Raw genomic sequence first — 59,397 nt, 5'->3', positions numbered from 1 at the left:
AGATAATGTCAAGTTGACCAGCTAGTGGCTTTCTTTGATGACATCCTCCACATCAGAGTCTCTGAGCCTCAGTATGAGTGACATTTTGGTCTGAATAATGCTTTGTTGTGGGTCCCATGCATTGCAAGGTGTTTAGCAGCATCATGGCCTCTACCCACTAGGTGCACGCCACCACCAAAAACAACAACCAAAAATGTCTCCAGACAAGGACAAATGCCCCTGGGTGAGAACCACTGCTCTGCGCAGTCAAGGCCTCTTTCAAGTTTCAACAGACCAGCTACTTAGGGGCAGTCAAAGGAGTGAGGAATTGATTGTGTGTGTGGCTGTCTGAGTGTTGGGGTGAGAGGGAAGGAGAAATAGTCATTAAAAACTTCATCTGTGTTTGCCAGCCATGGGCTTCCCCGGTGGTAAGGAATCTGCCTGCCAAAGCAAGAGACTTGGGTTTGATCCCTGGGTCAGGCGGATCCCCTGGAGAAGGGAATGGCAACCCACTCCAGTATTCTTGCCTGGAGAATCCCATGGACAGAGGAGTCTGGTGCACTATGTCCATGGGGGTCGCAAAGAGTGGGACACGACTTAGTGAATAAGCAATGACGATGCCATCTGTAGAGTCTGACGCAGGGCACAAGATTAGAGTCAGACTTGAATTCTAATCTTCCACTTAGGAGTTATGTCATCGTCAGCAAGGTACTTGACCTGTCTTATCTTAACGTCCACACTAGGAGCAAGGCTAAAATGAGATGTTGGGAAAAGTGCAACGATGCAATAAGCATTGTAAATTCTTTCCCTGCTCCTTGGGATCTAGGGTGGGTTTGAGCTCCAAGTCCCAGACTGGTTGTGCTCTGATGCCTGCTCAAGAGGAATCCCCAGGGAGGCCCGTGAGCTCAAGCTTGTCTTTTCTGGGTGTTTCTGTTTCCACATCACATTTTCTTTTCTGTTCCGTGGTGACGATCACACTTCTTCCCTTGATTTCCACCAAAACCAAAACAGAAACAAAAGTAAAAACTCCCTTGCAAAGAAAAAAATCCATGAGTATGATCAATTTACTGAAAATGGGTGACCACACCATACCTCTCGATGAATGCAGAATTTTGAATTTGTGTGTTGAAATTCCTGTCCTTTAAATTCACATTGGTTACCTAGCTTTGGGGGTCCCTTTCTGACCCTTCAGCTCAAAGGTGAAAGGCTATTACTCTGACTCCTTTCTCCCTCTCTTCCTCACAATTTGCTCTTCCCCGCCCCCTGGCTCTATCTCCTCACCATTCAGATCTTAGCTCGCCTCTCACCTTCTTAGAGAAGTCATCCCTGACATCGTTTTTATGCAGCTCCCTCTCTTCTTTCCCACCAATCACTCCTAATCATCTTGTTTTCTTTGTAACACTTACTACTATGGAAGTCACCTTGTCATTTACTAGTCCCGCTGCTTTTTGCCCATCTCTCTCCACTAGGATGTAAGCTTCATGAGGGCAGGGCCATCATCTGCTCACGCAGAACTCCTGTCCAGAACTGACCTGAGCTATCTTGGAGACTCTCTTCCCACAACAAGGTTAGGGTTAGGGTATTTGGTGCAGAAAGAGAGGAGCATGTGAATAGGATGTAAAACCCAGAGCAGTGAGCAAAAGTCCCAGCACCAGCAGAAGAAAGAGTGCAGATCTAGAGGAAACTCTGGGGAACAGGAGTCCCACTCCGTCATCCTTGGAGGTGTGGGGACTGACCCTGGCTCCCCGCAAGTTTGGGCTGGGGAGCAGAGGGTAAAATCTTCAGACAACTGAAATGTGTTAGGGACATATAAAAAACTGATATACTGGGGACATTTTCCCTTAAGAGGATGATCAAAACCAAGACCACACAAGAGGATTATAGGAGGAGTTTTGAAAAAGTTGATTCTGTTCTTTTGGTGTCCTGTAGTTCCTAGCCTGGGGGACTCTGAGGCTGGCCCAGGTGGGTAAGGAGGTGGTGAACTGGAGAGCCTTTCCTAGAAGCGTCAGCAGGTGGCGCCCTAAACCAAGTGTGTCCTGTGAGGCTCAACGAGCAAAGTGGGAGGTGGTTCCTCAGGCCCTTTGCCAGGAAATGACTCTCCAGGATGACTTCATCAGTGGGCTGTTCATCACTAGGTTCAGCGGGGTGAAACCCAGGAGGACTGCATCACTTCGTTATATCTGAGGTGACGGTGCAGCTGGGGGTTCCTTTCTTGACTTATTCATTCGACCTTCATCAACATTCTAATTAGTGCCTGATCTAGAGGGACATAGCAAGCATTTCCACAAAGATACCTCTGTCCTGCTTCCTTCTGAGTTTGGGAAGTGGAGTGGAGGATGCGGGAGCCAAAGCCAAAGACTGGTGTCTGAACATGGAAAATGGGGGGTGTGGATGGCAAAATGGAGAACACCCCAGGCCAGCCCAGCCCATGGTTCTTTCTTGCACTCTCCCTCCTTTGAAACTGCACACGACTTCTTGACGCTACTACGTCTCTGGCATTTATTGCAAACTGCCCTAGAGTCTGATAAGTTTTTTCAAAGTGCATATCTTATCTCTCCAAGCAGCTGAATGGTAAAAGATGCTAGGTCAGGAATTATGTCTCATTCGTTAACACTATCTTACGAACTCCCACCCCAGCTACCTCTTTGCCAGCATTCAGTACAGTGACTAGAACATAGCGATGGATGTTCAATAAAGATATGGTAATAATGATAATGGTGATGATGTTGATGATACATCCATGGGTCATCTGTATTAACGTACTAGGAATGCTACAGAGGCCCTGCTGAAGCAAGCCCTGAATGTCACAGATACTAATAAAGATGTCAAAGGTTACTGAGGCAGGGTGGTGTGTGGTTTGGATTTGAGGATAACCAGCACCTCTGCTTTCGGAAGTAGTCATGTCTCAGGAAGCAGATAGCAAAGATAGCACACCCTGTTCATTATCATCCTGAACATTTCAGCTGATGATGAAGTACATTTATCATAACAGCGTAGGACCCACTAGGCAAGCACTTAACCCTTAGCTCCTACTGGTTTGAAATCTCCCAGTGATAGAAGGATGTGGGGCAGTGTTACTCCTGGGCACAATTATAGGTAGTGATATTCATGATTCATTCATTCATCTGTGCCTGCATTTACTCATTTCTTGAGCACCTACTATGTGCCAGATGCTGCGCTAGATGCTGAGATGCAATAATGAGCTGAAACAGACATGGCCCCTGTCCTCAATGAATTTAAAATCTTGACAGAGGTCCATCCAGTTATCACACAAATACAGAATGACTACTGCGATACAGAGGAGAGGTGTATGGTGAAATGAAAGCTTGTTTTAGGAGAATTTAGCCAGGAAAGGAGCCCCTCTGTTACCCACAGGCAGGAAACCAGCATGGTAACACGTCTGAGCAAAGCTAGATGTGGCTTCTGCTGAGATCACCTGACTTCCGTCCTCTCAAGGGCTAATTGACTGCTTTGTATTTGAATTTCAGGGATGTCATGTCCTGAGGGGCAGCTAGAAACTAAAACTCTGCCACATTAGGGGTTTGATCAAACAGCAAGACACCCAGTAGGTTGTCAGGATTCACTGATCATCTAATCTATCGTTTTAAGTGGAAAGAGCTACAGAGAATAGGGAGGTACACATTTTAGTTCAGATGATCAACTCATCCTGGTTAACCGGGGGCTTACCCAGTTTGGGCACTGAAAGTCCCACGTTCTGGGATTGTCCTGCTTTTAGAGCTGAAAGCACCACATCCTGGGAACCCCCAGAGTCCTGGGCAAACCAAGATGGTCAGTTATTCTAGTGCAAGCCTTCGCTCAACTCTGCCTCTTGGTTTCTTCTTCTGTAAGATAAAGCAGCTGGATGAGAACAGGGGTTCTCAGCCCTGGCTGCTCATTAGAATTACTAGGCAAGCGTCTCAGAAATACAAGTGGCCAGCTTCTCTTCCACAGGTTTGACTGGGGTGAGACCCAGGTGTCAGTGACGCAGTAATTCATCTCCAGGCTCAAGTGCTGGCCCATGTGGCCACTGTTGTTCCTTCCCCCCTCCCCAGCTTCTCCATCTCCCTTTGCGGCTCTCGAGGTCTTTCTTGGATGCCTAGGTTCCTAATGCTAATTCTACCCAGCTTTGCCTACTAGGCCTAGACCAATCAACAACATCCCTTCTACTGTCCATCCTCTGTCTTGACCTTCCCCTTCTCTAGCCTCTCTCACTTCTCACTAGAGAAGCTGAAAGAGATCTCTAAGTTCAGGTGTCCCCTCTGCTGGGACCAGAGCCAGGCACTGTGCCCTGGGAGTCTTTCCCTTTTCCTCTTCACAGTGGAGAACAATCCCTGTGTGTGCCTCCTCCCAGGTGGGTCCTGGGCATCCCTCAGCCCAGGGGTCATGTGGCTGCCCGGTGACCCTAATTTCATTCCTACTCTGGGGTCAGAGATTGCTATGCAGCTCCCTGCTTCAGACACTAATGTGCTCTGTGGGTACAGAAATCGACCAACATATATACATAGTTAGTTGAATTTTTGGCAAAGATACCAAGATAACTCAACAGGGAAAAGATAGTTTTGTCAATAAAGGATACTGGAATAACTGGATGTTCAAAATGGGAAAAAAAAAAAAAGGATCTTGACCTTGACCTCGCACGACACAAAAATTCTAACTTTAAAAGGATTATAGATCTAAGTGTAAAAGCTGAAACCATAAAAATTATAGAGAAAAACAGGAGAAAAATCCCTTGGATTAGAAAATAATTTTTATTTACTTTTTTATTAAGAAAAAAATTTTTTTGGCCACATTGTGGCTTGTGGGATCTTGGTTCACAACAAGGAATTGAATCAGGGCCTGGTCATGAAAGTGCCAAGTTCTAACCGCTTGGCCGCCAGGGAATTCCCCAAGAAATGACTTATAGATAAGTCCTGAGAAACACAAACTAGGAAGGAAAAAGTTGATATGTTGAATTCCATCAAAAATAAAACCTTCTCTTTAAAAGACACTGTTAAGAAAATAAAAAGATAAGCTGCAGAATGGAGATATACAGAGAGTGCAAAACATTAGAATATAAGGAGAACTCTTAGAGCTCAGTAATAAAGAGAGAAACAACTAGATAAAAAGGGGGGGGACAAGAAAGATCTGAATAAACACTTAAGTAAAGGAGATATCAGTCCAGTTCAGTTGCTCAGTGGTGTCCTACTCTTTTCGACCCCATGGACTGCAGCACGCCAGGCTTCCCTGTCCATCACCAACTCCTGGAGCTTGCTCACATTCATGTCCCTCGAGCTGGTAATGCCATCCAACCAGCTCATCCTCCACTGTCCCCTTCTCCTCCTGCCTTCAATCTTGCCCAGCATCAGGGTCTTTTCCAGTGGGTCAGTTGATCATATCAGGTGGCCAAGGAATTGGAGCTTCAGCTTCAGCCCAAGAATACTGGAGTAGGTGGCCTATCCCTTCTCCAGCAGATCTTCCCGACCCAGAAATCGAACCGGGGTCTCCTGCATTGCAGGCGGATTCTTTACCAGCTGAGACACCAGGCAAACCCAAGGAAAATATGGGGATGACCACTAAGCACAGGGGTTCCCTGGTGGCTCAGATGATAAAGAGTCTGCCTGCAAAGTGGGAGACCTGGGTTCGATCCGTGGTCGGGAAGTTCCCCTAGAGAAGGAAATGGCAGCCCAGTCCAGTATTCTTGCCTGGAGAACGCCATGGACGGAGGAGCCTGGCAAACTACAGTCCATGGGGTTGCGAAGAGATGGACATGACTGAGCAACTTCACTCACTTACCTTATCTTAATAAGCACAAGAAAGAATGCTCAATGTCCTTAGATATCAGAGAAATGCACTCTGAAACCACACTGAAATACTATTATATACGCATTAGAATAGCTGAAATGTCAAAGGCCAACCATAGCCAGCATGCGTGAGGATGCAGAGCAACCAGAACTGTCATATGTTGCTGGCGGGGATGCAAAAACGGTACAGCCACTTTGGAAAGCAGTTTAGTTTTTCTTACAAAGCGAAGGGTAAACTTACCATATGACCCAGAAATTCCACTCCTAGATATTTTATACTCAAGAGAAATGAAAACATGTCCATACAAAGAGGTACATGAACATTCATAGAAACTTTATTTATAATTTCCAAATTGGAAGCAATCCAAATGTCAACCAGCTCGTAAAGGGCCAAATTGCAGCATACCCATATAATGCAATAGCACTAGCAATAAAAAAAAAGAACAGACTACTGCTATATGCCAAAACACGGTGCTGACTGAGAGAAGTCACATATTTAAAGAGTGCATACTTGCGATTACAATTTATATGACATTATAAAAAGACGCAGAAAAGTGAATCCATGGTTATTAGGGCCTGGGAGTGTGGACACAGGATTGACTGAGAAAAGACATAACAGAAACTTTTGGGAAGATGGAAATAATTGTTTATTTTGAATGCAGTAGCAGCTATGCAACTGTAATATTTTTCAAACTCATCAAATTTCAAACTTTAAAAAGTTGAAGTTTATGGTACATAAATTACACTTCATGACATCTGATTTTTTTAAAAAATGAATCAGATCATGCCACTACACTCCCTCAACCCACTCCACTTACTTAAAAGAACACGATGGCTTTTCATTGTTCTTGGAATAAAATTTAGACCCCTGTCTGGACTAGATCTGACAGACAGAGTGCCTGATGAACTATGGATGGAGGTTCATGACATTGTACAGGAGACAGGAATCAAGACCATCCCCAAGAAAAAGAAATGCAAAAAAGCAAAATGGCTGTCTGAGGAGGCCTTACAATAGCTGTGAAAAGAAGAGAAACGAAAAGCAAAGGAGAAAAGGAAAGATACACCCATTTGAATGCAGAGTTCCAAAGAATAGCAAGGAGAGATAAGAAAGCCTCCCTCAGTGATCAATGCAAAGAAATAGAGGAAAACAACAGAATGGGAAAGACTAGAGATCTCTTTAAGATAATTAGAGATACCAAGGGAAAACTTCATGCAAATATGGGCTCGATAAAGGACAGAAATAGTATGGACTTAACAGAAGCAGAAGATATTAAGAAGAGGTGGCAAGAATAGACAGAAAAACTGTACAAAAGAGATCTTCAGGACCCAGATAATCACGACTGTGATCACTCACCTAGAGCCAGACATCCTGGAATGTGAAGTCAAGTGGGCCTTAGGAAGCATCACTACAAACAAAGCTAGCGGAGGTGATGGAATTCCAGTTGAGCTATTTCAAATCCTGAAAGATGATGCTGTGAAAGTGCTGCACTCAATATGCCAGAAAATTTGGAAAATTCAGCAGTGGCCACAGAACTGGAAAAGTTCAGTTTTCATTCCAATCCTAAAGAAAAGCAATGCCAAAGAATGCTCAAACTACTGCACAACTGCACTCATCTCACAGGCTAGTAAAGCAATGCTCAAAATTCTCCAAGCCAGGCTTCAGCAGTACATGAACTGTGAACTTCCAGATGTTCAAGCTGGATATAGACAAGGCAGAGGAACCAGAGATCAAATTGCCAACATCCGCTGGATCATTGAAAAAACAGAAGAGTTCCGGAAAACATCTATTTCTGCTTTATTGACTATGCCAAAGCCTTTGACTGTGTGGATCACAATAAACTGTGGAAAATTCTGAAAGAGATGGGAATACCAGGCCACCTGCCTTGCCTCTTGAGAAACCTGTATGCAGGTCAGGAAGCAACAGTTAGAACTGGACATGGAACAACAGACTGATTCCAAGTAGGAAAAGGAGTATGTCAAGGCTGTATATTGTCACCCTGCTTATTTAACTTATATGCATCATGAGAAACGCTGGGCTGGAAGAAGCACAAGCTGGAATCAAGATTGCTGGGAGAAATATCAATAACCTCAGATATGCAGATGACACCACCCTTAAGGCAGAAATTGAAGAAGAACAAAAGAGCCTCTTGATGAAAGTGAAAGAGGAGGGTGAAAAAGCTGGCTTAAAGCTCAACATTCAGAAAACTAAGATCACGGCATCCACTCCCATCACTTCACGGGAAATAGATGGGGAAACAGTGGAAACAGTGGCTGACTTTATTTTTCTGGGCTCCAAAATCACTGCAGATGGTGATTGTAGCCATGAAATCAAAAGATGCTTACTCCTCGGAAGGAAAGTTATGACCAACCTAGATAGCATATTGAAAAGCAGAGACGTTAGTTTGTCAATAAAGGTCCGTCTAGTCAAGGTTATGGTTTTTCCAGAGGTCATGTATGGATGTGAGAGTTGGACTATAAAGAAAGCTGAGCGCCAAAGAACTGATGCTTTTGAATTGTGGTGTTGGAGAAGACTCTTGAGAGTCCCTTGGACTGCGAGGAGATCCAACCAGTCCATCCTAAAGGAGATCAGTCCTGGGTGTTCATTGGTAGGACTGATGCTGAAGCTGAAACTCCAGTACTTTGGCCACCTGATGTGAAGAGCTGACTCATTGGAAAAGACCCTGATGCTGGGAAAGATTGAGGGCAGGAGGAGAAGGGGATGACAGAGGATGAGGTGGTTGGATGGCATCACCGACTCAATGGACATGGATTTGGGTGGACTCCGGGAGTTGGTGATGGACAGGGAGTCCTGGCGTGCTGTGGTTCATGGGGCCGCAAAGAGTCGGACACGACTGAGCGACTGAACTGAACTGGACTGTGGCCTATGGGACTCCAGGACCACTCTTTCCCTTGTTCTTTCTGCTTCCGTGATGCTGCTCTCTTTTCCATGAAGCTCTTCCTTCTACCTAGAGCACTGCCTCCGATTCTTTCTCATTATCCAGGACCTTCCCTGACTCCATCACCCAAAGCAACCCCTTCATTCTGCTCCATTTTATCAATTTTCTTTCCATTGCTACATGAAGTGATTGTGTTTGTTTACTTTTTCTTGGTTACTGTTTGTCTTCCTTTTTAGAACTTGAGCTCCATAAGGACAAGAACCTCATTTGTTTTCTTCACTAGAATTTGTTCAGATTTTTTCACCAGATTTGTTCAGAATCCTCAGTACCCAGCCCAGGCCTAACACACAGGAAGCTCTCAAAATTATTTGTGAAAAAGTTTTTTTTTAAAGGTTAAACACAGAGTTATCATCAGTTCAGTTCAGTTCAGTCGCTCAGTCATGTCCAACTCTTTGTGACCCCATGAATCACAGCTTGTCAGGCCTCCCTGTCCATCACCAACTCCCGGAGTTCACTCAAACTCATGTCCATCGAGTCAGTGATGCCATCCAACCATCTCACCCTCTGTCATCCCCTTCTCCTCCTGCCCCCATTCCCTCCAAGCATATGACTCACCAATTCCAATCTTGGGCATATACCTGAGAAAATTGTAAACATGTGTCCACACAAAAACCTGTACATAAATGTTTGTAGTAGCCTAGTGGTTAGTGGTTGCCTATGGGGTTGTGAGAGGTAAGCTGAGGAGAAAGGGAGAGTGACTGCTAATGGGTGGGATGTTCTTTTGAGGGGCGATGAGTGTTCTAGAATTCATTGTGGTGATAGTTGCATAACTCTATATACTGTAAGCAGGCAAGTTATTAGCGATGTGAATTCTATCTCAAAGCTGCAATTTTGTGTGTGTTGGGGGCGGGGGAGGGGGATGAATTCATGAATTTGCTTCTTCTGATCATTTCCTGGCTTTTAGGGGAGACAAATCAAGTAAGACATGCCCCCATGAGCTGGTCTGTGTGCTAAGAGCTGGTCTGTGTGTGTAAGTCACTTCAGTCATGTCCGACTTTTTGCAATCGTATTGACTATAGCCTACTAGGCTCCTTCGTCCATGGGAGTCTCCAGGCAAGAATACTGGAGTGGGTTGCTGTGCCCTCCTCCAGAGGAACTTCCTGACCCAGGAATTAAACCCGTGTCTCTTATATCTCCTGCACTGGCAGGTGGGTTCTTTACCCGCACCCCCCGGGAAGCCCATGAGCTGGTCTACTCTGCTCTATTCTGGAAACGCACAGTGATGCCAGAGAAGTCCACACACATGTCCTGTTCTCCTCTGGGGTTCCATCCCCATGGAGCATCCCTGGATGCTACGGGAGACCTCCTGGAAAGGGTGTCCTGGAGGGCTGCACAGGATCCAGGCCCAGGTGAGACTGCTGGAATTTTCTCTCCAGCTCTCTGTGCTAGAGCAAAGCATTCTCTTAGTCACTGGGCTCTGTCACCCCGCCCGGGGTTAATTGCCCCTCAACCTCTGTGTGTGTGTCATCCACACATGTGAATGATTGCACTAAACTTGGGGCTGATGACTTGGGCCACGTTGCATCACACCAGTCTTGGCCCAGTGAAGACTGGGAGAACTGGCTCTCCCAGGTGCTCGGGGTGAGTGGAAAGCCAGGGCGCTCAGCACTTAGAGGGAGAGGGGACAGTGGTGGCACAGAGGGCTCTCTGGTCTTCCTCACTTCTCACCCCAAAACTGGGCCCCAGAGTGGGTGGAGCCATGGTGGCTCAGGCCAGAGCTGAGGATGGCTGGCTGGTTGGCCTTGTGTTTGGCCTTGAAGCATTGAACTTAGTATAGGAGGGTCTATGGTTTGGTGTTGAACAAAAGAAGCCTTGGGCAGCCTTCAGGCTCCAAGATGTGGGCAGAGGCCTAGGAATAAAAGCCAAGGACAGGAAGTAGGTCTTTAGAATTCTGGCCTCTCACAGCTCTGCCATAAGATGTCAGAGAGTTCCCCTGCAGTAGTTTAAGAGAATGATTCGGAAAAGAGGATCCCTGAGGTTCCTTCAGTTCGGACATTCTGCGAGCCTGATTGTGAACACCCACTGAGCACTGAGTCTGTGCCACAGCTGTGTGTGCCCTGTCTTCATTCGTCTTCACATAACCCTAGGAGGTGTAGCCTAGTCACAGGAGTTGTTCTTTGTTGATAGGGAGATCAGTGGAGGAAATTTAGTTAGTAAGCAACTCCTGACAGACACATAGTAGAGGGTCAATAAGGACTTGTTGAGACTTACAGAACAGACTTATGGTTGCTGGGGTAAAGGACAGGGGGAAGGGAGTTAGGGAGTTGGGATGGACATGTACACATTGCTGTTTTTAAAATGCATAACCATCCAGGATCTACTGTTTAGCACAGGGAATTCTGCTCAATGTTATATGGTAGTCTGGATGGGAAGGGAGTTTGGGGGAGAACGGATACATGTATGTGGGTGGCTGAGTCCCTTTGCTGTCCACCTGAAACTATCACAACATGGTTTGTTAATTAGCTATACCCCAATACAAAATCTGGAGAAGGAAATGGCAACCCACTCCAGTGTTTTTGCCTGAAGAATGCCGTGGACAGAGGAGCCAGGCGGGCTCCAGTCCATGGGGTCACAAAGAGTTGGACACGACTGAGTGACTCTCACTCAATACAAAATAAAAAGTTTTCTTTCAAAAATGAAGACTTGTTGACTGACTGACTGGTTGCTTAGATTTGTGCTAGACATTGTGAGGGGATGCAAAAGAATTACATGTCAATTAATGAGTACTTATTGTGTGTATTCTTCTGAAAAGTATTGTCCGGTCTTGAAAGAGAGGCCAAACTTCTATAGGTTTTTTAATGTTGGCAGTTAGTTCAGGTAAAAGTAATAGTGTCCAAATTCAAGAAAATAAATTGTGAAATAAGAAGAAATCTATGTATTGGTCTCTGCTCCCTCCGATTCCTGTCACAGAGTTCCTGCATCCCTTGTGAATAGAATGCTAGGAGAACCTTTTGTTTTAGTGTTTGAGTCTTTGATCCTGGTCCTTGACTCAGAGTTCCTAAAGTTCTTTTAATCTCCTGGGTGATACGAGTGTCTTTTGTCCTAATGAGGCAACTCTGGGTGGGCTCTTGAGCCTTCCTGGATGGGGGCTGGCCACCAGAAAGGCCAAGTCAGGATAAGAAGCTTGGACATTTCGGCCCCACCCCATCATTCCCTAGAAAGTGCAGAGAGGCTGGAAACGGGGTTGACAATTGATCATGCCTGCCTGAGGCAGCCACCATAAAACCCCAATAGTGTGGGGCATGGGGAGCTTCCAGGGTAGTGAGCACTGGGAGGGTGAACGTGGAGACAGAGACTCCTGCCCTCCCAGACCTCACCTGTGTGTCTCTTCATCCGGCTGCTCATCTGTGTCCTTTATCATACCCTTTAATAAAAGGTAAGTGTGAGTAGTTGTTTCCCTGAGTTTGGTGACTTGTTTTAGTCAGTAACTGAATCCAAGGGGGAGGAGGTCATGAGATCCTCCAGTTTGCAGTTTAAGTTGAACGAAAGTTGTAGGTAAGCGGAGACCTTATTACTTGCAATGGTATCTGAAGTTGGGAGCAGCCTCATGGGACTGTGCCCTTAACCCGTGGGATGTGTCAGAACTGAGTTAAATCATAGCACATTCATCTCGTGTCACAAAATTGCTTGGTGTGGGGAAAAAACCCACCTTCTGGTGTCAGTGTTGTGGGTAAGGTAGGAATGGGGAAACACAAGATGAACACTGAGTTTTTCCCATCACAAACATCTTAATCCAACTAGAGAGAAGCTAGTTTTCAATATTTGTTTTAGATTTTCTAAATATGGTGAAAAGCTCCAATATTCAAGGTTATTGAAAAAGTTGTGCTTAAGAGGAAAGTAGTATGATATAATATACTACCACTGTATTGAGTGCTGTCTCATTTAATCTTTGAAACTCCATGGGATAGTAATGGGGTATTATTTTTCTCTTTTGCAGATAGTAAAACTGAGGTCTAGATAGTAAACTTATAAGTAATATAACCTGAATTTCACTTTAGGGTATATATATTTTAAGCCATAGTCTAGTTTACATCCTTAACCATTATAGATAAAATAGTAGCCTCACCCAGAAAACCAACCATAGAGAAAATTGGAAACTTCTCTATACAAAGAATTGTCAAGTCACAGTTGTTTTCAGACACATTTCCAGCTCTTACTAGCTATGTGTTCTTGGGCAAGTTGCTTATCCTTTTTGAGCCTTGATTGCATCTTCGCCTGTAAAATGGGGATAAAAGTATCCATTCATAAGTGTGATGTGGCAATTGACTCAGACACTGCCCATAAAGAGGATTCAATACACATTAGCTACTCTTCTGGTAGCAAAGTCCTGAGATGAGGAGTGTGAGGATGGAGAAGAATGAGGCTTCCACGGAAGGATAAGTGTCGTGAAGACGGGCACCATGCTTGGCTGCTCCTTCTGTTTTAGTGGCCAGAGCAGTATTCGGTACATGATAGGTGCACAGCAAATTATTGTTTACAGATGTATAATAATTAAGCAAGATTTCAGGGGCTGAGTGGTAAATGGAAGGGAACATATTTCAGCAAAATGATCCAGGCACCGGGATCAAACCAGTCCATCCTAAAGGAAATCAACCCTGAATATTCTTTGGAAGGACTAATGCTGAAGCTGAAGTTCCAATACTTTGGCCCCCTGATGTGAAGAGCCAACTCATTGAAAAAGACCCTGATGCTGGGAAAGGTTAACATCAGGAGGAGAAGGGGGCAACAGAGGATGAGACGGTTGGATGGCATCATCTATTTAATGGACATGAGTTTGAGCAAGCTCCAGGAGATTGTAAAGGACAGGGAAGCCTGGTGTACTATAGTCCATAGGGTGGCAAAGAGTCGGACACAAATTAGCAACTGAACAACAACAGCAGCAACAATTACCTTCAAGGTCGTGGGTCCTGAGCCTTTTGTTCTGACTCAAGAAAGGGAACCAAAAGGCGCTACAAATAGTTTTGGATACTGCCTACTAGTGGGTGGTTCAAAGGGTAGTCACAGCACCGAAGGTCCATGGAATCTGGATGTTTTGCGGGAAAACTTTGGAAACTAGCTGGAAATCTGATCTTGCTCTGTGTAATGCCCACCATTCAGTGCTTCAAGGGTCTCCATCAGGAACCCCTAAACCCAATTAGTTTAGGGAAATTGTGGGAAAATTAAAGCTAAAAAGAAAAGCCCAATATGAACTTAGAAAACTTGGAAGGCTGAACTGAATTCTGGACACATTTTAGCAGTCAAAAGCATTGCGTGAAGACAAATTGTAGACAGATGTGTTTATACATAGTTTCAAGCTGATGGTAATAACATCTTATGTCCTGAAAGTTTACTTCAGTGTTTCCCATGAGCCATCTCACACTATCACTTGATCTTACAGGGGCAGGCAGAGAAGACCCTATCTTTGCTGGGTCACAGCTGAGAGAACTAAAGTGGAGTGATTTGGCCAAATTTCCACTTCTGGGGAAGGAACCGAGCCAGGACTGGACCTGGGTCAAGGCGCGTTGTCCCTAAGCAGTGTTCTAGGTTGGATACACAGACAGTTTCACGGGAAGTTTTGCCTTCATGAACTTTTATGTTGATCACAGTTATTAGGGGCATGAATGTGAAGTGCACAGTCTTGCAGGCAGTTCAGCTGCAGCCGGGCTCAGCCAAGCCACCAGCCTGGGGACCTAGAGACTCTCTGGCCTTTCCTGAGATTGTTAGCTGTCCTGTCCATGTAGGAGTGCTGTCCTAAGGGCTAGAGGAGATAAACAAAGAGAAAGGGCTTTGCAAATGTGGTTGTTAATGTCTTAATATCCATGTGCATAGAGGAAAAAACTCATATTCTTATAGATTAATTTGATCTAAACTGAGAAATCTTTTGAAAGCCGAAAAAGCAGAAAAGCTCATGCTTTCTTTCCAAACTCTGAATAACCTATTGGAGAAAAGGAATAACATAGTTGCATGCTCGAATATCTAAAGTTCCTCAAAGACATAGATAACAAATTTATGTTTACAAAGGGGGAAAGGAAGGGAGGGGATAGTTAAATTAGGAGTTTGGGATTAGCAGATACAAATTACTATGTATAATAGATAAACAACGAAGATTTACTGTGTAGCACAGAGAACTGTTTTTAATATCTTGTAATAAACTATAATGGAAAAAATCTGAAACGTATATATATGCACATATATATAAAACTTCGTCACTTTCTATGCACCAGAAGCTAACACAACATTGTAAATTAACTATACCCCACAAAAATATCTAAACTTTATCATGTTGTCTAGATTTAAAGTCTGGATAACTTTGTATCTTTTTAAAAATAATTCATATTAGAAAAGCCCAAAGTTCAAAATGCACAATGTTTCCCTTTCACTGGGGAAACAATATAAATGTCTATCTTTTGGTGTCAGTTGGCAAAACACAGCATGATTAATCTGGGGACCTGCAGGGCTTCACCTTCAACGACTTCACACTTTTCATCTGCTCTGATAAAAACACATCTGAAGCAGCTGAAAAAATGAAGCTAGGAAAAGAGTTATTTACATCCAAATGAAGTCGTCCTTTTAAAATACTCTGAGTTGCAAAGAATAAAGGTTCTAACAAGAATGTACATATTTAATATTTTAAGCTTTATTATCAAAACAGCATATTGATACTTAAGAAAATTTAAAAATATGATGACCCATTACACCGGTCTATTACAACTGACACTATCATGGTAAGAACATAGATGTGAGGCAGAAAATCTGGACACGAGCATTAGCTCCATCCTGCATAAACTATTGACAGTGGCAAGGTTATTGACTCTTTGCTTCCTCGTTGCAAAATGAAATTGTGTTCTGAGGACAGAATGAAATAATATTCATGCAAGTGCTTTGCAAATGTGAGTTATTATTTCTTGGTGCTCCTTTTATATTTAACCATGAAATATATATGTGTGTATATATATATATATAATTTTCCCTTCAAATTCTTATTTACTGCACATTGTACCTGTTCTTCTTCTCTCTGGGTTCTGATCACCCTTCTGTTCTTGTCTTTCTGAGCAAACTTTGGTGGCATTTTCTTCTTTCTTGGACTGTGATTCTATTTCTCTCTGTGAGATTTTCTGTTCCTCAGCTCTTCTGCAACAATCTCCACGCTGCCTGGTCCCCTTCATTGACTCCCTTCTCTTGTGCCCAGTCTCTCTGCTTAGAGATGAGGTTCTCCAGAGTTGAAAAGGACCTCACTGTTTAGAGGTAAGGAAGCCGAGACTAGGGGCCCCTGGGAAGAAGTTGCTTAAGAGTAACACGGCAGCAACCAAAGTCCAGTGCTGGGCCGTAGCCCAGGGCTTCCCTCCACCACCCTTCCAGTAAGGATCCTTCTCTCTGGGCTTCGGATTCAAAGCATGGGTCTTAACCCTCGCTATACCTGCTCAAAGCAGTATTTGCTGTTCAACCAAATTTAGAAATTATATCACAATGGCTGTTATTTATTGGTGGGTACTATGTACCAAGGCCTGTGCCAAGTGTTTTATACAAATGCTTTCAGTGAGTGGGCATACGTACTTTGTTTGAGAGGAACCATTATCCCCGTCTGAGGGAGGCTCTGAGATGAGGAGTAACTTGCCCAAGGACACAGAGTCGTACCCGGAGAGTTGAGATTCTTGCTGTCCAGTCTCTAAGTCGTGTCTGACTCTCTGCAGCCCCATGGACTTCAGCACGCTGGGCTTCCCTGTCCTTCACTAACTCCTGGAGTTTGCTCAAATTCAAGTCCATTGAGTTGGTGATGCCATCCTACCATTTCATCCTCTGTCATTCCCTTCTTCTGCCTTCAATATTTCCCAGCATCAGGGTCTTTTCCAGTGAGTTGGGTCTTCACATCAAGTGGCCAAAGTATTGGAGCGTCAGCTTCAGCATCAGGCCCTCCAATGAATATTCAGGTTGATTTTTTTTTTTTAGGATTGACTGGTTTGATCAAGGGACTCTCAAGAGTCTTCTCCAGCACAGCAGTTTGAAAGCATCAATTCTTTGCTTCCATGCCAGATCTCAAAGTCTGTTGTACAAACCGCTCAACACTCCCTGCTCTGAATGTTCCTTTAAGGCCTCTCACATTCCCCCTGGCAGCCCCAGAGTGCCAGCCTGTCTTACTGCCTGCCTCTCACACTTCCTGGAATCTCACCTCCTCCTCCAGAAAGGCTTCTCAGATGGATCAGAGAGGAGTAGAGACGTTGCTGTCTGACGTGGGAGTCTCGTGGCCACAGCAGTGTCTCATTTATTCTCACACTCTGAAAGTATTTGACTGGCTGTGCCCAGGTAGCACAGTGCGCCTCTGCAGGGCATACTCTCCACCTGTCTGCCAGCGCCATCAGTCTGCTTGCAGGTGCTTCAGTCCTGTGGAAAAATTAGCAGCAGTCAGTGGGTGGTCCTGGTGAACCGCTGCGTGTGCTCAGCCGCCCAGTCCCGTCCCAGTCTTTCTGACCCCGTGGACTGTAGCCCGCCAGGCTCCTCTGTCCATGGGGTTCTCCAGGCAAGAATACTGGAGCCGGTAGCCGTTCCCTTCCCCAGGGGATCTTCCCGACCCAGGCATCGAACCCGGGTCTCCTGCATTGCTGGCGGATTCTTTACCACCTGTGCCACCTGCTTTTATCTCAAGGAGGAGCCCGTGTAAATATGACTGTGGGGGCCCTGACTCTGGGCCCATGTTTCAGGGGGGCCAGAGCAGCCGTGGGCCCAATTTTGGAGAAATTCGTGGAGGGAAGAAGACCTTGACATCCCCTCACACTAGGAGCAAGTGAAGGAACTGGGTGTGTTCAGGTGGGCAGATGCCAACTCAGAGGGTCACCAAACCATTCCCCCGAATGTGAGAGGGGCTGTCATGCTGAAGCGGGACTTGACTTCTGCTGGGAGGGGGACTGGGAATTCGGAGAGACAGGTCGGGGGGAATCATGAGGAAGAGCAGCTGCGCCAAATCCTTCTTTGGAAACAGGTGGCACCTAGGATTATCTCCAGATGGTGCATGTTCCACTCCCATCTGGGCACAGCTGGGTGGCTTCCAGGGAGGGGCATCACAGAGGGTCCATCTGAGAAGGCTTGGCTGCTGTGGCCTGGGACATCCTGAGGACAGGCCCAGCCTTGCTCACTGCCCACTGTTAGAGGGAGCAGGGGCCAGAGTGTGCCAAGGTAGCCCAGGGTTCTGCCAGAGGCGTCTTACCTAGTTTATCCCATGTAATCATGGATTTGGGGTGATGCTAACCACCCTAGACAGTGATGGGAACTGTGATGGGAACTGTGATGATCACGGGGAGAAGACCCATGGTACCTCTCTGCCTCCTGTTGATCCTGCGCCAGACCCAAGGGGTAGAAACTCCACAACTAAGGGGAACGCTGGCTCCTGGGCTGAGGGTTCTGGACCCTCCAAGGCACTCAGCTGTGGGGTCACCAGGTGGTCCTTTGGCCATGCTCAGGCTTCCTGCCCACCTTTCTTTTCTAGGTATGCCCGGCCTTCCTCCCTCTGCTCTCCCCATTACTCAAGCCAAGAGGCCCCTTATCTGTAGGACTTGGGAAGCCTCAGCCGTGCCCCACCAGCGAGCCCCCTACCAGTCTTCCTCAGGCTACCCAAGGGGCCAGCTGGGACCAGGGACATCATTTAGGCACATGGATTGTTTCTTCTTGGTTTGGAAAAAAGTACCCCCACTCTATCCAGCCTCCCCTTATACTATCTGGGAGCATCCTTAGCCAAGTACCTGGTGTTGATCCGGGCCAGTGGCCCTGCTGGTCTGGACTCAGGGAGAGTGCTGGACTGGAGGCTGGGGGGTGGGGAGCGGGGGCTGGGTGGGGGTAGTACAGATTCTGGGGTGGGGCAGGTGTCTTGACCCAAGGAGTCTCTCCTGGTGACTTATTCCCTTGAGGGTGACTCCTCTCTGCCTGGCCTCTAAGTATGTGGTCTGTGTGTCCTGGCTTCCCTTAGACCTGAAGGGAAACCCTTCTGCAGAGCTCTGAGTGATGGAGAAGCTCAGAAGTGGGGTGCCTAGGAGGGCGGGCACTCAGAGTTTCCACGGAGGAATCGAGGAAGAAATTCGGGAGTGAGGCTGCTGAAGGATTCAGGAGCCAGGACCATTGGCAACCAGGTGCAAATAGAATGGCTAAGAGCCTCGGTTCCCAATCTGTAGCCCTAGGAAGGAGCTCGCAAGGACCTGGGTAGTGGCGACTGGAGCAGCCGTGAAAAGTGGAGTGCCAAGAGTTTAGTCTCAAAATAGTAGTGAGATTTCTGTCACTCTTCACGCTCTTGGGGTTGCCTTGAGGCACTTGCTTGTTTGCATGGATGATATATTTTATGTGAAACCTCCTCCACCCTGAAGGAAAATGACCCAGAGGCAGGAAAGGACGAGGATACGGATGGCCTGGGGTCCCCACTGCAGTGGAGATGAATGCAGCAAATGAACACCTGGGTCTGTCTCACTGCTTGCCTCTGGGTGGGAAGTGGTCAAGGTCGGGTTCCTGGTCGGAGAGAACTGAGGATGGTGTGACCAGGTGTCTTCCTTCTGTGGAGACAAGACAGTGCAGAAGCCCAGGGCAGAGGCAGGTCTTCCCCAAGGCCAGTTCTGTTGGAGGAGAGTCCAGACCTTAGGCCAGCCCAGCACCAACCCCTCTGGAAAGAGGAAAACTACCAGCGCAGAATTTCAAGCCTCAGTGTCCCTCATCGCCTCCTCGCAGCCCCCGCACATATCCTGCGTGTTCCCCCAACCCCGGGCAGGGTCCTGCCCTTCTGTTCTTTGCCACCCTCACCCCAGCAGCTACTGTGGGGCCTGGTGCTGAGCCATCAGCACTGACTGAACTGAACCAATGGCTGGTGGAGCTTTCCACGTGGGTCCTAAGGCTTGGTCAGCAAGGATGCTGAGACAACCTGTGTCTCTGATGGACCCAAAGAACAGAGCAAGAAATACAACCAACATCTCTCCAGAGCCTCACAGTGCTGGACATATTCTCTGGGGGTGGATGTGTCACCACAGTCTTCCAGAGAGTGAATCTGAAAACCTCCAAGTTCACATAGCTGGCCTTTATCTCCAAGGTGGGATTCCCATCCCCCCAGGCTGGCCCAGGACCCCAATCCTGAGCTCTTATCAGAGGCTGGTGGGACCTTCAGAGAATGACGTGAAGTTAAGGGTGACCCTGGGAGGCCAGTGGTCTGCCTGGGGGACAGAGTAGGGGTCCTCAAGTCTGGTGTGTGGAAGGAAAGGCCCAATGCCAGTCTCCAGCCTTAGTCCCTGGTGGCCTGAGTCGGGGTAGGTGCCTCCCTAGGAAAGAGGGAAGACAAGGCACAATTTGGCATCTCCTTGGGAATGGATAACCATGTGGGAGGAGTCCCCCTGCCATGGCAGGCTGGTGGAGGGAGGGAGAAGGGGATGGGGCCAAAGCTGAGTTCTTTTGGAGAGCCAGGGCAGTGATGCCCCAAATCACCCAAATCTGCAGACCCCTGGGGTCTCTGCCTGGGCCCTCCAGAATGCCTCTCCTCCATCCTTCTGCTTCTGAATTCGATTTCCCTCAAAGCACCTTTGGAGCCAATGGTTTCCAATCTGATCTAGAACTTTCCATCTTCCTGTATGTAAATGGAGACAATAGTAGTCACATCCGTTGTTGTTGCTTGAATGTCCCCTCAGTGAGGCCCTCCCTGACCTTCCTGTTTCGAATTGTGATTTTGCTTCCCCAGCCCTCTCAATCTCCTTCCCTGCCTTGTTTTGCTCTATGACATTCTCCCCTTTCTAACACTGTATCTTCTATCTATCACCATCATTATTATCTATCTGTTTATTTTAAAAATTATTTTTGTCTGCCCCACCCCCCAAATGCTACTGCCATAAGGCAGGGGTCCTCACTTATTTTGTTTACTGGGTCCCCAGCACTTAAAATGGTGCCAGGGACATAAGAAGCCCTTAACACATATTTGTTTAATGAATGAGTGAAGGATGGGTGAATAGGATTGTTGTAGGGATTAAACGCATCGCTGTATGTGAAGCATTTGGTAGGATACCCAGCACCTTATTATTATTTCTGCTGTTGCTATTGTTTGTTAGATGTGACTTGTACAGATTCCTCAGGCTCTTGGCTCTCAGGTTTTCCATCTGTAAAGTGAGGAGATTGAATCACTAGATGAACTCTCAGCTTCCTTCAGGCTCTAAAAGATCTGCAGTTCTATGATCTTTGTGCTCCAGATACTCAGAGTCTGGAAGGTTCTTCCTGAAGCTCACCTTCCGCTGTTCTCAGCAGCTCAGCTGGGTGTGGAGGTGCTAAGTAACCCTTCACGGCTCCTCTTGCTCTGTTTCTTTAGACTCGACTTCTTTTGACAGTATAGGGCAGAGGTATGGAACCATGAGTCAGCCTAGGATTTCTTGGAACCTTTTCCCTTCAAAACATTTGTATGTTTTATTTGCACTGGTTTTGATGTCTTGTTTCATAACATTTTATCGTTTTCAATAGAGGCAATTCATTATGTGCATAATTAGAAGCCGTTTGATTTTAATTTCCTTTAGCGTTTTTATAGAAATAAGCAAAAAAAAAATTGTTTTTGCCAGACCACATGTCCTGATTTGAGATGTGGACGTGCGGTCCTTGCAGACGAAGGTTCACACTGTCCTGCCATGGGTAGGCCTCTGAGCTTGACCGAGCCCCATGGGCACAGGATCGTACCTCAGAGGGCTCAGAAGCACCTGTTTTAGGAGCCGAGGTTGGCAAGGCTAAGATCGTCCTCACAGGTGCTGTGAGGACATTTTGGGCCATTTTGTCTCCCAGAATCCTCTTCTGAAAGAGGCAATCTGGAACCCCTGTTCTCCCCAACAGCTGACTTTGTGGGGGCAGCTTTAGGAATAAAGGTAGCTTCATCCTCTGGGTATTTGGCATTTGCTGAGTAACTGTGGAGGCCTTGGAGGAGGGGCAGGGGACAGGTCTGGCTAGTTCTGCGCTGTTGTTCATACATGGGATTACTTCACATGTCCCAACCAGCTTCCCCGCCCAGCTGCGGGGGGGGGGTGGGTGTGGGGGGGCGGCCCTCAGTTCCAACCCCCTTTTTCCCTACATGCCTGGGACGCCAGAGGCCAACATGGATCTTCCCTTCGACACCAGCTGAGTCCGGAGGCTTCAGGCCTTGGGAGACCATGGAAGGGGACAGCTGCCGGGTGAGTGCGTCTGGGGACCTCGGGCCAGAACCTCCTAGCACCGGGAAAGCAGGGATGGGTCTGGCAGCTAGGTGTGGCACGGGCACCCGTGTGCGCATTGGGTTTCATAGGAAATTGAAGGTGCCTTTCCCAGGAGCTACTTGGCAGCTACTTGGGCAGCCTGCTTTATCACAATTCCTAGAAGGGGCTGCATGGGAGGAGAAGCTGATGGGATTTGGAGACTGGTCAGGAAGCAGCCCCTGGGCTCTGTGGCTGGATCCCGGCTTCCCACTCTGTGGTCTCTGAAAACCCCAGCCAGTGTGTGTGCTCCTGGGAAGTCTTAGCTGGTTTGAGAATCACAAAAAATTATTAATAGCATTCTCACCAAGCTTCAAGGTTATCTTGGGAAACTTCCTCACTAAACCATCCTGGAAAAGGTGACTTTCTATGTGCATTTAAGATCTTCAAGGGGCTTTTTCAGCCTCCCTCAGTCATTATTTTGAGCCTCCATAAGCATCACGCTTGGAAAGTGCTTCCTTATGGCTAACCATGATTCCTTCTGCTGCAACCAAGGTGACTTTCCTCTTCTGCTTCTGGTGGTGGAGCGCAGCCAACTGTCCTCTGTGGAAAGCCAGCCATGTACATCTGAAGGCTTCCAAAGCTTTTGTTCAACGATTCCTCAGCTCAGCTTTGTTTTCTTGAGGGACATTCCTCTTGTGCTCTAACTTCTCCTTGGGTCTTATTTTCTGCGCATCCCCACCTTCTTCTGGTCTCTACTGGTGTGGTAGAATCTAGGACTTGGGGAAGGATGGGCCACCTCTGGAACGGAAGCCTATGTCCTGGTTGACAGTGGGCTTGTGGTCCATTCTGAACCCCAGAAGTGTTTCTGCACACGTTGCCATCATCTCTCCTGCCATTTTTTTTCCAGCTCCTTCTTGACTTTTCTGTCCTGGGTTTTCTCTCCTGCCCTCTGCTCTGGACTTCTTGGCTCATGTCTCTGCCTCACCAAGGTCATTTGACCCTAGGCTTCTGGGGGTCATCGGAGCCTCTGGTGAGCAGTAAGTGTAATGCAGAGGGAGTTTTGTCTGAGGTACGGGGAAAGTGAGCCCATGGTCTCAGCCATGGGTCATGCTCCTTGATAACTTGCTGGGAACCTAAACTTCATAGCTCCTAGACAAGAGGGGTGAGAACAGAAGCTATCTGAAGGGTCAGTCCCTGGGGCAGGGTGATGGGAGTGGGTGATATCTGCTAGGAAGCTCACCTCTCCAGAGTTAGGGACCAACATGGAAGGTCACTGGAGCACAGGATGGATGCAAGCTTTTCATTATTGATGGATAAATGGCGCATGTGTGGCAGGTGCCATGTTCACTCTGGGAGGCTGTCCTAACTTACCTCGGAATGAAAGAACTGAACAATTGCTTCCTTAATTAGGGTTCTTAGATTTGTCCCCTTATTTAAGGTGGAACCTCCAAGATTGTGAGCCTGACGGGGGGACAGAGAGAGCTTCCTGCAGGTTTTAATCTTATCTGCAGTGGGTTTCTTAATACAAATGAAATTGATTAAGAGCAGAGTGGGAGTAATTGATCATCCAAGGCTGTGCCTTCTCCCTGAGGACTCTGTCTAGAAAGATGCGTTGTACTTTTTGACCATCAGCTCCATAGAGGAGTGAGAAAGATGGTGGCCACTGGACTTCAGCCTGATGAAGCTTCTCTGAGAGCTGGTCGGGACTTCAGGGGAATCTTGGAAAGAAGGTAGAGAAGGTTCAGAGCTTCTTTGTATTCAAAGGAGAAGCTGTAGGGTGTGGTGGACAGAACACTGACCGAGTTCCTGGTCAGCTGTGACTTTGAACCAATTACTTAACCTTTCCATACCTTAGTTTCTTCATCTGTGAAATGGAACCAATGTAGTATCTACTTCAAGGAGTCTTAGAACAGTGTCTTTCACATAATAAGGCTCTTTGACGAGAATGTCTAGCATAGTTGGATAGATATAGATATACAGGTAGACCTATATTCATAGCTAAGATTTATTGCCATCATCATCATTGTCTAGGGTCTGGTCCTAGCTCCTCTAAATCTGGACAAATATCTTCTGTTCTCTGTTCCTCAGTTTCCCCACTTACAAAACGAGAGGGTTGGACAAACTGCCCCGAGGCCCTTTTCTGGTTCCGTGACCGTCTCTGGAATCACATACAGTGGAATTACAGCTGTGCCACCACGGAGATGCACGTTGCTTCTTAAAAAATAGTGTGTATTTTGTGTTTTTTCATAAGGCTTCACATTCTTAATCCTTAAAAAGAAGTGTCACATTAATTAAAGAAAGACAGGAGTAGATCCACTGATAAAGCAACAATCCTCTGTAGAGTGGCTCTTCCCCTCCTGGGTCTACTTAAAGTGGAGCAGGTTTTCCAAGACCACGGATGCAGTGGACTTGAGAATGGCTGGAGATCCCAAGTCTGATCCAGGATGAGGCAGCCTCTCTACGGGAGGCTTGTCAGGTTCCCAAGATGGCAGACAGCAGGCTCAGGTGACTCTGCCACTCCCTAGACCCTAAAGTGTAGGCACCCCCTAGGACCTCCGGCACCTGCCCTTTGTCCCTGCAGGTATGCAGCCCTCACCTGAGACCTCTGGGTTCCGGATTGGCACTGGTGCTGAGCAGCCTTCCGCCAAGCCCAGCCTGCCTTGCCGCCCCCTGTGTTGTCCCTGTGACCTGGCAAATGTGAGCATCAGTGTGGGGGGGTGTGTGCGTACAAGGCTGCAGGCTGGGTGCTGGGCAGGAAGACCGACTGATGTAACAATAGCCACTTAGCTTCAGTGTCTTGGGTAAGTGTTTTGGCAAAACAGCTTCCTCTTGGTATGGCAACAATGGGGGTGGATGGTGCCCAGCCAGGCAGGGAGGGTGCTGGACTGGGGCATGAGGGAAGTTAGCACAGGGAACCCCGGGCTTTGTCAGCCAAGTGGAGGCCTTGATAATGCCAGGTGGATTCTGTGGTAGGGTAGCAGCACCCAGGACTGCCCACGGGGCTCCCATTCATAGCAACCCTGAACTGTGTCAACATTCCACCATTGGCAGAGAGGGGACATAAGGAGAAACTGAGGAACCAAGTTCCTGGGAAACCAAACATTGTTTGCTTGGCAATAGGGAGTACTCAATACTCTTTGAACTATTTGATTAATGAATGAATGAATGAATAGGAAGGTGTTTTCATTCTGGCCTAATAGGGATCCCCAGCTTTTTCACATGTTTAAGAGTCATCATAGACTAGAAGGAACTTTAGCTCCCAATCATGCTGGCAATTTTCAAGTTCTTTGTGGCAGCAGCCTCTTTCATTCAGATGAAATCTTATCTGGAACCCATTGTATCAAACTGAAAAGTTCATCTGCTCTGTTTGAAGTGGGATAAAGGACTTGAAAACTTTTACTTACTAAGCTGGATTCCAAGGCGTCTCCATGGAACTTCGAATGCTCAGTAGAAACTTGTCTGAAAATAGCTGGTTGTTTTTTTAAATTTATTTTAAATTTTTTATTTTGTATTGGGGTATACCAGCCCAGTAACAAACAACATTGTGATAGTTTCGGGTGAACAGGGAAGGGACTCAGCCATATATATACATGTATCCATTCTCCCCCAAACTGCCAGCCTATCCAGGCTGCCACATAACACTGAGCAGAGTTCTCTGTGCTAGACAGTAGGTCCTTATTGGTTATCCATTTTAAATATGGCAGTGTGTACATGTCCATCCCCAACTCCCTGACTATCCCTCACACGCCCCAGCAACCGTAAGCTCAGTCTCAGAGTCTGTGAGTCTGTCTCTGGAAAACAGCTGATTGTTCAAGTCCCTTCATTGTGTAAAGTTGCCAGCTCCAGAAAGGAATGCCGTTATCCCTCAGGTCACAGAGCTGGTTCAGAGCAGAAGCAAGACTCCCTGGTGCCTTCAGTGCATGGGGCGAGGGGCGCCTCACAGCTCCAGCTCCTTGTCCTGGAGCCCAGTTTAATTCCAGGCTGCTTCGGGCCCCTTAGGCTAACATTGCTTGTGTGTGTGTGTGGTTGGCGGCGGGGGGGGGGGGGGGGGGGGGGGGGGGGGGTGTGCAGGGGGGTGGCGGGGTGGTACTGGGGGCTGGGTGGGAGGAGATGCTGGGGAATCTGCCTGCGTTCTGAGGCCCTGTATCTGTGGGGTTTCTCCGGGTCCAGGGAAAGGAGGGGAGGAGTCAGCCCTGTGTACTGGAGATGCGACGAAGCCTGGCTTGGGCAGTGGGGATGGAAAGAAGGCTGAACCTCTCTGATCCAGTCCAGTTCATGCTGGAGGGCGTTCAGGCTCCCCTGCCGTGGCCCATGGGCTCCACAGGCTCCCAATAAGCCAGGGAGCTTTTCGGGTGCTGTTAAAGGGGCTCCTGATCTTTCTTGGTATCCCGGCTTCTGCAGGGTTGGGGACCACCTCTTCCTGCCTACCCTGGAGTGCTGGGGTGCCTAGCCCTCGAACCTCCTTGATGCTAAGGATCCCTGGAAGAGCAACACTGCCTCAGGGGCCTCAAGCTAGTGAAGAGTCTTTCCTTTTCTGAACTTGTTAAGGGGTGGGCAGTAGGGGGACCCTGGAGGTGGGCAGCAGCCTGAGGACAGGAGTCAGGTCCTGATTCTGATTCTGGCACTGCCCCCGCTGGCTGTGTGACCTTCAGCAAGTCACACTGCCTTTCTGGGCCTTAATGACCTCAGCAGTAGGAAAATGGGTTGGACTAGGGAGATTTCAAGATGCTTCTAGTCTGTAGACAGCCTAAAGCACAGCCTGGGGCTGAGGAGGGAGGCCCAGTCAGTCTGGGCTGGACTTGAAGGGCCCTGACGGACCTGCCCTTGGCCCTGAAGACATGTTCAAGTTGCCGCAGGTAGACCTTTTTTTCTTTTTAAATAAAAAAAAATTAATTTAGTTTAAAAATTGGAGTATAATTGCTTTACAATGTTGCGTTAGTGTCTGCTGAACAGCAATGTGAATTAGTTATATGTATACATATATCCCCCCTCCACCCGCCCCCGGCATGTTGCAGTCATGGGGTCACAAAGAGTCAGACACGACTGGGCAACTGAACAACAACAACAGACCCCCTCCCTCTAAGCCTCTCTGCCACCCCGACTGCCACCCCACCTCTCCAGGTCATCACAGATCACTGGGCTGAGCTCCCTGCGTTATGCACACGGCTGTGTATATATGCCTGTGCTGCCCTCTCGGGGCTTCTCAGGTGGCACTAGTGGTAAAGAACCCACTGCCAACCCAGGAGATGTGAGAGATGCAGGTCGGGAGGATCCCCTGGAGGAGGGCATGGCAACCCACTCCAGTATCCTTGCCTGGAGAACGCTATGGACAGAGGGGCCTGTGGGCCACGGTCCATGAGATCGTAAAGAGTCGGATACGACCGAAACGACTTAGCACCGACCAGCGCAACTCTCTCAGTTCGTCCCACCCTCTTCTTCCCCTCCTGTGCCCGCAAGTCCGTTCTCCACGTCTGGATCTCTATTGCAGGCGGACACTCTCAAGTCTAGCATGAGACGTTATTAAAGGGTACTTTTCCCTGTGCTGCCCGGGGCTCTGAGTGACGCACAGAGTGCAGGCTGCCGTCCGTGGGTAAATAACTGTCGCTGCGGAAAGCCCAGGGCACAGTCCATGGCGGCAGCCACGTAACTGCTGAGATGAAGCAATCTGAGAGTGACTATGACATCACTCAGCACAGCCAGAGGCCCCCGCCTCCCTGGCACCTCTGGCTGGGCCTGCAGGAGATGCAGAGAGGCCAAGGGCAGGACACACCCGGGGGCTTGCTAGCTCACCCCCATCCCCCACCAGGTGAGGGGCCAGGGCAGAGCTGCAGCAGGAAGCCCTGGCCCACGAGCCATGGTGCCTCTACCCTGGATGCAGTTGGTACAGAGGGCAGGTCTCTAGTTTCAGTCCCTGTTCTGTGATTAGACAAGACGTACCTGAGCAACTTTGAGCAAAGCATACAAATAATTAGGGCCTCTACTTTCTTGTCCGTAAAATGGGCATAATAATCCTCAGCAACTCCTGGCCAGGAAAGTGCTTGGAAAGAGCCCCGGGGCCCAGGACCGGGCCTGCTCTTGTCAGCCCTCTCCCTGGCCCATCCCCGCTGCCTTCCTGCGGACCCCAGCCCTGCCTCCCTCCTCCTGCCCCAGAACATCTTGAGGGGACTGGATGAGTTTTGAGCAGGGGTCCCTGGGAGCTGCAGAGACACAGCCAGGCAGCAGCGGCCACCTGGGGTGTAGGCCTGGTCCATAAGAGGGTGAGGGTTCACAGCTCTATTTGCTGAGGGGTAAACCCAGAGACCACGCCAGGGGTGGATGGGGTTAGACAGGAAGAAATGCCTTAGGATTGGCAGTGCTAAGCCAGGGAAACAGCCCTGAGTCACCCAGGCTTCGGCTCTGCCCTGTCCCCCACCGCCTCCCAGGGAAGGCAGAGGAGCCTCTGGTCTGCAGGTAGGTTGTGGAGAGCCTGGGCCTTGGTCCTCTGAGTTCCATTACTGGGTCTGCTGCTCACGGGCCAAGGCCAGGAGTCAGGCCGGTTCAGGCCTGGGCTCTACCCCTTGTGTCCAGGACCAAGGGCAGGAAGTCTCCTCCCCACCCTGTTCCCCACCTGCTCAAGGCATCTGCCCTGAGGGTGAGGTCAGGTCTCCAGGAGGGATGCTGGAATCTCAGCAACTGCTCTCCAAGAATTGAGGAAAGGAAATGAGTTACTGCTCTAGTAGGCTAGACCTCAGGAAGGACTTCTGGGAAGGTGGGGTGGCAGGCCGCCAATGGCCATGGAACCTCCTATTCTGGGGGTCCCGGAAAATGAGAATATCTAGCATGACCTGTGATGTTTGGAGTCAGGAAGACGGAGTCAATGGCCTCTCTCTGACGCTGTGTTCCTCTGGTCTTGGGGCCGCACTTTCATCCTCTGTCCCCGCTAGGGGCACACACTTGGGTGGCTCCCCACATGGGCTGCTTTGTCTGGCACCTGGAGGTCCCTGGTCCGCGGGCTCAGAAACTCTCCACTTGCCTCCCACCCTGTCTGACACTAGAGCGCTTGTGCTCCTGGGGCGTCCAGCCCCTTCTGGGGTATCACTCTTTCTCCCCTCCCCCCAGCTTCTCCTCCACCCCCACCCCCTGCCTCCCAACCCTGGGAAGTCTTTGTGCTGGGCCACAGAGGCCCAGAGTCAACAGTTTGAAAGAGTCTGACTGGAGACGACTCACCCTTCCACCTGGCTCCTTGGGCACCAAGCCCCTGGGTTGGTTCCATCTTACAGGTCCCACCTCCCTCTAGACTCAGAGAAGAGGGACCCAGGTGGTTTCCTGCCAGGACGCCAGGGCTCAGCTCATCTCTGCTTCCTGTTGGTCAAGGCCTAGGGTGGGCAAGTTGGGACCTACCTGTAGGTGAAGCCAGCATCAGGGACAGGGACCCTGCCTCTCATGGCTGCTCTTGGCCTCCTGCTCTGCCTCCCGCCCCCTGTTCCCTCCAGCCTCCCCCAGGTCTACCCACCCCCATCTTCCTCTGGGCCTTCACCACTGCAGGCCTCTCAGCCCTTTCTTACACAGCTCCTGCCCTTGATGGGGTAACAGGATCAGAAGCTTGTGATCAAGTCCCAAGACCACTAATCCTTTTAGAGGTTTTAGGCATGCTCTTGAGTGCCTCTGAACCCCAGTTTCCTCATGTATAAACTGGAGATAAAAATTTCTGTCCAGCTTGTTAACTAAGAGCCTTGTGAAAAATGGAATAAAGGGTATAAAAGCTCTTTGCAAATTGTAAACCCTGAAGAAATGCAGGAAGTTACTATGGGCCTTCTTGATACTCTGGGGCCAGATTCTACTTGCTCTGAGGGAGCCTGGTGAGAATCCAAGCCCATCAATTAACTGAGATGTGAATTTGGGCATATTCTCAACCACGTTGAAGCTCAGTTTCAAAATCTGTAAAATGGAGTTAATAATACCAACCACGGAAGCTGTTATGAGGTTGAAATGGGATCAAGTGAGACGTCTGGTGGGCTGTTCCATTTGTTACAGTGATGAGCATTTATAAACTGGGCTCTGCCATATAGATTCCTCGCCTATCTGGGGGAAGGAGACAAGGTCAGTCCCATTTCGCACGTGGGGAGACAGATTCTGAAGGGTTAACTCGCCTGCCTGAGCCAGTCAGGCATGGATGTCGTTATATTTGAACACAAATTTTTCCATCTGAAGCCCAGTATCTTTAACAAACAAGCAAATAGACACCTACCCACCTGCCATCACCAAGCGTGATGGTCACCAAGCGCTTACTCTGCATTCATCACCCACCACTGCAATGCTATGAAGCAGGGTGACCAGCTCACCGAACAGATGAGGAAACCAAGATGTACAGAGGTCAAGTCACTTTCCCAGAATTACCACCTGGCTTCGAGAGTTCTAGAGGGCTCCTGACCACCAGGTTCCACCCGAGATCCTGACAGGCCTCTGGGACCAACACTGGTTCCCACCAGAAAGTTCCACAAGGTCGAGATCCCTGTAGGGACCCCCGGCCCCACCCCCAGATCCCCTCTGGTGCTCCCAGCCCTGCGAGGCCCCAGGCCCGGTTCTCAGGCCACGTCACAGATGCACAACAAGCAGCCCGTGCGGAGTTCAGAGAGAAGGTGTGCCAGCAGCCTCTGGCTGCTGACTCAGGGGGGCAGGGGGCTCAGATGCATGCCGGTTTGTGGCAGTTCCGGACTCTGAGGTTCTGGGCAATCTGTGCTCTGAGCCTTGGATTCCTCATCTACAAAATGGGCTTCCAGATGTGTCAACCTCCCACGGATGGAGTGAGGACCCCAGGAGGCCACAGATATGCAGGTTTATTGTAAACTCTAAAGCGCCACTCACTGGGAGCTATTATCATATTATTGTCTTGAGTTATGGGAATTTCCCCTGAGGTGGGGATAAACTTATATTATGAGCATCACAGACGGAGACCTGGTAGGTCAGTGGGGATGCCACCATGCCAAGGTCCCGGGCAGGCGCTGAGGCTTGGGTGACTGCTGGGAAGGAAGGACGGGACCCTACCCAGCCTGAGCTTGTCCCTCTCGTGGTAGGACCTTGGTCTGGTCTTTGTCCAGTTCCTACTTTCTCCAAAGATGAGCTCATACCACCTTATAGCCCTCTGGTCATGCCCCAGGGCTGTTAAATCTCAGCACGGTGGGTGCTGGGTGCGCCAGTGCAAGGGGAGAGAGGAATGACCATTTCCTGCTGGACACAGGCCAGAGATTTCCTATTTTATCTCACTGAATCCTCAGGACGACTAGTCCTATTCTACAGATTAAGAAAAAGGAAAGTTGAGGGGCTTGTCCAAAGTCACACCTCGGGTGAGACCTAGGATTGGGGCCCAGGTCTGCCTGACACCAAAGCCAGTGCTGTGAACAGAGGCATTGTACATTTACACATATTCTCACCTCCTCTCCCTACTCCGACTCCTGTCCTGATGCCCTTGAGGCTTCCGGGGGCATAACCTGTCTTTGTTCTGTGGAGCTCTAGCCTCTAGACAACGAGGGTAGGAAGGAAATTTGGGCTCTGGTTCATCTGGGTCAGCAGCTGCTGCAGGTGCTCTTCACGTCCCTAAACACACACGCGTGTGTCGTGCTCTGCTGGCCGGGGCATCTGGACCATGTGTATTTACCCACATCTGTCAGTGAACCCCAGGGACTAGTGACTCCTGGGATAGTCACTCCTGGTCCCTGCCCCTGGCAAGCTGAGTATAGTCAGGGACGTGACATTCCATCTTGGATTCATCTCACAGCCTCCAGAAAAACAAAGAAGTAACTAAATCCGTTACCTCTGACTCTTAGAAGATGGAGTTAAAAAAAAAAACAACCAACCCTGCCTGGTAGGCTTGATAGTGTTGACTTGAGTTTGATGTTCTAATAAGCAGGACTTTTTAGTAACTGGGCTGCTTACTAATAATGTCAAATGCATTTAAGCACAGTGGTAGGTGAAAGATGAAAAGGAGGAGCCTGAGGTCCAGAGCACATCCCCTCCTCACAGCCCTGCTGACTGTACCCCCAGTGCAGGGACCCTGAGCACAGGTCCTGGCTCCCCCCACTTCCTGCTGCTCCCCCGTTGCCCTCCTTGGTGTTCAGTCAACCTTCAGCAAAAATGAGAATGAGGGGCAGACGCGACCCCCTAGGCCAGGCTAGCCCCCAGCTCCCCCTGCTGTGCTGGGGACACGTACAGGGGCTTAGAAGGCAGAGGTGGTGTGAGGGAAGGCAGAGACCTCCGTAAGGGGCCAGGGAGAGGAGAGAGGAGGCCTAATCTGGTGATAGGGCCTGGGTGTCCTACAGACCAGGGCATGGCTGCCACCAGAGGCTGCTCGAAGGTTTTCCATCAGCCCTGGCTGCTCACCAACTCCTAGTCCCAAATTGAGTGCACCCAAAGTTTTTGAACTATGGTGTTGGAGAAGACTCTTGAGGGTCCCTTGGAATACAGGGAGATCCAACCAGTCCATTCTAAAGGAGATCAGCCCTGGGATTTCTTTGGAGGGAATGATGCTGAAGCTGAAACACCAGTATTTTGGCCACCTCATGCGAAGAGTTGACTCATTGGAAAAGTCTTTGATGCTGGGAGGGATTGAGGGCAGGAGAAGAAGGGGACGACTGAGGATGAGACGGCTGGATGGCATCACGGACTCGATGGACGTGAGTTTGAGTGAACTCCGGGAGTTGGTGATGGACAGGGAGGCCTGGTGTGCTGCGATTCATGGGGTCGCAAAGAGTTGGACACGACTGAGCGACCGAACTGAACTGAACTGAAAGGCTTTCCACGGGGGAACAGCGCGGGCGTTCGTGGATCACCTGCTCTGGCCGCAGCTGCTTTAACTCTCACCTCCCTCCTTAGAGAGGCCGCAAAGCCTCCTGGTTGAACACGACCTTCAGAGCCCAACTTTCTGGGCTCACACCCTGGCTCTGCCACTCTCACGTGAGATCAAGTTTTGATCAAACTCTCTGCTTCTGTTTCCCTGGATGCACAATAGGGATAATCAGCGTTCCCTCCTCATAGGGTTGTTTCTCAAGATCAAGTGAATAAATACATATAAAGCACGTTAACTCCTCTGTAACTACGGATTAAAGTGCTAACTCTAAATGAATGAATCACTTCTCCTATAGCTGAGTAAGGTTAAGGACCTTGGTCACCTTCTTCCCCTGCCTTCTACCTCTCCTGTTGTGTTGGTGTGTGTGTGTGTGTGTGTGTGTGTTTGTGTGTGTGTGAGTGCGCATGAGTTCCCTTGTTACTGAGAAGAGGGGAGAACAAGGCAGGTCAGGGCTTTTCTTAAGCAGTGCTTCTCACACTTTTTGATGACAGCTCAAAGTAAGAATGATGGTTTATAATCTAACACACATACACAGAAGGATGGGGTGCGGGGGAGTAAAGAAGGAAGAAAGGGTGGTAACTCCCAGCTCAGAGTGAGGTCTGGTCCAGCAGCCTCTTTTTTGAGGGTCCCTAGACAATGGTAACCCACTCCAGTACTCTTGCCTGGAAAATCCCAAGGGTGGAGGAGCCTGGTGGGCTGCAGTCCATGGGGTCATGAAGAGTTGGACACAACTTGAGCGATATCACTTTCACTTTTCACTTTCACGCATTGGAGAAGGAAATGGCAACCCACTCCAGTGTTCTTGCCTGGAGAATCCCAGGGACGGGGAAGCCTGGTGGGCTGCCGTCTATGGGGTCGCACAGGGTTGGACACGACTGAAGAGACTTAGCAGCAGCAGCAGACACATGTAGCCCTTGGAGGAGGGCATGGCAGCTCACTCCAGTATTCTTGTCTGGAGAATCCCAGGGACAGAGGAGCCTGGTGGGCTACAGTCCATAGGATCACACAGAGTTGGACTGAAGTGCCTTAGCACAGCACAGCAGACACATACAGCCAAAGCAGATGCCCCGCGCTCTAGGCAGATGGCCCAGTGCCCTCTGCCCACCTCTCTGTAAGGGCAGAGACCACAGGGAGTTGGGGACAGCAGGCTCTGAGCTTTCTTTCCATCCTCAGACACTCTCTTCCCTATTTGGGGGCTCTGCTCACCCCTTAGCCACCTGCCCCAGGACCTCTGTCTCCTGGGTCAGCAGGGCTGACTGCTGCATGAGTTAATAGAGGAGCAGCCTGAGGGACAGCCTTCGATCTGCTTTCAGAATGCCTCCCCGGCAAGGACGCCTCCAGCCCGGGCATCCCCGGGCCGAGCACCCCTAGCCCGGGCATCACCTTCCAGGTCATCGTCTGGCAGGTCCTCATCCACCGTGTCAGCATTGACATCATCTCCAACCCGAGTGTACCTTGTGAGAGCCACGCCAGTGGGGACTGTCCCTGTCCATGCATCTCCTGCCGGGCCCGCACCAGCCACCAGGGCCGCCAGGGAGAGCCCAGGTAAGGGGACTCCTGCAGGGAAGGCAGGAAGGACAGGGGAGTCATCGGAAGGTGGAGGGGGTGTGGTGCAGGTAAATCTCCAAGTTGGGCACTCTCTGCTTCTCCTCTAGCTCTTGGATGACAATGTCTGGGAAGGAGGGGGGATGGTTTGGATGGGCAGTAGGGGACCTGGGGAGGTGGGGGCAGAAAGGAACCATCACACACAAACCCAAGACAGTGGGAAATTGGGGCAAATGTGGTAAAGCATGAGAAATCAGGACCAACAAAGCAGGCATGACTTTGGAGGCTGCACATACTGGGTCAAGGTGCAGATTTTGAGAGCCAGAGCTCCTGGTTAGAAACCAGGCCTCTTTCCTAGAGCTGCCCTGGAGGGTCAGCCAGGGAAGCTGGAGTCTACACGGGAGTACAGCGATGATCAAGGGCCTATCTGTGGGTGAAGGAACAAAGGGAGAGATTCTGATCAGGCAGGCACTCCCCACCCCCAACTTCCCAAGCTGGCCATTATGATTCAGCCCATGCGGAGACATGCCAAATGGGCCTCAGGGACTGGCTCTGCCCTTAATGAAGCAGCCCTTTTGCCCCCATCCCAACTTGCCCTCCTCTTGCCCTCGAGTTCAGTCTGCCCATCTTGCCCTCTGAAGAGTCAATGAGACACTTTGGTATAGAGACCTTCGGCATCAAACACATTTCATTTGAATCCCTGTTCTGCCACTCACTAGCCTAGTAACCCTGAGCAAGTCATTTAACTTCCATGAACCTCAGCTTCCCCATCTATAAAATGGGTATAATAATGCCCAGTTCACACAGTTGCTGTCAGAATTAAATAAGATACCACACATAAATGCCTAATGGGCCCATAATAGATGCTAAGTAAAAGGGAACTTGGTATCAGGCAGGGATGGTACCATACGCTGGGAGGAGAGGGCCTAACTGGGTCCTCCTGGACCAGCCTTCTTTCCCTACCCCATCTCCTCTCTGCCTGACTCCCCTCTCACAGTCGCACCCTCCCCTGCTGCTGGCCTGCTCCTAGGTATCACCTTGCCCAAGTTCACCTGGCAGGAGGGCCAGAAGCGGCTGCCGCTCATCGGATGTGTCCTCCTTCTCATCGCCCTTGTGGTGTCGCTCATCATCCTATGTGAGTTTAACAGAGGGAGCAAAGCTGGCCCCTGGTCATTGCAGGGTGGAGTGGAGTTGGGGGATGGGAGCACTCAGCAGGGAGACAAAAGTAGGGAACACACACAGGCTGCCGTGTCCACAGAGGGACACTCTTACAAGTGGCCTTGAACCCTGGCACTTCCAGGCCCCTTGGCGGTGGGTGGGTTGAGAGGGTGGGAAGTCAGAGGAACCGGGAGTGGGTCCCTTCTGTAGTAGTTCACCAGTCTGAGCTTAGTTTCTGTGTCTTCAAATGGGATTAAAGCCATTCATTCATTCAAATTAACATGTGCTTAGTAAAATATCCTGAAGATTTCACTGGGTCATGAGGAATAAATGAGCTAACGGCACAGTGCCTGACACAAAATCCCACTCTAAAAATGTGACTTATTTAAAAAACAAACACTTGGAACATTGATGAGGTTAAAGGCCCCTTGGGCATTTTTGGTCAATGAGATCAAGTGTTCAGGGGTCCAATCTCCCTGAAATCCACATCTTCTCGAAAAGACACTCAGGACCTCTGCCAGGGCTCCCTGCAGGGGTGTCTGCTCTGAGCCCAGCACAGTGGGAAGCAAAGGAGAGTACCCACTGTACCCCCCAGTCCTTGGGGCAAGTACAGTCCCCTGGGGGACAGAGATGGAAATGATTAAGGCCAAGTGGATTTGAGTATTACCAACAGGAAGAGAGGACAGCTGTGTGGGTACGGAGGCAGGGGGCAGTTCCTGAAGGCTGTGGGGCCAGATGAGGATCCAGAAGATGGCAGGGAGGGGAGGATCTCCTGGCAGGGCATCTAAGCGGGGTGAGCAGCTGCAGGAAGTGTCGGGGTGGGGGGAGGCAAATGGGCAAGTTGGCATGGGGAGGGCCCGATTCACCAAGGTCAATACTCATCTGGGGACCTGAAGGCTGTCCTTGGGTTGGGCATGGCTTGGCCACATTGTAGAGAGCTTGAAGTGCCAGGCCAAGGGGTGAGGATTCTGTTACAGAGGCTGCACAGGGCGGTGAAGGGCAGGCTGGGTGACTACAGGGAAACACCCAGCTGGCAGGGCTGTTTGAGGAAGAGAATCGCATGGAAAGAAGTAGCTGGTTACAAGTACAGCTTTAGGACCAGACAGACCTGCTGAAGCATCTTGGCGCAGCCACCTAAGTTAATGAACTTCCTGAGCCTCAGTTTCCCCGCCTGCTTGACAATGCCCATGAGGGTGTCAGCACAGAGCCTGCCTCGTGGCCCCCATGTGAACCTCCCACCAGGATGCTCGACCCTGTTCCCTCCCTTTCCCACACAAGGCACACGCTCCAGTGGAGGCCCCTGGCAGTGCACAGAGAGCACCAGGAAATAATCTAGGGGGAGGTGAGAGGGCAACCTGGGCAGGGGGGACTCTCAACATGATTTCACAGCATTTCCTTAAGTCCCCTGACCTCCGGACTTCCCGGGGAGGTCGTCACTGAGCAGCTTGGCAATGTGGTCAGGAGTAGAGCCCCCGTCTCTTGAGAGCTCTCTGCTACACATCAAGGCTATCCCAGGAGCCTCGGTGCCCGGGATGGGGGTGGGGGGTAGAAAGACCAGGGCACAGGAGGAAGGGAAGTCCAACAAGTTTGGGGGACTGGTGTCTGAACCAGGGAGGAGCGGTCACAGAGGGTGACTTCCAGATGGCGTGGCAGCACAGTGGGGCCAGCGACAGAGGCCGGAGTCAGGGCTGAGAAACAGATTGCAGACAGGAGGCAGGGTGAGGGGTCAGACCCTGGGCTTCCTCAGGCATCCAAGGTGAGGAGTTTCCAGGCGGGAGGCATGACAACTCCCAGTACGGAAAGTGCTCTTAGAAGAAGTTGTGGAGCTGATGCTCACATATGGTTTGTTAAGCTGTCGGCTTTTCAACCCAACTTGTGCATTCGGGAATCAGCCACCTAGAGGTGCTCGCTGAGTGGGAAGACACTTATTTATTTTTGGCTGCCCTGGGTCTTCGTTTCTATGTGTCGGCTTTCTCTGGTTGCGACAAGCGGTGGGCTACTCTCTGGCTGCGGTCCGTAGGTATCTCATTGTCGTGGCTTCTCTTGTTCTGGAGCACGGGCTCTAGAGTGTGCGGGCTCAGTAATTGTGGCTTGCAGGCTTAGTTACCCTGAGGCACGTGGGATCTTCCTGGACCAGGGATCGAACCTGTGTCCCTGCATTGGCAGGTGGATTTGCAACCACTGGACGACCAGGGAGTCCCTGGGAAGACAGTTAAAGGCATTGAGACAAGCAGTGGGGCAAGAACTGAGCCTAGGGAATAGCTCTTGTTTGGAGAAGAGGGACGTGGAAGAAAATCTAGGAGCTTTAGAGGCTGGAAGGACAACCTCTGAGAAGACCAGACAGGCAGTGGCTGCAGATGTGTGTGCTACAACCTGCAGCGCATAGAGATGGTGAGGGTGCTGGACTGGGTCTGAGAAGGGGCCTCTGGGACACTGAAAAGGAAGATTTCTCGGAACAACACTCTGCCCAGCACATCGGGCAGGAGAGCTTCCAGAGTATTACCCATCTCCACACCTCCCTCCCTTACTCTCTCTCTCTCTCTCTGAGTGGCTGCTTTTGAGTTTGCCTGGTGCTGTCCTGCTTGCAGGAGCTTTCTGGAACATTCCAGAGCATTCCTGAGCAGACTTTCTCTCCATACAGATGGGGGACGAGAACCCCAGAGCCCAAGAGGCATTGCAGGTCGGTGTCTCAGAACCCCCAGGGCCTTGGGCTGCATCGTGTCACGTCTCTCTGGGGCTAGCAATGACCCAGCTTCTGCTTAATGTTTTTTTTTCTCAGTTTACTTCTGGCGGGCCCACACAGGGGTCAATTACAAGGAGCCAAGAGAGAGCTGCCCTAGTCACGCTGTGCGCTGTGATGGAGTCGAGGACTGTAGGCTGAAGAGTGATGAGCTGGGCTGTGGTAAGGAGGTTGGACGTGTGCGTGTGTTCGTGCGTGCACTCTGGGGGCTGCAAACTGGCTATCAGCTCAAACGGGAGGTGACAGACAGAGACCTGGAGGATCTGGGTTCTAGTCATAATAGACTGGGGTCTGGAACCTGGCTTTGAGTGTGTCTTGGGCGAATCACTTACCTTCTCTGGGCTTCAGTTTCTTAATTTGCAAAATGTGTGGATTGGACAAGATGAATGCTTCTCAAATAAAATCTGATAGCTCCCAGCAAAGCAGAGCTGCTCTGCAGCTGGAGACAAGTGTGGGGTCCAAAGTCCTGTCCGTGTACCCCTTCTCTTTGCCCAGCAGGTAACCTCTGACCTGCCACCAATATGGTTTCATGAAGGTCAGCTTGTAAATGAAGCTGCAGATGAGGAAAAGACCTCTTTAAGTGCTGTCCTCAGTGGTTTTTACAAGTGTCATCTATGTACAGCCCTGACGTGGGTGTCTGTGGGTACATAACCTGCCCCTTCCACCTGTGTGCATATGTGTGTCCTTGCCCATGACCACATCCATCTGTGACTGCAAAGGTCTAGTGAGGACTCAGTTGGATCAAGGTTCCCCTTGTCACACTCTTATTTGGGCATGTCACTGCCCTCTTAGGGTAATGCCTCCTGGCAGTGCTCACCCCTTCTCCCAGCAAAGGCTCCTGGGTTCTGTTGAACAGAGAGCTCTCTGCCCCGCTCCAGCCCCTTGCCTTGGCTCTGCCCTCACCAAGCATCTTGGGCTCTGAGCACTGGCTGATGGCCATCCTGTCCCCAGCCAAGCTCCCAGACGTCTGCAAGGCCTCAGCAAGAAGTCTGGGGACAGGAGCATCTCAGAGCCTCGCTCAGTTCATTCCTCAAGAGCTTGGAGCCTCCCGGTGTTGAGGACCCACCTTGCCCTTTTCTTGACCGGCAGTGAGGTTTGACTGGGACAAGTCTCTGCTTAAAGTCTACTCTGGATCCTCCCATCAGTGGCTTCCCATCTGCAGTGACAGCTGGAATGACTCCTATTCGAAGAAGACCTGCCAGCAGCTGGGTTTCGAGAGGTATACCTTCCCCACCAGTCCTTGCTTCAGGGACGTCTCAGACTTTTCACACGGGCATCTCAGGCTCAATGAGGGTCACTCATACCAAGAAGACTCTTGGGGACCAGGGCTGAGGTCACGAGCTCATAGTGCCCTCAAGTTATTCAAAGGAACAGCAGCCTGGGGAGCCCAGGTCTGGGGGCAAGCTGTTTCCAGGAGGCCAAAGTAGTTATTAGCAGATTTGAAGCAGGATGGCACCCCTATACGGTTCTTTGCATCAAAGCACCCTTGTGCCCATGATCACATTCAATGGTCGTGGTGGCCTGTGAGGTGGGTGTGCATTTGGGCAGGTCTTGTTTTCTCCTCACATCTGATAACTAGCAGCTCAGGCTGGGCAAACCCTTCAGTGGACTCTGAGCAGCTGCAACTCGAGCTAGGACTCATCAAACGAAGAGTGAGATGGGCAGATGTGGCCAGGTAAAGTCCTTAGCACTTTTGACTCTAAAGATCTGAAACAGGAAGCTGGTACCAGTGGGTGGAGGAGGGAATGGGGTTTACCATGACCTTCCAGCTTGAAGGAGCCCTCCATTTTTGGCCACATAGTCACCTCCATACTCCCTTTTGGTCTGAGTTTCAAACCAAGTAGTTTGGGGGGGGGGTTCACTAATGTGTGTGAAGTTCTGGGGAGAGGGTTTATTAAGGATCTCACTGTGGGTTCTCTGTAGAAGAAGCACCTGGAAAACTAGGGCTTGGAGGCTAGGACTGAGAACCAGTTCTCTGCCCCCACATCAGAGTTCCCATCGTGAAAGATGACCTGGGAGACCTAGTTGGAAGATGATGGACATGGTTTATCATTGAGTTGTGTGACTTTATGCAAATGTGAGCTTCCCTTAGACTTCAATAGACAGCGTCATTTATTCAAAGAATATTCATCGAGTTTTTATTATGTGCCAGACACCCAGACAAGATCCCTGTTGTGGGACAATCTCTGGTATGGTGTGGGCGAGAGAGGCTTTAACCAATAATCACAGCGCTGTGTGATGTGTAATGGAAAGAATATGTGGGAAGCATTATGTACACACAACAGAGAGGGTGCCTGACTGCACTTGGAGGTCAGCAGAGCAATGGAGGAAGAGCACCCACAAAGGCAAGCTTGCATGTAAGGGCGTCCCATGTCCTAGAAACGCACCACAGTGCCACACAGATAGCAGTCCATGGATCACACAGAGCAGAATCACCTGGGGTGCTTGTTAAAATGCACCCTGAAATCAAAATCTCTGGAATTAGGATTTCAAACACTTAACAACACCCCAGGGTGGTTCTTAGGCACACTCTGGTCTAAGGAGCTAAATGGTTCTCAGGCTTTAGTGTGCAAACCCATAACATGGAGATCATTAAAATGAAGAGCATGGCTCAGCAGGTCTGGAAGGGGATGCTGCTGCTGTAGGTCCGTGGATCACAGTCCGGACAGGAAAGGGCTCAGTCCATGTTCCTCAAACTCCAGAGTGCAGCGGGATCACCTGGAGAGCCTGTTAAAACACAGAACCAGAACTGTTGATTCAGTGGGTCTGAGACAGGGCCCCCAGATTTGCATTTGTAACAAATTCCCAGGCAGTGCTAACATTGTCCCCTGAGATGGGACCATATTTTCAAAACTACTGGGCTAGTGTGTAAGGTGAGTGGGGGGAGTAGTGGAATATGTGGGTGGGGTCTGAGATCATTGGATTTTAACTGCCTCTGGCCTCTGCAGCAGGGCTGGCTGGGACTCTCATGCAGGCCCGGGGACCAGGGGTGGGCGCTTTCTCAAGGTGGTTCATTCCTCTCCCCTCTCCTCCCTTGCAGTGCTTACTGGACAACCAAAGTGGCCAATAGGAATGTTGGCAGCAGTTTCTCAGTCTCCGAATTTAACTCCACCATCCAGGAGAGCACCTACACGTACGTGGGGTGGGCAAGGCTATCTGCTGCCTCCAGGAGTCCTTCGTGAATGTCCAGAGCATCTCAGAAACAGCTCTCGTTCACTACCTGCCTCCTGAGTTGGAAGTCATCAAAACTTGGTGCACAGAGCACCTCGAAGTCAGGGGGGCCCAAAGAATTTACCTGGTTGCCAAAGACAATGAATAAACCGTGGGGCCACTGATCAGCCTGATGTTAGGACTGAAAGCTGCTGCAGGGAGGGCTCTTGGGGTGGAGGGGGAGAAACATCGCTGGGGTGGCAGTGGGGAGGGGGAGTGCCAGGTGCAGGGAGTCAGGGGCAGGGAGGCCCATCTGGGGAGCTTCACCCTCTCTTTCACGCCGGGCCTCGCCACCTGTCACTCTGCACTGCAGCTGCTCTCGTCCCAATGCCACTGGGTGGAGAGGGATGGGGGGCTCTCCAACAGCTAGCAGTGTTTACCCTGGGGAGAGGAGAGAAGAAACCAGGCTGTGAGAGAAAAGGGCGTGGAGAGGGAAGGAAGGCAAATGAGCTTCCTCCTGGATTCCTGCTTTGTGCTGGGTGGTTCACGTGCTGCACTGCTGGTAGAGGGTTGAGCAAGTGTCAGAGGAGAGCTGAGCCACATGTTTAGCTGCAGAAAGATGCTGGGACAGTGAAGTCATGAGTTCAGAAGACATGACCTAGCCTGTATGTGCAACCTGCCACAGAAAAACTGGGAGATGGGGAGAAGGGTGGGGCTGGTTCGCACTAAGCCATCCCTGTCTCTAGAGAAAGCACAGGAAGGGTCTGTCCTACTGGGAGGGAGAAAGGTCAGAATCTCCACCTTCTTGTGCAAAGGGGATAGGATAGAACTTAGCAGGGGCCAATCATGGAAGGCTTCCTGGAGGCAGTGGCTGATGTGCCCTTTTCTCAACTTTTGTGTCTTCTCCTGCAGGTCTGATTGCCCTTCCCAGCAGTATGTCGCTCTACAGTGTTCCCGTAAGAAGATGCTCTTCCTCCTGGATTGTGGCCTGTGTGGGGTGGGAGTCAGGGGACAGAGGGATGGAATCCCTGTGAGGAAGAGAGCCAACCCTGGGGATCAGAGCCAGGAAGAGGGGCTTGAGCAGCAGGCCTGTTTCAGGGCCAGGGTGCCTGCAAGTCATCTGGATAGACACTTTCAGGGCAGCATTTCCCCTTCTGACTCTGCCCAGCCCAGCAACCTCATCATTCAAGTGTCTTGGATTCTGGGCAGGGGGCAGAGGATTGAGAGAGCATGTCAGAGCTCATGGTAGGTGAAGAGCTGGTATTGAATCTTGGCTCTGACCACAGGGCCCAAACCGTTAACCAGTCCACGAGTGCTGTGTCCTCACGATGAACAGGTGGGGTGCCCCCCTGAGCAAGTGGGCACAGTGCTATGGACAGAGCCCCCTCAGACCACCGCTGGCTCTTCACTCTCTCCTCCTTCAAAGGAGAAAGGAAACTCTGTGCATGATCTCAGGGGATGACTCACTCTGGAACATGTTTGGAAATGTTCCCCTGGGGCACAGGGTGCCCAACAGCACTAAATGACCCCCTGAGAAACCATGTGAGCACCAACTACTTGTGCATCATGGGAAGGAATTTTCTTCTTCGTTTTGAAATGATCCAAATCACATTGCTCATCAGTTCAGGGTTGTGTTAGACTTCGTCTGTTTTCCAAAGCTCTTGACAGCAGCCCTGGGGTTCACCATTGTGACCCTAACGCCTGGCACATCACCCAAAGCAGGGGGTGTTTAGGAAGCATTTGTTGAATTACTAGCACAATAAATGCGTGGGAGGAAAGAGGATATTTCCTAGGATCAGACTTTCTACTGGATGATCCCAGAAAGCTAACCCACCATGTGGGAGCTCTGTGTTGGCGGGAAATAGCTGTGCCGAATCAGATTAAGTGGGCAAAGTGGCCTCCGTGGGTGGGTGGTGCCCTCATGCCTGAGCTTCTCTGGGCCTAGGAGCATGGTAGCAGCTCTAAGAAAAGCCGACTTCATAGTTCATCTCTTCTGCTTCTCTCCAGACTGTGGACTGAGGGCCATGACTGGGCGGATCGTGGGAGGGGCGCTGGCCCCAGAAAGCAAGTGGCCTTGGCAAGTTAGCCTGCAGTTCTCCCATACCCACATTTGTGGGGGCACGCTGATCGATGCCCAGTGGATTCTCACTGCTGCCCACTGCTTCTTTATGTAAGTGCCCAGGGGCGCCATGATGCGACATGGCTGAGGGTCTGGACGCCAGGAAGGGCTGAGGGCAGACTGACTTCTCTCTGTGGAGGGGGACTTTGGTTGCAAGCCTGGCCCCGAGGACTGGGCGGCACATGTGTGGTGAGGACCATGATTCGGTCCTGGGAGTGTGAATTGGGGTTACTTATCCTGAGTCAGTGCAGAGTGAGAAAATACCATTGCTGGCTTCAGGGGAGAGAGAGGGGAAGGTAGACAGGAGGAATTGGGAGCCTGCCCTAAAGAACAGGGTGAAATAAAGAGGTTTGGGGCTTGTGGCTGCTTTCAAAACCTGGAAGTTACAGAAGAGGAGCTGGAGACATTGGGAATGCTGTCCCGGGAACTGCGGGCAAGACAGAGCAGTCAGCTTTCGACAGGCACCAGCCAGGCTTGTCCTTCGAGTTGGTGGACAGGAAAGGGCTGGGAGATGAGGCCTCAAGGGCACCGGCTTCCCCAGCAGTGAGTCTTCAGTGGGTCACTTTGTCCTGTCGAAAGCCTCATTTCTGCTGAGAATACTACCACTGAGATGTGTCCCGTCCACTTCACTGGATCCTTGGTGGCATCCAGAGGAGACAGTGGGGCCAGTGGTTCCAGAAGTCTTACTCGTCTCCTCCCATTCTCCATTTAAAAATTTTATTTATTTATTCATTTATGGCTCCACTGGGTCGTCATTGCTGCATGTGGGCTTTCTCTAGTTTCAGCGAGCCAGGGCTACTCTCTAGTTGCGATGCATGGGCTTCTCATTGAGGTGGCTTCTCTTGCTGCGGAGCAGTGCTGGGGCTTCAATAGCTGTGGCATGTAGAGTTGTGGTTCCCAGGCTCTAAAGCGCAGGCTCAACAGATATGGCACATGGGCTTAGCTGCTCCTCAGCATGTGGGATCTTCCTGGACTGGGGATCGAACCTGTGTCTCCTGTATTGTGGCTTTACCACTGAGCCACCAAGGAAGCCCCCATTTTCTATTGTAAGGTACAGAACCACCAGTTCAGAGCAGCTTTCTGAAAGTAGAGGATTGTTCTAGACCCCTGGGCTAAGATAGAGTGCCCCCTCCAGAGGTCACTTCATCCATCCTCCTGCCTCCAAGCTGGTGCTCTGGCTGAAGCTCCTTGTGTGCAGCAGATGTTGCCAGGACCTCTGCCAGGTGGTAACTGGCCCGTGCTCTCTGTGGCCTTGGCAGTACCCGGGAGAAGATCCTGGAGGGCTGGAAGGTGTACGTGGGCACCAACGACCTGCACCACCTGCCCGAGTCAGCCTCCGTCGCCCAGATCATCATCAACAGCAACTACTCAGATGACCAGGATGACTATGACATCGCCCTCATGCGGCTCTCCAAGCCCCTGACCCTGTCCGGTGAGTGAGCCCCCTGCTCAGCCGGCACCCCTCGGTGCCGAGCCTTTGCGCTTAGCAGCATCCACAAACCCATCCCAGGGTCCAGAGCTTCAGCATGGCAAATGTCAGTCTTCGAGATCATTTGGTGGAACTATATTACAGTTGGGAGAACTGAGACCGGGAGGTTGGAAATAAACTTGCCCCAGTGACTCCTCTTCTATTGCAAATTGGTGACAGAGCCAGGGTTTAGGTTCTGGGCTTCATTAAGATAAACAGATCGAATTGTTTCACTGGTATATCCAGCACTTAACAGAGGCCAGACACCATGGTAAGTGTTTTACATCTACAATTTCATATACTCTTCACTACCAGATCCTGTGAAGCAGGTACTACTATTAGCTTCATTTTCCCTTTGAGAAGACCGTTAGAGAGAGATTATTTCCCGAGGTCATGAAGTAATAAGGAGCAGCTTCAGGACTGGGTCCAGGTGGGTCTGCCTCACAGGCAATGTTCTTCCCACGCTGCTCTGTGCTGGCAAATTGCCAACACCGAAGTTGCGAACACAAGCAAAATACCTACGCAACCAAACAGCCAACTGCTCAAAGGATGGAGCTGAGACCTTGAGAACTAAATGGGGCTACAGAAAGGAAATGCTACCGAAATTCTCAGGAGGAGATCAGTTTTCGTTCATTAGTTCATCCGCCCATTTGTTCAGGTATCAAATACAGTGTGTCTACTACCTAGCGGCTCTGCAGTTCCCCCTGCAAAGAGAACAACAGCCGCTTAGAAGCTAGTGATGTGATGTCAGGGGCCACCGCGGGAGCGGGGTATGGTGGCACAGATGTGGGCACCTAATCAGTCTTGGCAGGCTAGAGAGGCTTCCGGAAGCCTCGGAGGGCTCTTTGGTTAATCCAGCCTTTCTGACGCTCTGGGCCTGTGAGCTGGCCTTTCCTGGCACATTAATTGCGGAGGCGGGGTTGGTCCTGAGTCAGAGCAGATAGCTCGTCAGAGTGGTGCGGGGAGGAGTCCAATCCCCAACACAAGATTCGGTTGGGTGGGGCCAACCCAGAGCCACGCCCACCTCCAGCCACGCCCACCCTGCGGGCCCTCTCTGCCCTCTGCCTGCCACCCCCCACCCCCCACCCCGCCCCCAACATCCTTGTCTGCGGATCCTCGGACTGTGAGGGGAGGGGTGCCCTACTGCCCCTGCCTTGCCCCCCTCATGCACACATAAAAGGGGGCAGGCAGTCTGCAGGACCAAAACAGGTCTTCCAACCTTGTCAAACACAGACTCCATTTGGCTAACCATCCGGACCTCACTTGCCATCAACTCAAACCCCCATTAATATTATCTGAAATTCCAAATCTAATTAAATAATTTGTAAAATGAAATTTAAGTTATTATAGCATTATATATGCTTTTCAGACTACAGCAGTCCCTCCCTATACTCTGATAGCCACCCCTCCCTGCCCCCCACTTCTGGTCAAGAAGCATCTTTGTAGCATCATAAATCACAGCTAGGATTTGTGTAGTCCTGAGGTCAGACCATGTGCCCTGATTTTTGGTTTAGAAATCAGAGCAGATTTTCTTAAACTGCCTGGTAGACTGAGCACTTTGAAGTCACTGTACTAGCTGAGAAAGCTTGTGAAAACTCACAGATAAATTTAATTACTCTATAAAAACACAAGTAGATATATACTAGTGTTACATGTTTTTAAGACTGTATGTCTCCAAAATAGGTATAGACTAATTTTTTTTTTTGGTATACAGTAGGTTCTTGTTATTTATTTTTTTAATTTATTTATTTATTTTATTGAAGGATAATTGCTTTACAGAATTTTGTTGATTTCTGTCAAACCTCAACATGAATCAGCTATAGGTATACATATATCCCCTTCCTTTTGAACTTCCCTTCCATCTCCTGCCCCATCCCACCCCTCTAGGTTGATACAGAGCCCCTGTTTGAGTTTCCTTAGCCATACAGAGAATTCCCGTTGGCTTATCTATTTTACATATGGTAATGTAAGTTTCCATGTTACTCTCTCCATACATCCCACCCTCTCCTCCCCTCTCCACAGGTCCATAAGTCTATTCTCTACATCTGTTTCTCCATTGCTGCTCTGCAAGTAAATTCTTCAGTACCATTTTTCTAGATTCCATATATATGCATTAGAATATGATATTTATCTTTCTCTTTCTGACTCCACTCCATATAATAGGTTCTAAGTTTATCCATCTCATTAGAACTGACTCAAAGACGTTCCTTTTTATGGTTGAGTAATATTCCATTGTGTATATGTACCACAACTTCTCTATCCATTCATCTGTTGATGGACATCTAGGTTGCTTCCATGTTCTAGCTATTGTAAATAGTGCTGCAATGAACAATGGGATATATGTGTCTTTTTCAATTTTGGTTTCCTCAGGGTATATGCCTAGGAGTGGAATTGCTGGGTCATATGGTTGGACATGACTGAAGCGACTTAGCAGCAGCAGCAGCATGGTGGTTTTATTCCTAGTTTTTTAAGGAATCTCCATACTGTTTTCCATAGTGGCTGTATCAATTTACATTCCCACCAGCAGTGCAAGAGCATTCCCTTTTCTCCACATCCTCTCCAGCATTTATTGTTTGTAGACTTTTTGATGATGGCCATTCTGACCAGTATGATGTGATATCTCATTGTAGTCTTGATTTGCATTTCTCTAATTATGAGCAATGTTGAGCATCTTTTCATGTGTTTGTTAGCCATCTGTATGTTTTCTTTGGAGAAATGTTTGTTTTTCTGGTATTGAGTTGTATGAGCTGCTTATATATTTTGGAAATTAACCCTTGGTCAGTTGTTTCATTTGCTATTATTTTCTTGCATTCTGAGGGTTGTCTTTTCACCTTGCAGAAAGTTTCCTTTGCTGTGCAAAAGCTTTTTAGTTAATCAGGTCCCACTTGTTTACTTTTGTTTTTATTTCCATTACTTGAGGAGATGGGTCATAGAGTATCTCACTTTGATTTATGTCATCAAGTGTTCTGCCTATGTTTTCCTTTAAGAGTTTTGTTTCTGGTCTTACATTTAGGTCTTTAATCCGTTTTGAGTTTATCTTTGTGTATGGTGTTAGGAAGTGGTCTAATTTCATTCTTTTACATGTAGCTGTCCAGTTTTTCCAGCACCATTTACTGAAGAGGCTGTCTTTGCCCCACTGTATAGTCTTGCTTCCTTTGTCAAAAATAAGGTACCCATAGGTGCATGGGTTTATTTCTTGGCTTTCTATCTTGTACCATTGGTCTATATTTCTGTTTTTGTGCCAGTACCGTACTATCTTGATGACTGTAGCTTTGTAGTATAATCTAAAGTCAGGAAGCTTGATTCCTCCAGCTCCATTCTTCTTTCTTTCTCTTTCTTCTTTCTCAAGACTGCTTTGGCTATTCAGGGTCTTTTGTGTTTGCATATGAATTGTGAAATTTTTTGTTCTAGTTCTATGAAAAATGTCATTGGTAATTTGACAGGGATTGCTTTGAATCTGTAGAATGCATTTGATAGTATAGTCATTTTCACAATATTGATTCTTCCTACCCAGGAACATGGAATATCTCTCCATCTGTTTATGTCATCTTTGATTTCTTTCATCAGTGTCTTATAATTTTCTGTGTACAGTTCTTTCATCTCCTTAGGTAAGTTTATGCCTAAATATTTAATTCTCTTTGTTGCAATGGTGAATGGGATTGACTTCTTAATTTCTGTTTCTGATTTTATATTGTTAGTATATAGAAATGCAAGTGATTTCTGTGTATTGATTTTATATCCTGCAACTTTGCTAAATTCACTGATTAGCTCTAGTAATTTTCTGTTACTATCTTTAGGGTTTTCTATGTACGGTATCATGTCATCTGCAAACAGTGAGAGATTTACTTCTTCTTTTCTGATCTGGATTCCTTTTATTTCTTTTGCTTCTCTGATTGCTGCAGCTAGGACTTCCAGAGCTATGTTGAATAATTTTGGGGAAAGTGGACACCCTTGTCTTGTTCCTGATCTTAGGAGGAATGCTTTCAGAGGCATAAACTATTTTAAGTCATATTTTGTGGTTTTGGTTGTTAATTAGTGCCATGCCTTCATTTATTTTTTGTTTGTTTACACTCTAGCAGATAAATGTGTTAGACTCCCAATTTATAGGAAAAAAAATTTTACATTTATCCTCCCTCCCTCCCTGTCTGCCCCCTCCCTCCCTTCCTCCTTCCCTCCTCCTCCTTCCTAAGAGCACTTTATATGTATCAGGCACAACTCTAGGTACAGGAACCTGCAGCATGCATAACAATTATGAACACGGCAAATATCCTCTCTAGGGCTTCCTCAGTGGCTCAGGGGTAAAGAATCTGCCTGAAATGCAGGAGACTTAGAGTCATGAGACTTTGATCCCTGGGTCATGAAAATCCCCTGGAGAAGAAAAGGGCAACCCACTCCAGCATTCTTGTTTGGGAAATCCCTTGGACAGAGGAGCCTGGTGGGCCACAGTCCATAGGGTCGCAAAAGGGTCAGACTAAGCCACTAAACAACAGCAAATATCCTTTCTATCAACTCTTTTCCTCTTGTAAACTGGTCGATGCTCTAATCCACAGGGGAACACTAGTCCTCAGAGGGAACTTATGAACTGATGCACAGTAGCACCTTCTATACGATTCTGAGTGCGGGAGCGAGTGAGCAGCAGTTTAGTGGGCTGTGCCTCTAGGGATTCACTCTTCCCACTTGGAGAGGTTGTCTCACCCTGGAGGGAGAGTTTCAGGCCCTGGCTAACCAGGGGTGCCCTCTCCAGACCAAGCAGGACCCACCACTGACACATCATGGCAGTAATACCTGGCATTTAGCCGGTGCTGCATCTTGCTCTGGGGGACAGATGTGGAAGAGACTCAGCGAGGACAGCTGCTCTTGGAGTGGAGACACCCTCAGCCACCCAGTGTCAGCTTGGCACAGGGAAGCTCCAAGGCACATGCATATGCCCACATGGCACCCACTGAAAAGTCAGAATGTCTGGGGGACTCAGAGTACGCTGAAGACTGGAGGGTCAAGATGAAGTGACTGAGTTTCTTGCCTGGTCAATTGAAGGCCTTGAAAGATTCAGGAGCACTCTATGGGGAAGGAGGATGTCCTAGGATGTTGGCACTCCTGTCCCTCCACACACCCCTCCAAAACATCCAGCCTCTTCCCTTCGCTGATGTCTTGAGGTCTTGTCGCAGCTCATGTCCACCCTGCCTGCCTCCCCATGCATGGACAGACCTTCGGCCTCAATGAGATCTGCTGGATCACAGGCTTTGGCAAGACCAAGGAGACAGATGGTGAGAGGCAGATGCTAGACTGTGTGTGTGTGTGTGTGTGTGTGTGTGTGTTTGACTTATACATGTGTTTCTTTTCTTTTCTCTTTTACTTGTATTTTTTTGTGGCTTTTATTTTCAGGCCATAAGTTGTGTTTCTTCAGGATCTTCTGGGGTATCTTTTTCTTCTGTGCAACCTCCACTTCTAGTTTAGGAAAATCTGCCCTTTTTTTAGTAAGGATCATCTCCATGTGGCAGGGAGAGCTCATGTATGGGTTGATTCGACCCATAAGCTCTGTAAGTCCTGTGTTCCATCTTGAGGGCTTTGCTCACTTGGGTGTACTCAATGACCAGAGAATCTGTATCTAAGCCCTTAAGTTCAGCATTACTCTCTGTAGTTTTGAGCACGTGCCATAAAAACTCAGCGCTCTTCTTGGGCCACTGATTCTTTCCAGCCCCACTGTTTGACCTGAGCACACGTATCAGCTCCATTATTGTGATGACGGAATGGAACACGCTGATTCTTCAAAGTGACACCCTTCAGATACTTGGTGGTTTTTCAGATATGCATACCTTTAATGGCCTGGGCAGTTTCATCAGTGTTCTTAGAGTGAACATGAGGATTTGAACCTCTTGATTTGCACAGTTTTGTGGTGTTTTCTGGATCAAGTGAATAGTGAACCATTTTTAGAGGTCACCTCAGGTTGCTTATCAGAAAAACTATACATGTGCTTCTGTGTATGGGGTGATATGTAGGGGTATAGAGATGAGGGTCTACCTAGATGAGGGTTTGGGTATATAGATTCATGGGCCTGGATGTGAATGTGTGTATATATACACCTGCATATACATCAAAGCTGGGCTTCCCTGGTGGTTCAGTGGTAAAGAGTCTTCCGGCAATGCAGCACACACAGGTTCAATCACTGGGTTGGGAACATGCCCTGGAGGACAGCATGGCAACCCACTCCAGTATTCTTGCTGGGAATTCTTGCGTGGACAGAGGAGCCTGGTGGGCTATCAGTCCGTACGGTTGCAAAGAGTTGGGCATGACTGAAGTGATAGCATGCATGCAGGTGTGCTATAGGGTAAGCACCGGGTTGGGCATTTTTCCTAATTTGGTGTCCAGAAGCCTGCTGGTGATGATCAGGGGGGCTTTTGGCAATGGTTACAATGGGACTCAATCAGTTTTGGAGGTGGCCTTGGTTCTGGGCTCCATGTCTGTGGCCTTGGTGCAAAGCCTTTGCACCTGTGATCTTGGGATAGGACTCCACAGATTATGTTAATAACCTCATCTAGAAAGAGTCAATAGACTGAGCCTAAAGCTATAGTTGATGAAGAAATGAAGAAGCAGCAGCCACTCATTCTGGCTGGAAGAGGGGGCTCATTGGTCCTTTTGTGATGTGGCCTACTTTGTTTTTGTCTGGGCTGAAACAAGGTTAGAAAGTGGTTTGGTCTTCCCTCACTTCATCGTGATTACTGGGCGGCCTTATCTGGTGTCAGTTCTGTCGGATTGTGGATACTGGGCAGGAAAGAACAGCAGTCAGCTGGCCTTGCCATGAGACTCGTGAGACTGGCCACTGCAGGTGTCAAGACCTTGCTCGTGGGATGAAGTGACTGGCTGGGAGCAGCCTTGTTCTGACCTTAGCTCTCTAACTGAGTACTTGGGTGACTGTGTATGCCTGCCCAGTCGCTTCAGTCGTGTCTGACTCTCTGCAACCCTATGGACTGTAGCCCACCAGGCTCCTCTGTCCATGGGATTCTCCAGGCAAGAATACTGGAGTGGGTAGCCATGTGCTCCTCCAGGGGATCTTCCTGACCCAGGGATCAAACCTGCATCTCTTATGCCTCCTGCATTGGCAGGTGGGTTCTTTACCACTAGTGCCACCCGAGACTGTGGGCAAGTCCTTCTTCAGCCCCAGATTTCTCCTTCTGTAAGTGGGTTCATCACACCTGCTCTCCTTAAAGCACATCATTTAAAGCACCCAAAGGCAAATGAAGTGATCTCTTGTGTTGACTGAAAAGTTCTTTCGGGTTTTCCGTCCTATCTTTTCTGTTTTGAATACAGAAAAGCATTGTGCGCGTGTAAGGCAGCCTGATAGGCTTGTGTGTGTGTCTCTGCGTGTGTGTCTCTGTTCTGTGTAGTGACTTGTGTCTGATGTGAGGCTGTGTGTGCCCCTGTGACGTGGGTGGCCCACCATGGGAATGGTGCCCTCCACGCCTGGAAGGTTGCCAGTCTGGGGCCTGGGCTGGGCGGCTGGAAGGCCTCAGAGCCGCCCGGAGTCTCACTCCCTTCCCGCCCTCTCTCTCCTCCACCCCACCGCGCTGAAGAGAGGACTTCCCCTTTTCTCCGGGAGGTGCAGGTCAACCTCATTGATTTCAAGAAGTGCAACGACTACTTGGTCTACGACAGCTACCTTACCCCGAGGATGATGTGCGCAGGGGACCTGCGAGGAGGCAGAGACTCCTGCCAGGTGGGCTTGCTTCTGCGTGGGGCTCAGGTCCTGGGACCCAGAGGGAAGGGAGGAGGGAGAGTCGGGGGCCCACCGTTTCCTGCGCAAGGGCCACCTTTCCCACACTGCTGATGTGCATGCTCCCTCGCAGGGAGACAGCGGGGGGCCTCTGGTCTGCGAGCAGAACGGCCGCTGGTACCTGGCAGGAGTCACCAGCTGGGGCACGGGCTGCGGCCAGAGGAACAAACCCGGCGTGTACACCAAGGTGACAGAAGTGCTCCCCTGGATATACAGCAAGATGGAGGTGAGAGCCCTGCTGGGGGCATGCTCCTGGCAGGCAGGGACCCCCAAAGGTGGGGTGCCTGGAAGCGAGCCTGGCCTTTCCCCGGGGTCTCAGCCAGGTCTCCGCACCGCCTGCCTTTGGGGGGCGTTCAGAAGTTGCCAGGAGAGGACAGGACAGGTGTCAAATGTTAGCCAACCCTAGCTGCCTGGACTTCTTCCCCTCCTTTTCCTCCTGCAAAACAGAGCTCAGAGGGTTGGAAAGGGGCGAGGGCCGGCCCCCAGGATCCCTCTCCTCTCCCCAGTGATGGACAGTTGTGAATTCACACACGGAGTTGGGGAGGCCTCCCCTCCTTGGCAGGAGGTTGGTCTCCCAGGAAACTGGGCATCGGGAAGGAGAGGTCTACCCCACCTCTGCTGACCCAGTCCAGCCCCTGCCTCCCCTGGACCCCCATCCTTCCTGTAGCTGTGCCCGCCCTTCCCTTCTCCACCCAGGCAGTGAGAGCTCAGGTAGAGGTGGGGAAGGCAGCTCCGGAAATCCAGGGTAGCGGGTCTCTAAGAAACCACTTCCATCTTGTCCCCTTGGCTGCCCCTCTTCTCTGAGGGGCAGTGCCCGGTGGCAGCTGGGCTGAACTTTAGGCTCTGAGCCCGCATCCTGCCCTGTGCACGCCCAGCCCAGCTTCACTCTGTTCTCTCTCTTCTTGTCCTCAGAGGGAGGTGCGCTTCCGGAAATCATAAGCAGCTGTCCTGCGCCAGCTCACAGAGTCCGCCGTGAAGACTCTGGCCAAAGGGACCAGGCCATTTGCAACCTCCTCTGGGCTAAAGGCCACCAGACACCATCGTTACTGCCACCTCCACTGTCTGCTCCCTCTGTGAATACACACGTGTGTGTGCATGTGTGTATGTTTACATGTGTGTGTCACTGCTCTCCCAAGGTCCTCAGAAATCAGGAGAGCTGTCAGCTCTTCCCATACCCCCGGCTGGAAATCACCTGAAGACAACCGTTTGGGCCCCATGAGGGGTTCCCCGACATGGAAGTGTCCGTCACGGATGGAGGAGGCGGAGCCCAGGGATGGTCTGGAAGGCCACGTCAGGAACTCTTGTTTCCGACCCTCACTGGAGACTAGTCCAGAACAGGCAGCCCCCTGTGGCCCAGCCATCACCGCCAGCAAGGGACAGTATCAGATTTCACAGAGTGCCTAGACCGCCTCTAGTGGGAAGATCTTCCCGTTGACCGTCGGCCCATCCCGCCCCCTCTCGGCCCTCTTGCTGGATGCTGAGAGGGGCCGCGCCATGGCTGTGCACGCTGACCACTCAGCACAGGGCTTGCAGTCTTCGTCCGGTCACAGGCTGTTGGAGGCAAACTTCATTTCATTTTTATATTCAAGTAATGGAAATAAATGTATTATTTAAAGGTTCTCCCAAAATTCCAGGAGCCAAGAGAGCTAGCCACTCAATCACCCCAAACACGCTGAGGGACTCCTGGCAGCTGTGTCCCCCTGGCATCCCGTGGAATGCTCTTGGCCTCAAGGGGCCAGATTAAGGGGCCCTTTGAGATACTCAGGGAAGCAAATCCATCACCAAGACGGCCACGCTGCTGCTGTATCTGAGGGCTGTATCCAAAGGAACCGATGCTGCTTCTCTGTTGGCCCAGGATGTCCTGGAACTTTGGAATTTCTTCTCAGCTTTCCTTATCTTTCACCTTCTCAGGGACACAGTGTTGCCATGGAAACTGCCTCAGAGAGAAAGCTGACTCTGTCCCCAGGCTGCTTCCAAACTGCTTTTAGGAAGGATCCGAGTTGCCGCTCCTGCTGGACATCAGTGAGTCTGGCCTCTGAGTCAGCTGAAGTCCCGGATCTTCCACATCCTTTTCTCTGGGGCACTTGGTCCTCCCGCTGTCTCCTGCCTCCCTTGGGCCTATCTGGTGGTGCTATGACTCCCAGAAGCGGGGTTGGAGCAGATCAGCCCAGCCCAGCTCAGGCAGGTGGCTGCTTGGGGGATAGACTGTTCTGGAAGAGCAGCTGGGATTGGCTAGCATGGCTCGGAAGGTTCTGAGGGGGCTGGTGATGTGTTATCAAGGCTGGGGTTGGGAACAGTGTTCATGTCCACAGCACCCCAGCAGTGATCTTCAACAATAAAAACTGTGTGACCCGAAAAATTGGTCATTGGATGTTTCAGTGGTACCCTGGGTAGAAAACTGAGGCTGTCTACCCAGATGCTCAGGCATCCTCAGTTTAGTTCTTAGTTTGGGTTCCTCAGCTTTGGGTTCTGCTCATTTAATCATGATTTATTTACCCACCATACTGGTGCCTGCCCTGTACCAGGAACTTATACCAGGCCCAGGAGGTACAAAAGCAACAGTGGTCCTCAGGAACTCAAGGTCATGACCCAGTGTGATGGAAGCTGTGAGTCAGTGTGGACACTATGCCTGGAACACAACTGGCAGCCTCACCAAAGAGGTCAGGGAAGGGTTCCCAGAGGAGGTGAGGTTTGAAATGACTCTTAAAGAGTACGTAAGTCTTCACCAAGCAGATGGGTGGGGGAAGAGCAGTCCAGCAGTCCTTTTTGCCTCCTTCCTCTTTCTCTGCCTCTGACTTTGCCAGCTCAGCAAAAGGCATGTTTACGAAGAAGCCCCAATGCTTACTCAACTGTTTCCAAGAGAATTGGATGGGTGGTTCCATCGGCCTCTTCTGAAAGATCTAGTCCTTCTTGCTCCGTACTTACTTTTCCTGCATTTAATATATTGACCTCTTTTATTTTATTGACCTCATTTAATATTACATTCCCACGATGAATGCCCAGCACCCACACCACCCCCACTACACACACTCATGCCTCTAGCCATGAGCACAGAATTCTCTAGGCCTGCCCGCATGGGCCTGGCCTCTGGACACCTCCAGAGTGTTTTTGCCTGGAGAATCCCAGGGATGGCAGAGCCTGGAGGGCTGCCGTCTATGGGGTCGCACAGAGTCGGACACGACTGAAGCGACTTAGCAGCAGCAGCAGCAGCAGCAGCAGCAGCAGAGTGTTTAATTCCCCCCGCCAGAGCCAAGGCAAATCCTTCCTCCAATCATTTTCTCGTTCCATCTGCATGATAAAGCATGAGGTGGGGGCATGTGCCAGGCCCGCTGGATGAGCAATAGGGGCAACACAACTGCTGTCACAGATCCCACAATTTCCCATGATCTCAGTGGCTTGACCCAATCAAAGCTTATGTCTCATCTATCGAAGGGTTCAATGAGGGTGTCTAGCCAATGGGAGCCTTGCTTCCACGTGGTTTTTCAGGGACTCAGAATTTTTCAGCCTAGTTGACTTTGTCATCTGCTTCCAGTGAGAGGACAGAGGAAAGAAAACGTGAAGAAGGCAGATCCATTTCTTAAACGCTCTGACTCAGGAGTGATCCATAGCACTTCACTCATATTTTATGGCTGTCCACATGTCACGTGGCACCAACTAGATCAAGTGGGAAAGGCCCTAAGAAAAGCGGTCCTGGGCAGTTCCCAGGCAGGAGCGAACCCTTGTTTTGGAGGATAACCAGCCATCTCTGTCTCCCAGAGGAAGCTGGTCAGATCCCCAAAACCAGGCCTTGGGGCAGAGAGTTAGGGCTTAGGCCTATTCTGTTCCTGTTTCCTAAGGAACCAAACCCTTTCGTTCCTCTCTTGGCTTCCTAGGGCAGAAATTGATTTGCAGGGGTGCAGGAGTATGTGCAAAGACCCTGATGCTGGGTTGAAAGCAGCATGAGATTGAGGGCAGGACGAGATGGTTGGATGGCATCACCGACTCAATGGACATGAGTTTGAGCAAGCTCTGGGAAATGGTGATGGACAGAGAAGCCTGGCCTGCTGCAGTCCATGGGGTCACAAAGAATCGGACGTGACTGAGCAACTGAACAAGGCATGTGCATGTTTGGGGGAGGTAAGAGAAAAAGCAATCTCTAAACAGAAAAAATAAAAGTATTCCTTAGGCCCAGGACATCTATAGAGGCTATAAACTCATAAGGACTTCCCTTGTGGTGCAGCGGATAGGAATCCGCCTGCCAATGCAGGGGACACAGGTTTGATCCCTGGTCCCGGAAGATTCCACATGCTGCAGAGCAGCTAAGCCCTTGCACCACAACTGCTGAGCCCAAATGCTACAACTACTGCAGCCCTCTAGCCTAGAGCCTGTGCTCCGCAGCAAGAGAAGCCACTGCAAAGAGCAACCCACGCACTGCAACAAAGAGGAGCCCCGTTCACTGCAACTAGAGAAACCCGTGTGCAGCAACGGAGTCCCAGTGCAACAAAAAATAAAAATAAATCATTAAGGAAGAGGCTGGGAGAATCTCAGGATTTCCAGCTAGACTAAGATACCTTAGCCATGTTGTGCTGCGTGCTAAGTCGCTTCAGTTGTGTCTGACTCTTTGCAACCCCATGGACTGGAGCCCTCCAGACTCCTCTGTTGATGGAATTTTCCAGGCAAGAACCCTGGAGTGGGTTGCCATGCCCTCCTCCAGGGGATCTTCCCAACCCAAGGACTGAACCCATGTTTCTTAAGTCTCCTGCATTGGCAGGTTCTTTACCACTAGTGCCACCTGGGAAGCCAAAGTACCTTAGAGATTTATATATAAAAAAAAGAAAAAACTCATGGAGGGTGGGTGATGGGACTTCCCAAATTGATCCAGAATCTCCAGGGAGATGGGTGTGTACTGAGGGGAGGGTTTGCTGGCGACACTGTCCTATGTTTGCTAGGTCCCAGGCATTCTCCAGGCACCAGTAAAACTCTCTGGCTTTGTCAGCTCTGTTGACAGCTGAATTTCCCTGGAAATTCCCCGCGGAGAGGGGCAGGGTCAAGTGAATGCTTCGGGAATGGGGCAGATGAAGATGACACTTTGGAGGAGCCAGTTACAGCCTCGCTGCCCATCCAGCTGCCTCTGGTGTTTGGTTAGGTTCCCAGGAGCTATTGTTGCCCATAATTGCTCAGCCAATGTTCTGATGAAATTGGAAGGACGTTGGGAGAGGCACATGGAGAGCTCCTCGTAACGATAATGATGAGGATAATGACAATAGCAGCTAGCCTTTGCTGTATGCCAGATGCTGTGCAACACTTGATGTGTGTTATCTCCTGTGAGCTTGGAGTACGCATTTCATGGCCTCTGTTTTACGGATGAGGAAACAGGGCCAAGAGAAGTGAAATAAGCTTCCCCCAAACTAACAGCTACTAAGGGGCAGAGCTGGACATTGAATCCAGGCTGACTGATGTTAAAAGCTGTTTTAAAAAACAGGTGGAGTCTTCCTAGCTGCCCCCTCCTGGGGTCTGCCATCTGGCTCTGTGGATCTTTCCGTTCTCTACCAGGTTTCCGCTGGGCGAGGGGCAGGGTGGGCAACACCTTGGGAGGATGGGCACATCCCTCAGAGAGTCACATGACCAGAACTTAGAGCAGGCAGTTTCTGGAACCTGGGACAAATGATTCATGGATGGGAGGAGGCCCCCTGGCACCTCCCGCACCCCCAGTCCCCAAAGGAATTGTTTCCCTCCCATGTCATGACACACCGCAGCTCCAGGATGCCTCCACGTCTCCTCGATGTGTGTGGGTGACTCCAAGAAGCACGTGCCACTCATTCCCTACCTCCTCCGCTCTGGCTCAGGCTTCCTGTTCCCTGACACTGCCACCCATCCAGGGAGCAAGCTGCATACTGGTCCTACAGCGAGCCCACCCAGGGAACACGGAGGGCCATGCTCTGGAGATAAGCAGCTGGGATGGCCCAGGCAGGAGGCTTTATTAGATGAGTCCTTTGAGAAGGGAGGAGCACGGCTTGGCCTTTGGTCCTCCACGCTCAGTTCCTGCCAGCGAAATCAGTGGGTATGACAAACCATCTCTTCTGTCTAAGCCCCAAGTCCCAGAAGTTCTTCACTTTTCATATGAGGAAGGAGCCGGGAATCCTCTTTGAATGTTGTTGCTGTTGTTGTTTAGTTGCTAAGTCGTGTCTGACTCTTTTGCCACCCCGTGGAGTGTAGCCTGCCAGGCTCCTCTGTCCATGGGATTTCTCAAGCAAGAACACTGGAGTGGGTGGCTATTTCCTCCTCCAGGGGATGCTCCCAACCCGGAGATCGAACCCACATCTTCTACACTAGCAGGAGGATTCTTTACCACTGAGCCACCAGGGAAGCCCCTTCTTGGAATAATTCCTCCTAACTATGCTATGTTGCAGTGGAGAGAACCTTGGAGCTGGAAACCAAGCACCTGGAGGTACAAATTCCTCCAGGTACCTTCAGGCTCAGCCACTTGTTTGGCTCTCTGGTCTTGGGCAAGCCGATCTCTGCTTCCTCATATGTGAGAGGGGTGTATCCGGCCCACACGCTGGTGCAGAATGAGGTGGGAGGATGCATGTAAACGCACAGGGCAAAGTGATTGGCATATTATGATGTCTCAACAAATGTCAAATTTGAAACAAAAAGGATAGATCTTTCACCTCCATATCCCTTCACCCAGCAAATGTCATAGGAGAAGGGAATTTGACTATTATCTTCAGGGTTTAGGAACTTTCCTCTTAGTCTCCTAACAATGGGCTCATCTTCCAAGCAGATGACACTACCA

At 49.8% G+C, this 59,397-nt stretch overlaps 1 protein-coding gene across 1 annotated transcript; it reads left to right on the top strand.

Moving 5' to 3' along the window:
- The first annotated feature begins 21,831 nt into the window (after positions 1 to 21,831).
- On the top strand, positions 21,832 to 53,561 carry TMPRSS13 (transmembrane serine protease 13). Its single transcript, XM_052653037.1, has 15 exons — positions 21,832 to 21,940; positions 24,434 to 24,549; positions 33,988 to 34,219; positions 35,250 to 35,354; positions 38,019 to 38,057; positions 38,157 to 38,279; positions 39,207 to 39,336; positions 41,158 to 41,250; positions 42,180 to 42,223; positions 43,275 to 43,437; positions 44,646 to 44,818; positions 50,020 to 50,118; positions 52,423 to 52,565; positions 52,696 to 52,848; positions 53,535 to 53,561. Exons 1-15 carry the CDS (start codon positions 21,832 to 21,834, stop codon positions 53,559 to 53,561), a joined length of 1,749 nt encoding a protein of 582 aa, XP_052508997.1.
- Positions 53,562 to 59,397: the final 5,836 nt, after the last annotated feature.

The sequence above is a fragment of the Budorcas taxicolor genome, chromosome 15, assembly GCF_023091745.1.
Source record: "Budorcas taxicolor isolate Tak-1 chromosome 15, Takin1.1, whole genome shotgun sequence".
Classification (NCBI taxonomy): domain Eukaryota; kingdom Metazoa; phylum Chordata; class Mammalia; order Artiodactyla; family Bovidae; genus Budorcas; species Budorcas taxicolor.
This window is presented reverse-complemented; position numbering and strand designations above follow the sequence as displayed.

What these genes read in the sequence shown, in the direction of transcription:
- TMPRSS13 (XM_052653037.1), top strand. Translation starts at nt 21,832, where the DNA reads ATGGAAGGGGACAGCTGCCGGGTGAGTGCGTCTGGGGACCTCGGGCCA. An exon ending in TAGGTGTGGCACGGGCACCC is followed by an intron (nt 21,941 to 24,433) that starts GTGTGCGCATTG and finishes TTGTCCCTGCAG; the next exon opens with GTATGCAGCCCTCACCTGAG. An exon ending in GAGGCAGAGACTCCTGCCAG is followed by an intron (nt 52,566 to 52,695) that starts GTGGGCTTGCTT and finishes GCTCCCTCGCAG; the next exon opens with GGAGACAGCGGGGGGCCTCT.